The sequence below is a fragment of the Meles meles genome, chromosome 5 (assembly GCF_922984935.1).
Source record: "Meles meles chromosome 5, mMelMel3.1 paternal haplotype, whole genome shotgun sequence".
Lineage (NCBI taxonomy): Eukaryota > Metazoa > Chordata > Mammalia > Carnivora > Mustelidae > Meles > Meles meles.
The window spans coordinates 51036192-51097139 of NC_060070.1; the positions used below are offsets into that span (position 1 = coordinate 51036192).

General features: G+C 37.0%; 1 long non-coding RNA gene across 1 annotated transcript; it reads left to right on the forward strand.

The window, feature by feature from the left end:
* Positions 1–28552: 28552 nt before the first annotated feature.
* LOC123942681 lies at positions 28553–50633 on the forward strand. The gene is made up of 3 exons (XR_006818457.1): positions 28553–28746; positions 42429–42533; positions 50466–50633. It is a non-coding gene; the product is annotated as an uncharacterized LOC123942681 (long non-coding RNA).
* The last annotated feature ends 10315 nt before the right edge of the window (positions 50634–60948 follow it).

A 60948-nucleotide genomic window follows, 5' to 3' on the forward strand; every position in this document is an offset into this window, starting at 1 on the left:
TAAGAAATGGAAACAGGAGACAAACAATGAACAAGTGTGGTTCCATGAGGATTAGGTGAGCACTAGAGCTGGCCTCATCCCTGAGGGTATCTGCTCATTCTAATAGCCTCATCTGAGTTTTTAACTGGCCATGTGTTTGGTGGAACAGAAGCCAAAACCAGGGTCCAGATCAGAACGGAAGGTGGGATCAGAGACACTTGCATCAAACCGGAACCACTTGGAAAGCAACACCTACCCTGGAGAAATAAGAAAACAAAAGTGATTTACAGAGGGAAAGATGTTTGTCTCAACCTTCTCTCTGGATAGAGGAGAAATAAAGAAAAAAAATTCCCCCTTGAGATTTCTTAACCACAAGTCATATTTACATGGATTTGCCCTGAAATTTATACTTCCTGGAAACAAACTAAAATTTTAGTTTAAAGGGATCCAATGTTGTAACTTCAGGTACTACAGTTATGGAAAAATACACTTTAAATGCCGGCCTCAAAGAATTTCCCCAGATAGAAACCCAAGGATTAGGAAATCGCAATAAAAAATTAACATGAGGTTAAAAGATTCACACTTCAGGAAATAAGCAACCAAAGTCAGCGTATATAACAACAATTGAAGCAACTGTACATTAGTGAATATACCAAGTTTCAAGACTTCTGAAATGTAGCCAAAAGTTTTGTTTTTTTTTAATCTTTATTTACCTTTTTGTCAGAGAGAGAGAGCACAAGTAAGGGAAGCAGCAGGGAGCGAGAGAAGCAGGCTCCCCAAGGAGCAGGGAGTCCAATGTGGAACTTTCTCCCATAACCCTGGGATCATGACCTGAACCAAAGGCAAATGCTTAACCAACTGAGCCACTCAGGCGGTCCTGTAGCCAAAAGTTTTTAGAGGGAAATTAAAAGCATTTTAGGCTTTTAGGGAAAAAAGCAAATCTCAAAGTCAATTGCATAAGCATTTAAGATATTGGAAAATGAGCAAAATAAACCCAGAAAGTGTAGAAAGAATAAAGTAAGAATGGAAAGTATGAAGTAAAAAAAAAAAAAAAAAAAGATATGAGAGGATTAACAAAACCAAAAGTGTTTTTTTGAGGAAAAAAATTTAATGAACTTGACAAACCTCAGGTGAGATTGATTGGGAAACAAAGGAAACTGCAGAAAATATTAGCAATTGAAAAAGGCATAACTAAAGAGGCAGCAGAGATTGAAATAAAATATAAATAACTAATACAACTGAAAAATCAGGTGAAATAAACACTTTTAAAAGTCACCAAAATTGACTCAAGGTTGGACCAGAAATAAAAATCAGAATGATCATTAGCTCATAATTCTCCCTCAAAGAAAATAGCAAGACCAGGTGATTTTATAGGTGAGTTCAACAAAATATCCAAAACAGAGATAACTCCAAACCTAAACTTCCAATTAATAAAATAAAAGACTCTCCAATTCGGTTTTTATATTATAAAAAATAAAAGGGGAGAAAACAGGCCAATCTTTTTTTAATGCAGGAGCAAAAAATTTCTAAAAGAGAAAAAGTGCAAATTTAATTTAGCAATGAGTAAAAAGATAATCTGTCAGCTCTGAGTTGGATATATTCTAGGAATACAAGTTAATTTAATGTTAGAAAATCTATTACATAATATATTACATTAACATATAAAAGAAAATTTATATAATTTCAATAAATGCAGAATAAGCAGTTAATAACCTTTAATAATAATTTTTGATAAAAATTTTTAGTGAGTAAGGCATACAAAGGAATTCTTTTAACCTGAACATGGTGTATATAGAAAAGTTATAGCAAACATTATTATCAATGGTGAACCATTATAGTTATTCCCAATATAATTTTTTATTCAACTTTGAACTAAATTTCATAGTTCATGCACCAAGAAGAAAAAAAAGAAAATCTCTAAAGATTGAAAATAAAGTCAATCATCATTACTCAGAGATAAGATTGTTAAAGTGGAAAAATCCAAAGGAATCTACCCAAATTATTATAATTAATCATAGATTTTTAGCAAAGTTAGTAGTTATAAGATCAATAACCAAAAGTCAGTGGCATTTTTGTATACCAGCAACAAACTGTTAGAAAAGTGAAAACTTAGGAATATATTATTCATAACAGCAAAAAATTTCAAAGTACCTAGGTAAAGATTCTAACAAAGTATGCAAAAACAAACAAACAAGATACATGTTTTTGTTTTTGTCATTTGTAGTTCATTCCTTAAATCAAGCAAAACCTATGCTAGGATTTAAGGGGGGTTATAAAAGGGAGTGGAGGTAAGGTCTTAGACTGTTAACCAAATCCTTTTTTTAGCTCCACCTTTCATTGGACATCTGATGAAATGTCATAAATCCTTTGCAGATTCTGCAATGCAAATCAGTGTGCTTCTAAACTTTTCCACCAATGGTCTGGCTTTCTTGGATCCACTACATCAGTTACCATACACCCAACAACCCCCTAGGTTTCACTGCCTTCTCCTTTCTTTTTCCTCCACTTTTACTGTTGTTTGAGAGCTTCTGAAAGAACATAGATGTGAGTGTGTGTGTTCAATTAATGGCGGTTTGTTTGTTTTGGGTTTTTGTGTTGTTTTTAATTTTTTTTCACCAAAGGTCCACTCTAACTTTCTGTAAGCATGTCCCAACGGGAAATAGGAATTCAGTTGGACATCCCACCAATCAGGTATTTACTTGGCAACTGAGGAACGAACATGCTCTTTTTGTAGCAAGACAGGCTGTTCCTAGAGACGCTAACCATGGATAGCAATGACCTTAACTGGTTTGGCTAACACTAAACCTAGGTTGAGGGTATTACCCATGACTGAGTTGGGGGTCAAATCTAATAAATGGGCTACAGGGGGTTCCAAGGTATTGCTCTTTGGGGCCTGGTTAGATGTGGCCTTCTCCTCTGGGGTAGGGTGAGAGAATTCAAGGCTGTAACAACTCCCTTAGAAGCACAAGGCTTACTGGCACATGATGATGCTTTTGTGAAATGTGTAAATAAGGCGTGACAGCAGTGGTTTGCCCCTTTCCTTTCTCCCCAACCTGGAGAAAAGGTTTAATGCAATGACATGCCTTTTAGATGCCCCCACTCCCAGCCTTTGCAACGGATTTTTAATATGCACTGTTTGCTATTGCTCTTCTTTTTTAGGTCTTTTATATTACACATGTACCTCAAGGGTGATTGCTCACAATTGACACAGTTTCAGAAATACTTTTTTAATGATGATTTTAAAAGATAAGTTATAAGAACTTTACTAATTTAGGCTGTGGATCCTTATCTATAGCTGAACAAAATTACACTGTAATTTCCTTCAAAACTTGTAATTCAGCACAGAATCAAATCTTCCCTTTCATCTTCAGATCGTCTGCCTAGTTTCCAAATCCCTTGAGATCAATCTAATCCTCTAAGATTTTCTTCCCTTTAACTCCTTGCTTTTCGGGTCTCAAACCATGAACCTTCTTCTCAGAATATGTTGGTAGGAGTCCTGCAACAAATCTTGGACAACATTTTAAATGATAAGCAATTGGTCTAATGACCATTATCTAGGTCTAGGAGGTTAGGATTTTGTTTCTAATTTTATCACAAAGTAAAATATAAAAATATTAATATATATATCATTTTCCTAGTTCTTTATAACCTGAGAACTGAAATATTATAAAAAAATAAAACAAATGGGAAAGGGGGAGAGAAGAATGTGAATTATATAAGAGAATATAAAATGACTCTTCTAGGGGAAAACGTAGACCAATTTTTTCAAGAAGCTCCTATCCAAATAAGTGATATAAAAAAAAATCATGAACTATAGAAACCAGACTTAATGGAAAGACTGACAAAATAGTAAATAAAAACAAAAGGCAGGCATTATCTCAGTCGGAGAGATGGGATGTGGAAAACTTATTCTATAGAAATCATTATTTTAATTATGCTTCATAAAAGAGCCTTTCTAATGTTCGGGAAAAAAATATCATGCTACTGCATTTATACCTTTAAAAAACATCTGCTTGGTATTTTTTATTGAGCTTGCACTTTTCTCAAACATTATACCCTCCCTGAAGCCTTTTCCAACTTCCAAAACAAAATTAATTACTCTCCCCTAAAGGTCTCATAGGACTTTGAACTGAATTTTCTTGTAGGACTTATAGTTAACACTTTTTATATTGTTCTTCCCTTCCTAGGCTGCCATGCATTTCTCTAGGAAAAATATTGTGACTGACTGTTAACCTCAGTGTGAAGATGCACAATATGAATAGAAGACTCTTTTATCTTTTTCTATTATTGGCTTTTTAATGTGAACATTTAACTGGACAGTTAACTTGTGTAGTTTATGCCTATTCACTCTCATTTAAAAGTATATTTATCATTTCTTTCTTTTAATTAAAATACAATCTCATACTAAAGTTCTAATTATATTGCACCAAAAGCCATAAAATAAAATGGCAATGGTACTTATTTTTCATTTGATGACCTTCCTCATAAATAGAATTCTTTATTAGTATATTACTGTAACAAAGCTCAGTGTCCCAAAAGACTAACAAAAAAGGTCACCCATACCTTACTGTAAGTTCCTTCCACATTTGGTTTAGCCAATGACAATGGCCTGTTTCATTGATCAGTTTCTAAACGTGAAGTACATCTGGTCTGAAAGCATAGGAGAAAAATCTATGCCAAACTTTCAAGACACAGTTGACTTTCTTGAACCTCAAAAATTGTCCAAATGGGAGGTATAAGAAGAGTAATGTTTTTTAATTGCATTTCATTCAAGAGAGAAAGAAGAGTGTAAATGACAATGACATTTAGGTCTATTAATAAAGTATTTCTTGTCTAGCTCTGGTTTCAACACCTCTGTCATTAACTGTATGCATTGTCCACGACATTCTACTCTTTCTTAGACAAAACGAAAAAAACAAAACAAAACAAAAGCCATAAAGGTATAAGACTAGATGATAGCCAACATTCTTTCCAATACTTCTGCAGCACTACCATCTTGTAACAAAGCCTTTTTCTATTTGTGTAACCAAAGCACTTTGGATGGGGTTTAATCCCTACCTACCCCATATAAAATTCCAGACTTCACCAAAGTAGTGCTATAGGGAAGCTCTAGCGTGTGTGTGTAATCACACTCCATGCCCGCAGGGTTGGAAACACAGCTATATCTCATGATATAAAGCTGCTTTGAGCTGGTGATAGGTTAACATTAAAAGGATTAAGGCTTGCTTTGACATGGGCTGACATTCAAAAATTAGATTTAATGTTAACAGCTGGAATGCTCAAGAAAATAAAGAGTAAGTACAGGAGAGACAAATGGAGTTAAATTAGAGCAAGTGGGTGTTAAAGGCATGATGGAATTATTTTCAACTCAGTTTAGAAAGGTTTCATTGAATAGCTAAAAAAGGTAGAGTTGGCATAAATTCTCAATTGTGATTACAAAATATAGAAAAAAACCGCCTTAGGTGGAAATTTTCATCTTTCAAGGTAAGTATTGTGCCACTGGAAAAAAATTTTTTAAAGAGAATTGACTAATCCTGGAGCATTTTTAGCACTTTTCAGCTTCACAGCACTTGAAAAACAAGCTAATACTTAGAAATCAAGAAGACCTGTTAAGTCTCAGGAGGCAGATTTATTTTCCTCTCATCATATTTGCCAGAAAATTAACTTACAGGTCTGAGCAGCAGAGGTTAAGGTTGATTAAAAAGCTTTTGATGGGGGCGCCTGGGTGGCTCCGTGGGTTAAAGCCTCTGCCTTCAGCTCAGGTCATGATCTCGGGGTCCTGGGATCGAGCACCGCATCGGGCTCTCTGCTCAGCGGGGACCCTGCTTCCCTTCCTCTCTCTCTGGCTGCCTCTCTGCCTACCTGTGGTCTCTGTCTGTCAAATAAATAAATTAAAAAAAAAAAAACTTAAAAAAAAAAAAAAGCTTTTGATGGCTGACAGGGGGTGTACCTTGAGGTATATTTGGTGAGCTGTAGGAAGTTGATAAGAACCAGCATGTAAGTATCTCCAAAGTATCCACAAATTCTTTTCTACCTCCATCTCTGCACTCTGTAGACCCCCTACATTAGAGTCACAATGGGATTTAGGAGTTGGGGATAGGGCTTATTGAAAATGCAAATTTCTGGCCTTCCCTCCAGACCTATTGAAACAACAACTCAGGTGATGATAGGAACAAGAACTCCAAGTGGTTCTCATGCCTAACAAAGTGAGACGCACTAACTGGTTTCTTGACCATTCTCAAAGCTCTCTAGAGTAGATCAATCATTTTCACTGAAAAAAACACTTGCCCCACACTTGACTATTACCAGAGTTTGAGGTCTTCATTCTAGAATGTCTAATAAGTGAGACAAACATAAAAAACAAAGATGTGCCCATGTTCACTTTACTTGAAATGGAACCATTACCCTCTCACTGTGTAACCCTGCTAAATTCCTGCCTTTTTATTCTCAAGACTCAATTGCCATATCTCCATCTCCTAACCCCCTAAATTAGGATTATATTCTCCTTTGGGCCATTAGTTGTACTATTAAGTTTATAAGCTGTAGAAGTGCTATTACGGCATTACTGAAAGTGTCTCCCCTGTAAGACTGTTCACGTGGTGTCCAAGAGAATTTCTTCATTTACCCCCACTTCCTCACAGAGTGCATGGCACAAAATAAACATTCAAGGGATGCCTGGATGGCTCAGTCCATTAAGCATCTGCCTTCAGCTCAGGTCAAGATCCCAGGGTCCTGGGATCAAGCCCCACATCAGGCTTCTTACTCACCCGGGAGCCTGCTTCTCCCTTTCCCTCTCTCTGCTGCTCCCTTTGCTTGTGTGCTCTCTCTGGGTCTCAAATAAATAAATAAAATCTTTTAAAAAAAGAATAAACACTCTATAATTCTTGTGTGCTCATAGGGTTCATATAGTTTGGGGAAGCAACTGAACTAAGAATATGAATTATGGAGAAATATGAAATTAAAGCACAATAGAATAGTCTTTGACGGTTACAGAACCTACATTGCCCATAGCAGACACTTCACTGTGTGCACTGGCAAATTCATTCCTTCTGTGACAAAGGGTGAACCTGGAAAGCTCAAGAACTATAGAAGATAGAAGCTTGATTTTCTTCTCTTTAGTAGTTGATTTCTTGGTCGAGGCAGTTAAATATTTGCTAGTTAACTCCATGCCTTTTTTCAAATTTTTTGTGTTCCAAGATTCATTGTTTATGCACCATACCCAGTGCTCCATGCAATATGTGCCCTCCTTAATACCCACCACCAGACTCACCCTACCCTCCCCCCAAAACCCTCAGTTTGTTTCTGAGTCCAGTCTCTCATGGTTTGTCTCCCCTACCGATTTCACCCAACTCCATGCTTTTAGTGATATTTAAACTTTCAGCCATTACCCTCTTCAAGTCTCTGATAAGTACAAAGATTGTGAGTTTCCATAATAAACCTTTGATGCACATGGACTATGTGCAAACATAAGCATATGTTTTCTAGAATTGGACGACTCTAATATTTTTAATTCCAGAGTCTCAACTGCCTAATCTTACATAGTCCTCTACCTACAGGCTTTATAATCTATAGTTTATATTTTAAGTACTAGTAATTGTCATTAAAAATTCTGCTAAATCATATTTCAGTGATTCTAAGATGCGCATTTCTCCCCACACTTTCACATGGCAGAAATCAGGATTTTAAAACTGATGATGTCTTATTTTTAATAAAATATAGTTGCTTTATTCTTATCAGTAGTAACCCTAAGCAACAAAGGATCTCAAATGCTGTATCTAAATTAGCTTGCCAAATATATAGGAAAATGTATCTTTAGCACATAAAGCATTTGCTTGTAAGAGAAATGAAGAAAAACCTTCAACAAATTTTATACCATTTAAGAATATAGGAAACATAACAAATTCATAAGTGATTTTATGAAACAGTTCACAAGGATTAATGTATATCTTTCTTTTCCCTTCTTACCTGAAGCTATGACTTTGTGAATTCAGAAATTAAAGAATTACTGGAAATTTTTTCCAAACTGAATACATGGACAATTTTTCTTTGGGCTAAGGAATGTGGCCCATGTTAGAACTACTTGAAAAAGACAGATGTTCCTAGAGCTACGAAGTGAGGTGAACTTCACTAGTTAAACTAGTTAAAATTAACACATACTGGATGCAAGTAGTTGTGTACAAAAATCACAAATCCTAAGAAATAGTTTAACTCATCCTGTCTGGAAAACCTTGGCAATAGAGAAGTTCAATCAAAATGAACAGAGAGTAATCACAGAGAGGAAAGACCAGAGCAAAGATGGCCAAAACCAAAGGTTTCCATAGCCAGATACCATCTTAGGAGGGGAGATTGCAAGGATTCTAGAAAAGGGGAGACCTAAAGGTCAAAACTGAAGTTTCTTGCTCATGGAATAGACACTCTGAGTCTAACAGACCCAAATACTTTAATCCTGAAAATGTTATCCCTTTTATGGGACAGGGGTAATTCACAAGGCTTTACTATAGCCTATAAAACTGTGCTCTGATTTTATTCTCACTAAGAATATTCATAACATGAGCACATAAAAAATCATTCTATCAATTTAATAATGTGTTTTCAGGAGAAAAGTAATATATATACCCATGTTAGTACAATGCATCTGATTTAAGGGAACAACAAAATGTGAAATAGACAACTAGAATGAGACAGATATGGTAAGCAGAGATTGTTACCTGCTTTGTTCAACATCCAATTTTCCCTTTCACTTAGTAGCAAAAATAGTAATCAGGACAGCAATGCATGTGTGCATTTAAAGATTAAAATTTTGAGACTCTCTTGCACCAATTACAATAATAAATTCTAGTAAATGTGATATAAGTGAAATTCAGTGAAGATTTCTTTCCCTTCCTCCATTGCTTTCCTTCCTCCATCTTGTGCTCCCTGGAATATGGAAGTAATAGCTGGAGTTTTAGCATCTTGGGCTTTCAATTTTGAAAATGGGAGCTACATGCTGAAAATGATGTAACAGAGAGATAAGAGTGTAGGTCCCTGATGAAACCTAGGCCATACCAGCACTGGATTGGGTATTTGCCGATTTCTTTACAATGAGAGAAACAAATTTCTATCTTGTTAAAAATATTGTATTTGGTAGTTATCTTCTATATGTAGCCAATCCTATCCTAACTGGTGTATGTGATGATTGTACTTCCCTGATACATAATATTAGGAAGGGGTATCTAGGGAAGTGGATATTATATTATATTATATTACAGTCACTAAAAAGGGAATATCTCTCATAATAGAAGCAGCAATTGTTCTGCGGTTTGTGCATTAGTTTCTTTTACTGTTTCTGTTATTGTGTATCAGCTCCTGAGAGGCTCATCAATTCTGGAGTGCACTGAAAAAAAAAATGGTTTAGGGAATTCTGCAAAACTGAGGGTAACCTACAAGGTCTTGTCTAATTGGTTAACTGGCCTCTCTTTCCCATCTTCGTTATCAAATTCTCTAAACCTGTACAGCTGTTCCTGTCATATTCATATGTAGAATTACATATACTGTGTTCAATGTGTGAAATTCTGTACTTCAAGAAAAAGACACATAACTTACTTTTCATTATACGAATGCAAATCTACAGAATTCTAAGATAAGCCACCCACTGCTTAAAAGAGCACCTAGCACACAATTCCACATCAGTTTATGCTGTGTAACAAACCACATTAAAACACAGTGGTTTTAAAAACAAGTATTTTTCCTTTATGCATTGTTGGGTTGGCTGGGTTTCAACTGACTTAGGCTCAGCTTAGCTCTAAGCTGCAGGTTTGGTCTAGGCCTGGTCCATGTGTCTCTTCTTGTTGGTTCAAACACTACTTCTGAACTATTTTTACTCACAACACTTCTTATACCAAATGTGTGTGGTTTTTCCCACACCAACTACCAGTTCTCCAACTCCCTACCCCGGTGTCCTACAGTTTAATTCAATTCTGATTCTAACTACCTGGAATGAGCACAGACCCCATAGGTTAAGGGTTCAGTCTCACAAAACTATCCCTAATCAGACACCAATGAAGCACTTCAGGTATCCACTTATACAGGACAAAGACCAAATATATATTTATTACACTTACCTATAGCACATTTTTCCCACTATCAAACCTCCGTCGACATCACACATCCTAGCATCCCCTTCACTGAAGCAAGTCATCCGGCTAACCCCAAAGTCAACAGCAGGAAATACAGTACTCAGCCTACCTGAACCCATGCCAGGAGTGTAGATGTGCAGTACTAGTCCAAGGAAGTGAAGAATTGAGCACAGTTATTCAATCCACCACAGTTCTCAATAAAAACCTGTTAGAAATAAAAGAATATGGTGGAAATTATAGTTGAAATGTGTGTTGGCAGTCTAACTGAAACAGACACTGCAAATGCAAATCAGATACAAAAATTCTGAAAACTGTTCAATGTAGAGGCAATCGGGGCAGATCTGTGTTTGGATATTATGGTTTATTAACCAGGACCCAGCAGGAATGGTGAGGTGAGCAAATGAAGACAAAGGAGGCATTTGAGAGTCAACAGAGTACTCCAATGGGGAAGTATACTTGCCATCTCATGACAGTAATTCCGTACTGATTTTTTGGTTCCAAATGAATCTGGACTAGCTACCATCTTAATCCTCTCCTTATCAAAACTTTGTCCTTACTTACTGGAAAATATTTTTCCCTATAGAAACACTCCGCTGATTTTATGATACTCAAAAACTTGATTCACTTTATGGAAATTCATTTTGACAGAATGTATCTACTTTGCTTTGAAATAGTAGAGCGGTGAACCAGATAGAAAACCGAGTCTCCCCAAGTGGTTAAGTAACATGTAGAGAATGATTTAGGCAAGAGGAGGAATAGAGATCTAAGAATAATCCCCACTTGCAGAAAGGAAATACAGCATTGTAATGGAGAACACAGGCACTGGAGACATTTATCTTGGATTCACATCCCAGCCCAATCATCTTTATAGAAAGGGCGTGAATACCTAGTTCATAAGCCGTTCATGAGAATATGATAAATTGCATAGAAATTGATTAGAAATGATAAGCACTTACTATATATTAGTTATTATTATAGGCAGATGTTTCTATCTTCTCAGCCTCTGGTACACCAGAAGGAGAAGGTAACTTAAAAATTAATGTTGCATATGGGTTGAAATGCTTCTCTAGTGGAGAGATGAGCTTTGACAAAGATATATAAGCTTTGACATATTTACAGACACATAACATACATATAATTCAACTACACACACGTATCTATATATGTATATCTAGAAATATTTTCGGAATATAAGGACACACTTCTTAAATTCTTCTGACTTTCTCTTTTGGGGGGGAACATTTCAAAGATAAATAACTTGGCAAGCTTTATAAAAGGTAACTTAGAAAATAATTCTTTGTGTCTCTTTATCAGGTACATTTAAAAACTGATATTGATGAAATGATAGGAAAACAAGTAAATAAAACAAACACTGAGAAAATCAGCATAACTTTTTTAAACTTTTTTTTTTTACAAAATATATGTTACCTATTCTAAGAGGCCTTTCCAAATTTCCTAAATAAACTTCATTCTCCCTCGTAATTCCTACAGAATTTGGTTATGTACTCATTCAAGCCCTGTTAGTATTAATATTTTAGAAATATATGTCCCCATTAGACTATCAGTTCTGGGACATAGGACATCTATATAATAATTATTATAAATGACATTTAAATTTTCTTATATAGCTTACAAACAGCCCCTAAATAAATTTCTCCTTTGTTCTTTCTCACAAAAGCCCTGTAATAGCTTTGCATTCTTGTCAGTGCCACATATTAATACTCAGCATAAAATATAATAGACTCTCAAAAATATTTGGGGTTTAATTAAAATTAAAACTGGATTGTGTACATTAAATTAAAATGTTGACAATTCCCTGAATTTTTATTTCCTCTAAAGCAATTAAGAGAGGGAAAGAAGATTTTGAATGTTTTCACTTTATTTGTATGTAACCAAAATATTCCTGAAATAAAAAATTAAGTATTCATTTGACAATTAAGATTGCATAGAATGGCAACATCTAAATATAGCAGTGAATAGTGTGTGTCTATATGTGGTCAGAATGGGTCTTCTTTTCCCTGTTCCTTTCTGATTGCCTCACTTCTGGTCTGCACTGTATAAATTCCACATCCAGTGCGTACATTATGAGAGAAAGAGTTAAATCAGCTTTCAAGCAAATGTTTCCATTGGTAATCCAGGACAAAGTCAGTTTTCCCCATTCAATAATTTTTCCTGTAGAAGACACAGCTTTCTATAACCGTTTGGGGTTCATTTAAATTCTGACATTTCTCTATTGGAAAATGAACTGAAGCCATCAACCTATATTTCACTTCACAGATACCCTTCAATCACTATTAAGTATGGCTGAATTATAATCTCATAAGATAACTATCCCACATTACAAAAGCTTTCTCACCCATTATCCACTCAAAGTCATCTGGTTTCTCTGCCAAGGCTTTGCTATTTTCATGAGCAATTTAAAAGTCACTTATGGCTCAGAAAATAGTTCACCTCTTATTTAGTTCTTGAAGTCAGCTGTAAGCACATTCTATGCTATGTCAAAAACCATTTCTTATTTTCACTGGACTCAAATTGCCAAAGCTTCTCTGGAACATAAAGACCATTCAAAATGAAATGGAATAGGAGGGAAGCAGATATCCAGAACTAGGTTTTTCCTTATTAAAAACGAATTTTGAGAAGAGCCCTAGAAGCTGAATATTGTTAAAATAAGAGGTAAGACCTCTGGAAAAAGAATAAAACAGAATAAAATTGAGTACCAGGAAAGGAAGCAATGAATTAAGAAATGACTAATGGAAGCTGCATGTAGAGTACATGCAAGAAAAAGAAAACTGAAATTACATTTGTAATTCAGAATTTTTTTTCTGTGGACATCAAGGATATATGAAATAAAAGTAAAACTTTGCCAACTGTAGTGGCTATGTTCCCCTAAGCCCCTGATGGGCCAAGCCCCAGGTTAGGGCATGAGGATAATAATGACGAGGACATAGTCCTGCTCACAGCCCAATGGTGAAGACAAATATGTATACCTCATAATACTATAGACATTAGAATGACAAAAATGCTCAAATTAAGAAAATGGAAATATTTTGTAAAGTGCTAGGGAAGCATTAAAGTGGGAATACTTCATTCAAATTTGGGAGGATTAGGAAAATCACCATGTAAGAATTAAAGTTACATTTGGCCCTTGAAATGAGTAGGAATTCATTTGGTAGGAAAAGAGGGGAAGGCATATGCACATTTAGGAAGTAGCAAGTGGTCCTACATGACTGAATGTGAGGCCAGGAGAAGAGATGGGAGAGGATACTGAAAAGTAGGTTGAGACTCTATTGAACCAGTAAAAGTTTTTATACAGTCATATCTGTGCTCTAAAAAGGCCATATCTGGTAGCATTATGAAGAAATCTGGTAGCATTATGAAGAAATTAGAAGAGTCAGTATTATATTCTAGAATCTAATAGTGATATTGGGATAAAGGAAGCAATTACTATAAAAGATATTAGAACATGGTTCAGTTGGGTTTAATACTTCCTAAGTTATAGAAGGTAAAGAAGAAGAAGAAAGTGACGCTAGGAATATATTTTATACTTTTATAGAGCTCTGATGGACAATGAAGTAGTTGTTGGATATATTAATTGGGAATTTAGAAATAGGAAGAAAAGAAGGCCTTGAAAGGAGGGGCACAGTATACTACCCAAAGCAATCTACAGATTTAATGCAATCCCCATCAAGATACCAATGTCATTTTTCACAAAACTAAAACAAATGCTAAAATTTGCATGGAACTAAAAAAGACCCCCAAAAAAATGATCTAAAGAAAGAAGAACAAAACTAGAGATATCACAATTCCAGATTTCAAACTATACCACAAAGCTGTAGTAACTAATATAACATAGTACTGGCACAAACATAGACATATATATCCAAAGAATAGAGAGTCCAGGAATAAACTCATATTTTAGGGTCAATTAATCTATGACAAAGGAGGCAAGAATATACAATGGGGGGGAGACAGTCTCTTCAACAAATAGTATTGGGAAAAATTGGACAGCAACATGCGAAAGAATGAAACTGAACCACTTTCTTACACCGCCCATAAAAATAATGTGAAAATGGACTAAACACCTAAATGAGATCTGAAACTGTAAAGCTCTTAAAAGAAAATACAGGCAGTAATTTCAAACATCAGCCTTAGCAATATTTTTCTGACTCTCTCCCCTAAGGCAAAGGAAATTAGAGTAAAAATAAACTATTAGCAATACATCAATTACGAGGCTTTGCACAGCAAAGAAAACCATTAACAAAAGAAAATGGTAAGCAACCGAGGAGGACAAGATTTTTGCAAATGATATATCTAATAAAGGGTTAATATCCAAAATATATAAAGAACTCCTGCAACTCAACACCAAAAAAACCCCCAAATAATCTGATTAAGAAATATGCAGAAGATCTGAATAGGCATTTTTCAAAGATGATGTACAGATGACCAATGGTTAAATGAAAAGATGCTCAACATTACCAGTCATCAGGGAAATGCAAATTAAAACCACAATGAGATGCTACCTCACACCAGTCAGAATAACTAGTATCAAAAAGACAAGAAATAACACATGTTGGCAAAGACAGAGAGAAAAGAGAACCCTTGTACACTTCGGTAGAAATGTAAATTTGTGCAGCCATTATGGCAAACAGTATGGAGGCCCCTCAAAAAGCTCAAAATAGAATTACCAGGTGATCAGTAATTCCACTACCAGGTGTTTACCTAAAGAAAACAAAAGCACTAATTTGAAAAGATAAGCACCCTTGTGTTTATTGCAGCATTATTTATAATAGCCAAGACAGGGAAACAACCTAAGTGTCCATCGATAGATGAATACATAAGGAAGATGTGGTATACATCAACTTAATATAGATATAGAATGCCATAAGCTTAGGATGATATATATGAACCTCACTGTAAATACAAAGCTAAACCTTTAATACACAAAACATCAAAGAAAGCCAAACATAACACTACAGAAATTCAGTCACAAAGGGAGCAAGAAACTGAAAAACCACAAGAACAAGTAGAAAACAATGAAAAATGGCAAAAAGTACATACCTATCAATAATTTCTTTAAATGTAAATAGTCTCAATGCTCCAATCAAAAGACATGGGGGGGCAGCAGGAAGAATGGATTAAAAAAAAAAAGACACATTTATATGCTGCCTACATATAAGTAAGCCTTCAAAAGACTTCAGATCTAAAGACCCATACAGACTTAAAGGGCTGGAAAAACATTTACCATCCAAATGGAGGAAGGGAAAAAAAAAAAAAAAGCCAGGTAGCAGTAGTTAATCAGACAAAGTAGACTTCAAAAATGAAGACCAAAGGGGCGCCTGGGTGATTCGGTGGTTTAAGCCTCTGCCTTCAGCTCGGGTCATGATCTCAGGGTCCTGGGATCGAGCCCCGCATCGGGCTCTCTGCTCAGTGGGGAGCCTGTTTCTCCCTCTCTCTCTGCCTGCCTCTCTGCCTACTTGTGACCTCTCTCTCTGTCAAATAAATAATAAAATATTTAAAAAAAAATGAAGACCAAAAAAGGGCATTACATAATGATAAAGGGATTAATCAATAAGAGGATATAATAATTATAAATATCTACACACCCAACATCAGAGCACCTAAATACATAAAGCAAATATTAACAGACATACAGAGAAAAATTTATGTTAATACAATAACAGTAGGGGACTTTAACACCCACTTACATCATTGAATAGATCATCCAGCAGAAAAATCAATAAGGAAACAATGTTTTTGAATTACACATTAGACCAGATGGACATAACAAATATATACAGAACATTCCATCAAAAACAACAGAATACACATTCTTTTCATTTACACAGGAAACACTCCAGAAGAGATCACATGTTAAGCTGCAAAAGAAGTCTCAATAAATTTATGGAGACTGGAATTATACTGTGCATCTTTTCTGACCACAACAGTATGAAACTAGAAATCAATTATAAGGAAAAAACTCACAAACATGTGGAGGCTAAAAAACATAATACCTAACAACCAGTAGGTCAAGAAGAAATAAAAAAAAATACATGGAAGCAAATGAAAATGAAAACACAATAGTCCAAGATCTTTGGGATGCCGCCAAGGCAGTTTTAAAGAAGGAAATATATGACACAGGTCTACCTTGAAACAAGAAAAAGTTCAAATAAACAATCTAACGTTACACTACTTTGAATGATTAGTGAAGAAATCATTCTTCACTAATAGTGAAGACTGTCCAAGGTGACTAAAGGAAATAATAAAGTTTGGAGCAGAAATAAAGGACAGAGACTAAAAAGAGAGAGTGTGTGAACCCAAACTCTGGGTCTTTGAAAAGATAAACAAAATTGATAAACCCTTAGCCAGACTCATCAAGAACAAAAAGAGAAGACCCAATAAAATCAGAAACAAAAGAGAAGTAACAACTGACACCACAGAAGTACAAAAGATGAGAATACTAAGAAAAATTGTATGTCAACAAATTGGACAAACTGGAAGAAATAGATAAATTCCCAGAAACCTATAATCTTCTAAAACTGAGTCAGAAAGAAATAGAAAATCTGAGCAGACCAACTACGAGTAACAAAATTGAAACTGTAATAATAAAAAAAAACTCTAAAAAATAAAAACTACTAATAAAATAAAACAACCGATGGATTCACAGCTGAATTCTACTAAATATTTAACGAAGAGTTAATATCTGTTCTCAAACTGTTCTGGGGTGAGGAGGGACACAGATGAAGGAAAGCTTCCAAATACATCCTTCCAAATACCAGCATTACCTGGGTACCAAAAATAGACAAAGACACCATGAAAAAAAATCAGGCCAATATCCTTGATGAACATAGATGCAAAGACACTCAACAAAACATTAGCAAACCACATTCAGCAATATATTAAAAGGATCATTAACCACAATTAAGTGGAATTTATTCTGGGGTTGCAAAGAAAATTCGGTATTTACAAACCAATGTGATATACATCAACAAAATGAAGGGTCGAAATCATATGATCATCTCAACAGATGCAGAAAAAACATTTGGCAAAATTCAATATCAGTTCTTGATAAAAACTCTTAAAGTAGTTTTAGAAGAAATATACCTTGACATAAAAAAGGCCATATATAGGGGCGCCTGGGTGGCTCAGTGGGTTAAAGCCTCTGCCTTCAGCTCAGATCATGATCTCAGGGTCCTGGGATCAAGCCCCGCATTGGGCTTTCTGCTCAGTGGCAAGCCTGCTTCCTCCTCTCTCCCTACCTTCCTGCCTCTCTGCCTACTTGTGATCTCTGTCAGTCAAATAAATAAAATCTTTAAAAAAAAAAAAAAGGCCATAAACTAACATCATGCTCAATGGATGAAAAACTGAGAGATTTTCCTCTAAGATCAGGAACAAGACAAAGATGTCTACTCTCACCACTTTTATTTAACATGGTACTGGAAGTCCTAGCCACAACAGTCAGACAAGAAAGAAAACTGATTCATATTGATAAAGAAATTAAACTGTCACTATTTGCAGATGACATATTATACAAAGAAAGCCCCAAAGACTCTACCATAAAACTATTAGATGTAATAAATGAATTCAGTAAAGTTGCAGGAGACAAAATTGATACGCAGAAATCAGTATTGTTTCTATACACTAATAATAAAGAAGCAAAAAAAAATTAGGGGAAAAATTCAGTTTACAATTGCACCAAATAGAATAAAATAATCTGAATAAATTTAACCAAGGAGGTGAAAGACCTGTAACATGAAATTGAAGAGGATATTCCATGCTCAAGAAGACATCCAGATGGCCAACAGACACATGAAAAAGTGCTCCACATCACTCAGCATCAGGGAAATACAAATCAAAACCACAGTGAGATACCACCTCACACCAGTCAGAATGGCTAAAATTAACAAGTCAGGAAACAACAGATGTTGGCGAGGATGTGGAGAAAGGGGAGCCCTCCTTCACTGTTGGTGGGAATGCAAGCTGGTGCAGCCACTCTGGAAAACAGCCTGGAGGTTCCTCCAAAAGTTGAAAATAGAGCTACCCTAGGAATCGCACTACTGGGTATTTACCCTAAAGATACAAATGTAGTGAAGGGGCACATGCACCTGAATGTTTATAGCAGCAATGTCCACAATAGCTAAACTATGGAAAGAACCTAGATATCCATCAACAGATGAATGGATAAAGAAGATGTGGTATATACATATATATATCTGTATATATACAGATATACATATACATGTATATGTGTATATATATGTATATATACAGATATATATGTATATGTATGTATATCTGTATGTATATATACACATATATACATATATACACAATGGAATACTATGCAGCCATCAAAAGAAATGAAATCTTGCCATTTGCAACAATGTGAATGGAACTAGAAGGTATTATGCTGAGCGAAATAAGTCAATCAGAGAAAGACAATCATCATATGATCTCCCTGATATGAGGAATTTGAGAGGCAACATGGGGGGGTTGGGAGGTAGGGAAGGGAAAAAAAAGAAACATGGGATTGGGAGGGAGACAAACTATAAGAGACTCTTAATCTAACAAAACAAACTGAGGGTTGCTGGAGAGAGGGTGGAGGGAGAGGGTGGTGAGTGCTCTGTGGTGAGCTATGGTGAGTGCCGCGAAGTGTGTAAGTCTGATGACTGACAAACCTGTACTCCTGGGGCTAATAATACATTCTATGTTAATAAAAAAAAATAAGAAGGGATGTGGGGAAAAAAGATATTCCGTGCTCATGGTTTGGAAGAATTAATATTGTTAAGATGCCTACACTTTCCAAAACAGTGTAAAGAGTCAGTGTAATCCCTATCAAAATACCAAAGCAGCTTTCACAGAACTAGAGTAAATAAATCCTAAAATTTTTATGGAACCACAAAAGATATCAAATAGCCAAAGTGTATCTTATAAAGAACAAGCTAGACGTATCACAATTCCAGACTTCAAGATATCATAAAAAGCTATATAATCAAAGCAGTATGGTACTGGCACAAAAATAGACACATGGATCATTAGAATAGAATAGAGAGCCCAGGAGTTAATGAATGTTTATATGGTCATTTAATCTATAACAAAAGATACAAGAATATACAATAGGGAAGAGATGATCTCTTCAACAAATGGTATTGGGAAAATTGAACAGCTACATGTAAAAGAATGAAACTGAATCATTTTATAATGCCATCCACAAAAATAAACTCAAAATGGATTAAAGACCTAAATCTGACACCTGAATCCATAAAAACCCTAGAAAAGAACATAGTAACTTCTCCAACATCAGCCATGGCAACATTTTTCTAGACATGTCTCCTACGGCAAGGGAAACAAAGGCAAAATTAAACTCCTTGAACTGCATCAAAATAAAAAGCTTCTGCATAGTAAAAAAAAATATGAAAAGACAACCTACTGAAGGGGAGAAGATATTTGCAAATAATATATCCGATAAGGGATTAATATCCAAAATGTATAAAGAACTCATACAATTCAACACCACAAAAGCAAATAATCCAATTTTAAAATGGGCAGAAGACCTGAATAGACATATTCTATAAACAATATATACAGATGGCCAACAGCCACATGAAAAGATGTTCAACATCACTAATTATTAGGGAAATGCAAACCAAAACTACAATAAGATATCACATTGCACCTGTCAGAATGGCTAAAAAAAAAAAAAAAAAGCCAGAAATAGAAAGTGTTGGTGAGGATGTGGAAAAAAAGGAACTTCATGCACTGTTGGTGGGAATGTAAACTGGTGATATCATTGTGGAAAGTCATATGGAGTTTCTTCAAAAACTTAAAAATAGAAATACCACATGATCCAGTAATTCCACTGCTCAGTATTTACTCAAAGAAAACAAAAACACTCATTCAAAAATGTATACGCATCCTTATGTTTCTTGCAGCATTATTTACAACAGCCAAGACATAGAAGTGACCTATCAATAGACAAATGGATAAGAAAGATGTGATACATATATTATAGAATATTACACAGCCACAAAAAAAGAATGAGAGCATGTCATTCAAGACAACATGGATGGACCTAGAGGGTATTATGCTAAGAGAAATAAGTCAGATAAAGACAAACACCACACAATTTCCCTTGTTTTTGTAACCTAAAAAAACGAATGAACAAAGAAAATGCAGAATCAGGCCTATAAAAACAAAGAACAAACTGATGGTTGCCAGAGGGGAGGAAGGTGAGGTAGATGGGCAAAATCAGTAAAGAAGAATGGGAAATACAATTTTCCAGTTATGGAGTAAGTCACAGATAAAAAAGGCACAGCATAGGGAATATGGTCAATGATACTGTAATAGCATTGTATGGTGAAAGATGGTAGGTACACTTGTGGTGAGCACAGCATAACATATAGAGAAGTTGAATCACTATATTGTAGACCAGTAACTAACATTGTATGTCAACTATACTCAAAAAAAAGCAAAATAAATGTGGCATGTGTGTGTGCAATGGAAAATTACTTAGCCTTTAAAAAAAAAGTTGGCATTTGTGATAACATAGATGAACCTAGAGGATATTACATTAAGTGAAGTAAGTGAGACAGAGAAACTAATACCGTATGGTTTCACTTCTATGTAGATAATAGTAATAAACAAATGAACAAAAAAAAAACAGAAGTTGATTCATAAAAACAGAGAACTGGTGGTTGGCAGAGGGAAAGGGGATGGGAAGATGGACAAAATAGGTGAAGGAGGTTAAGAAGTACAAATTCCAGCTATAAAACAAGTCCAAAACAGGGATGGAAAATACACCTTAGGGAATATGGTCAATAATCTTGTAACAACTTTATATGGCAACTTGCCATTTTGTAATTTGGCATTTTGTAATATTTGTAATTATTTGTATTTGTATTATTGTAATTATTTGTAATAAAGTGACATTTTGTAATATTTATGTTCTCTGAAAGGAATTATATACCCAACTCCCTCCAAAGGCACTGTAAGACCTAAGAAAAAGGCCAACAAGTCCAGCTTGACAAGAAATCATTTAGTAAACTGAAGTGGGTCTTGGGAAGGGAGGAGATGAGCAGATCTCCACAAACCCCACCACCCCTTAGACCTAGCATATAGCCTTAGAAGCTGAGAAATATGTGCTGGTTGACCACCCAGGAGGAAATGCTTGTGAATCATAGTCCTATCTCCAGCGTGGAGCAAAGACATTATGCCCTATGGGTGTGGCTAAAGAAAGGAGAGGGGGTGATGCTACTGAAGAAAGTCTCAGGTCACAGAGTGGTCGTCACAGCGGATTTGTCCAAGATGGTGTTATTTCATTTCAAACAGTATATGATCGTTGGATAACTATGTTATACACCTAAAACTAATATTGTATCTCTATACCTCAATTTTAGAAAAGAGGGGTACAGCAGATGGGGCTGACTTGTATTTAGTTGAAAATGTCACGTCATTGACAGGAAGGCAACAGTTGAAATCATAGGAATGGTCCTGACATATTAGAAAGAACAATTTTAAAATTTCATGGAAACCCTTTATACTGATTAACAGATTACTGCAATAGAATTAGTAATTTAAATCAGTTAAACTATCACTAACTTGGGTAGGTGTGTTCTGCTTTACCAGCATAGAATATAGGAAACTTCTAGTATTCAAAATACAGACCTAGAACCTCCCCAACCTCCTCATGACCTGAGTGCCCATTTCCCTTACTAGAGAGTTCTAGGGAATCTGTCCTTCATGGAAAAAAAAATTAAAACATCTCCATTAATCTACCAAAGGCCACCTTCTCTGCCACACTGAGTCCTTCTAAAAGGCAGTAGTTCCCACCAGGGCAGGCCTCCACCATGTGAGGGAAACTCCCTCAGGGGCCTACCAACCTGAAATTAACCAAGCTGGAGTGTCAGGGTCTCTCACTTACCAAGGCCCTTTCCATGGTCCTGGGAGGGAGCTCTGGAATTTTGCATTTGGAATTTTGTATTCTTTTAATCTTAAAGAAGGAACCCAACAGTTTATAAATTCAAGAACAACAACGCCCTGTATTGCCCTTCACCCGCACCTGCACCGCTGCTCTGAGAGCAGTTTCTCCATGATGGGGAAAGAAGAAGCAGTCCAGTTTTTGGTTATGCCACACCATGGTAGCCCTGGGCTTCTCAGTTATAACTCTAATGACAGTAGATGGAATTTAATGGTGAACAAATGCAGGAAACCCACACTGGCCTCATCTAAGATGGTTAGGTCATTCCATACATACTATAGTACGAGGTTGTGTCTCCCTAATCAACCCAGGCTCTGTATGGAGCCAGGCACCACTTCCAGTTTTGTCTTCACACAGGGGTTCCTCTCTGAGCCTCTGCTATTCTTACTGCCAGCTGGTCTTATCTAGACCACCTTAGGAATCAGGCACATTGTAGTGACTTTGAAATTCAGAAAGTGTCAGCCTCTATTTCCTATTTCTCTCAAAAGGTTCCTTGGACTCTGTGCAGATTTGACCAACTCTTTTTCCCTCAGAAAAAGAGTTTTAAGCATAATGGTTTTGAAGGGCAGACAGCCAGAAGCCATCTGCCTTCAGAACTAAGGTTCCAAGTCTTACAAGCCTAAGGGGGGAAATTGTCTCCATCTACCTTTCCTTCACAAAAATCGATGCCCATTTATGCCAATAAAATGAAATGGCTATTAAAAGACCCTTTTCTCCCTAGAACAAGAAAGGCAGCTTCTATAACATCTTTCTAGCTTCAAGTACACACATGTGCTACAACCTTTAAGTACACTGATCTCATTCTCTATCCTTTCTCTCTCTCACACACACACACACTCCTTCCCTCCCTCCTTGCACTTTAAAGTTCTGCCTCACTGAATTCTTTTCAAAATGACTACATGGATATAAGTAAATTTAATCAGAAATTTCACCCAATACTAATTAGTGTTACCCACTACCAAGAGCAAGCCTATAAAATTCTGGGACTTGTAAGATTCCTTTGAACTCCCAAGATACTTCCTTGATTGTATCAAACACAGAGTAGAAATCTCTGGCTTTAAGTACCTTGGACACAATCCTTTTACTGCTGCTATAGATGCAAATGAAATTTAATAAGAATCTGAACTGAACAGGACCATATTCATTTAAATCTTAGGAGAAATGTAAGGCATATTCAGGATTTACCTTTATATCAGAAAGGATAGATGTCTCATATTAACTTGCCTTCTAATATAATTAACTTAAATGAAGTAAGTGGTCATATTTCACTGAAAACTGATTTTTGCACTCTTGATTTTTCTGGAAAAAGTCCAGAATCTTACCATATTTTATTTAAAAAAAATGTTTTCAGGGGCGATTTCACCTTCTCTAAACTTTTAAAAAGTCAGATGGGAATTGACTTCATGAGCTACTTTTTATAAGTTGGGGATAAGCAACCTCTTAAGTAAGATATTGAAAATAAACAGTAAAAAATCTCAAGAAATTTTAAAAATGAGTAGTTGCGGGGAGACTAACTCTTGAAATTATTAAACACGTTTAAAATTAAAATTAGTGTGGCACTAACAAAAGACTATCACTAACACACATGAGCTATTGTTTCCAATGATAATATTATAAGAACCCCTATAGCGCCCCGCCCCCAATATAGCATTAATAGGTTGAAGCTTCTGGACCTCTCTAGGCAGAATTCTCAGTTTAGAGGATTGCATGTGTGCTTTTATACAAGAATATATGTTGAATGACCAGTCCTGATCCAATTCTTCAACCTACTGTCTATAGGCTGTCCTTCTGCTAGTCTATACGGCCCCTAGTGTGAGATTATTTTGCAATTCTCTTGGGGAAATTCACTTCTTTAAAGACCTCTTTTCCTTCCATACCAGTCCCTTACTTCTGTTATCTCTTGATTGATCTGTTTGCTTCTGCTTTATGTGTTCCAGAAACCTCTTGCTGCTCCGGCCTACAAGTCGGGTCCTCTTGGATTTCCAGAATTTCTGTGTATTTTATTTTTCCATAGTTTCTGTGTATTTTAAAATACATTAATGTCATTTCAACAGGATTTGGGGTCAAGGTGAGGCTTTCAAATGTGAGTTCCTTCAGTTTACTTTCTTCAAGATCTCTTATGTTAGTCAAATTGTCCCTCTTCACACATACACAATGAGTTCTTTCTTTGCTCTTCTGTTTTTTGCTGGATAACTTTTGACATTTTATATCTAATTCTTTAAGTCGCTATTTTTGATCCCAAATGGCTATTGTCCTGGTATCATTTATAAAATTATTTACGTTTCTTTTTTTTTTAAGGAAACTCATATGGAATTTTATGTTAAACACATGTCTAAAATACAGTAATCAAAAAGGAATTTTCAGATAAATGTTTCTGTTTGAAAAAGGAATTTTATGTGTAGATCACTATGTATTATGTATTATATGTACTTGTATGTGGATAGAAATTTATGGAATGCTATAAATCTAACTGTTAATTGGAGCATGGAAATGGGAGGAAATCAGAGATAAGGACAGAATTTCCCCAGGGAAAAGTTCCAGATTGGAGACCTTGTGAACTAAAAGAAAAAACAGCCTATAGGTAGTTGGCAAAAGAAAGTTCTAGGACCAGCTGACTTCAGTCTTTGCTCAAAAATAAAACCACAACCACAATGGCACATATTCACAAAATGAATATTACTATAAAACAATAGCTAACATGTATTAAACCATATATATGGCACTGTTCTAAGAACTTTCTATGTAGTGATTCATTTAATCCCCATAACTCTAGGAGATTGATGCTACTCTTATCACAATTTTAGAGCTATGGAAACAGGCACAGAGTGGTTAGGTCAAGTTTCCAATAAGTCACACAGCCATACATGGTAGAGCCAAGATTTGACCCCGATTGATCCAGTATCAGGGCCTACCCTTAACCTGTGCTCCATTGCATAGCCTAAAAGACCATCTCCCCAGTTGACGGCCTGTGTCCTACCCTTCTTATAACTGCCATCATTCCTGAAAGCAGAACCTATATTCCAGTCATGGAAATGGAAAGCCTCATTTTGCAGGGGAAAAAGAAAATGACCCTGAACATAAATATTATCTAAACACTTGTTCATCTAAAAGTATTGGGGGAGGGGGAGCGGGCTATGGACATTGGGGAGGGGAAGCGAACCATAAGAGACTATGGACTCTGAAAAACAACCTGAGGGTTTTGAAGGGTCAGGGGTGGGAGGTTGGGGCAACCTGAGGGTTTTGAAGGGTCAGGGGTGGGAGGTTGGGGGAACAGGTGGTGGGTAATGGAGAGGGCACGTTTTGCATGGAGCACTGGGTGTTGTGCAAAAAGAACGAATACTGTTACGCTGAAAAAATAAATAAAATGAGAAAAAAAAAAAAGTATAATCTAGAAAAGAAGAGTCACCAAATATTTGAGAAAAACCCACAGCAGAGGAAGCATAAACTCCAACAAGAATTAACTCCCAAGAGAGGAGTTAACATAGAAAATACTTAAGTATGTATAATTCGTGGATCCTAGCATACTGACTTCCTCTTTGGCTCCCTCTTCCCCATTTAGGAACCTTGGGCCCACCCCCAATAATCCAAAATAATCTCATTATACGGTCAGCTGATTAGTAAACTTAATTCCATCTGATATCTCAATTCTTTTTTGCCATATAACCTATTCACAAGTTCTGGAGATTATAACATGGACCTTCATGGTGGAGGGCACTTCTCTGCATACTCAAGCCCCACTCCCAACTTCAAGCGCCTCTTGCCTTTACAATGTAGGTCATTGCAGCCAGGCTAAACTTCTGCCTTTAAACTTTCACATTCTAATATACCCTTGGAAGGCAGGAGTAGGGAGGGGGTGGTATAGATTATTGTAAGGAGACATACTTATGTGTCCTGTCTAGTGCATCATTCAAGGTTATTTCAATTTTTTATGGTCTTTGAGCCTGCTATTCAATTCTACATGTAAGTTGTAGAAAACTAAAAACTGAAAGTAATGCAAAGAGTCTTATTTATAGAAATGCAAATACTATCTAGAGGAATGCAATGTGACTGTTGCCTTATGGATATTGACCAATTTTGTCAGTTTGTATCCATTTGTCAATTCCTGCATAACTATATATTTATTTTCTCTTTGGATTTTCCTTTGAGCCAGCTATTGTATTTTATGAATTCTCTTATTAAGAATTAAATAAAATTTGACCCTTTCAATTGACTCCAGAGTTCCAAAATAGCTACATCAGACAGATTCCACCAATACAATTGTTGTCTGGGAAGGGAAACAGATTCCTTCGGATTCCCACTCTGCCATCTTCCTAGAATCCTCTGCATTTTTTTAGCAATTACATTTTGCTGATACATTTTTGTCTATTTCACATTTTCCATGTTTCTATGGCACATTGTTCCAAGGGAACTCCTGTTAAACAATATATTTTCCCTCCCAATCTAAGCATAGAGGAATTCGATTCCAAATATATTATTCTGTTTGGGTTTATTCCTGTAATCTTATTTTATGTCTTCTATTCTCTCTGCCTTTTTGGTTGTTGTTCTGTTTGGTTTGTCTCTCTATCTTTTGTTAAGCAACTGGAATTTTTTCCTTTCATTTGTTCTCTACTAGAGGAACACATTTTCTGTAAAAAGCCAGGTAGTAGATACTTTGTGAACCATACGGTGTCATAACTACTCAACTCTGTTGTAATGTGAAAATAGCCATAGACAATACATAAGGAAACATAGCTGTATACAAAAACTATTAAAAAAAATTGGGAAGTGGGCCACATTTGGCCTATCGGTTTTGGTTCTGAACCCCTGCTCTAGTGTTTTCTATGTTACAGAAACTATTTGAGAGATATCTAGTAAATCGACTTCCTCTGATTTTCCTCTATCACCTCCTAAAACAATTTTAGATGTGTAATGGTCTTTCATTTCTCAGTCTTTTTCTCATGTTTTAGATCTGTTACCTCCCCAGAGAATTTTGTTAATAATAGTAATTTCATGGACACAGTAACAAATTAAATAGTACAGGAATACCCTCAATCTCCGATCATATCAGTTCCCACCTATAGATTCTCTGCTATTTACTATTTAAAATTTTTCCCTAGTTATTAACTATATGCTAAATACATTTGTACTTCTATTTCTTGTCTTGCTAATATGAAAGACAGAGGCTTAGTGCATTTTTATCCTTGTCTTTGTTACAATTCTTTCATCTCTTCCCCAGATTTTATATTTGTGACATTCTCCTTAGGTCTACTAATGGTCATCGTAATCCAATCTACTTTGATCTTTCTTCATTCCACACTTTGTAACATAGACTACTAACCCTTATCCCCTTATCACTTCTCTCATTCATCTCTAAACTCCAGAATTTAGAGACATTTTAGGTTTTTCTTACATGATTAAGACTGTTAAATTTATATTTCATCCTGACACTCAACCAAGCCTTCCATGCTTCATTCATAGGTTGACTCTAAAAAGTAAAAATACACAACGATGTGCACATTTGTGTGTGTATATGTATATGCATATATATTATGTTTGTGTCTGTGTGTGTGTATCTATAGATAAGTACCAATACTCAATTAAACACCAGTACTCAATATATATATATAATGTAATGCCAAGCCAAGCACGGTGATGGTAGTATCTTTCAGTATTGGGACTCCTAAATGAATTGTAATAGTCACCTTAAAAATCAAAGCAATGGAATCTCTTATATAGATTAAAATTGAGGCTTATTTTCCTTTTTTCTTAATATTCAGACTATGGCTTTCTTATTCACCTTTTCCATTATATCTCTTTACCACATCATGCATTTTTCATTCTTTCCATCACAACATATAGTCTCATGAGTCCCCTGTCATTTTCCTGAGGACATACTTCCTGAGGATCTATCCATTCGTCTTCCTGTTCCACTCTGTACTGATTACTTTTCCAGCCTGTTGCATAGCTGTTTTCCTCACTGCGTTCCTGGACAGAGGTTTCTGCTCTCTGAATCCCGTGTTGTGTTCCTCTTGCTTGGTTTGTCCTTCCTTCTAGTGGAGCACATCTTCCGTAGCAATTACATCTTAACTACAAAAATTCTCTCATGTTCTCTGGCTGCTCTTTTTCCTAACAATCTTTTGTATATTTTTCTTTGCACTGTCCCACATAAGAATATCAATTAGAATTTTTCTTTCAAGTTCTAGGTCCTTCAATTTTTATTTATTTTTTATTTATTCATTTTGCTTCTTCTAGGGTCAGTTGGCCCATTTACTTGTTTATTCGTATCAGTCCTCCCTTTCATTTAGTTTCTTTTCCTCAAATATCTCATGATCTTTTGTTGTTAATTTGCATCTATGAATGAGAAACTGACTATTTTTAGCTCGTGTGGGTTCTCCCTCCCCAGATGGCACAGTTGATGGCAGGGTTTATATAACTGGGTGCAGCCTATCTATCCACTGGGAGGCTTCACTTTAGGGCACTTGGGTGTGGAGCAGGCAGGCAAGCTGGAGTTCCCCATTACTAAAATAAGAAAGGCTGTTCTCTGGTAGCAGCAGTCTTTAGTGTTTCTGCCTCCTGAACAGGGCTGCCTTGTTCCTCTTGTTTGGCAACGCTTCTTGCTCATCTATACCTTCCCCTGGAACACGCTCCTAGCAAGTATATTATTTTCTTTGGAATGTATCTTGGACATTTTAGACTCAGGTTAGTACTGCTTTACTCACTGTTAGAGTTCCTGTTCTAATTATTGACCTCTTTATTGCACCAGTACTCAGTCTAGTTGGTGGTATTTGTTCACCCTATTTTTGGAGTTATCAGTGGATCTGGTCTTCTGTGTTTTTTTCATGCACAAATTTTGTGTTTCCTTGACTCTTGTCCATCCAAGCCCACAGCTTTCTTTCTTCTGGGTGTACCTTGCAATTTCTAGTCTGCTATGGTGACTTTTCTTGCTTGCCAGTGTTGATAGCACCATGCCTACACAAATTCTGTGAATGGAAGGCATTGGGGTATATATTTAGGTACAGCTTAGTCCCCCAATTTCTTCATTCCACTTGAGGCCATTTAGTCTAGTCATTTGCTGGGGTCATTTTAATCTCTTGCTTCAAGCCACAATATTATTAGCCTGCCCTAAAAATGTTACATTGACTTTTTTAAATACATACCTTAAGTTATATTTAAATCCATTAACATATTCAACTAATACTGGTAATACAAAGTCCTCCTTGGCCTACCACTCCCATCTTAGAAATAATCACTTACCAACTTTCAATGTTTGTTTACAAGGCTTTTTCCATATATTTATAAAGCTAATAAAAGCACCTAGAAATAGTTTTAAAATGTAAATGTTATCATAATGTTAATTTTGTTTTACAAGTGTTTTATTTAATGATGTATATTAGAGCTTTACCTATGATCAGTATGTATCTACCTCACTCCATTTAATGCTATAGAGTACAGTTTAACCTTCAGTATTAATTTTGCTATTACAGTGCTGCAAAAGACAACCCTATATACTTCTGCTTAAACATATGGGTATTTCACTGGTCAAGAACTGACATTGCTGGTTGTAAGGGTATATGCATACTGGGTGAAATTTTATTTTAATTGAGTAATCCATTTTTAAAATAGACTATTAATAGAGAATATTTAAAAAAATAGATCAAGTAGAGATTACAAGTGGTTAAACTAAGAAGTGGTGCTGCATTTATGAAGAGTAAATTTATTCTGAGAATCCAAGCATTTCATTATTTTCCTCTATATTTAGAAAAAAATGATCTGACATCCTAAAAAGAAAAACACTCCACAAAGGATTTTTATATCTACAGGAAGGGTGAAAGGATTATATTATCATAGATGTAAAAGTCTTTCAGGAGGATACATGAATGCACTATCTTTTTATTTAGTTTAAGAATATATAAAATACTGTATGTGTTTGGGGGAACTATATGTAATATTGTATAAAGAGACCAGAACAATGGTTGCCTCCCAGGAGGAAAGAGGAGAATAAAGGAAGAATATATAGGAGCTGCAATGTATAATGTTTAATTTCTCAAGGTGGTAAGTTTAGGGATTTTCCTCAATACTTTTTGTGGTCAAACTAAATACAGGTAGGTCAAGGATTAGATTTATTCTACTTACTTCCAATGTGGTAAGATGGACAATCCTATACACAGGGAAAAGAGAACATGTTTACCAAAATATAGAAATCTGTAACTCTGGTGCTAAGAAACAGGTATCAAGCTAGAAAATACCCGAGGAAAGAGGAACACTCAGGTGGAGAGGAAAAGCTTGACAAGAAACTGTGACAGGCAGTCTTCATGAAGGACATTACATCAGTAGATGGTCCCTGTTTATGAGACCATCATACTTTCTAGAAACTTTAGTGTCTGAACCTCTATATCTATACATGGGTATTGTTACAGGTGTAATTGTATGTGGTATGTATAATTAATAAGCCAATCATCAAAGCCCATGATGCCCAGTTGTTATATTCTAAGAACAAAGATATCCTTAAAATGAAGCTGAATATCTTAGTTTTCCTTTGTAGCACTTTGGGTCCTCTTAGACTCTCATTCAGCAATTGCTGTTTCTTTAAATTTACAGCCTTCAACCTACTGAACTCCTGATATCTGCAGGCCACCCCCCACCCTTTTTAACCTTTAGCAAAGATCCACAGTGATAGAAGAGGGTCTTTTTCTTAACAGAAAAAAAGCTCCACTTCCTGCCCAATGGAGCTTAATCTATCAGTCAGTTCTTGAAAGAGGAACTGACTAGAATAGTATTAACACAAATTCCCAAGAGCTCAAAGCCTCCCCAGAGAAGAGGCTGACACAATTTCTGAATTGCTCTCCAACACAAATTTTTCAGCCATTGGATATTTTAGAGAATTTTACATGACACACAAGAGAACCACATCTCCTTCACATTTGACCTCAGAGATTCATGTTGTGACATTATATATAATTTTCTATTATGTGTACCAGAAATAAAAAATCCAAAATGGAAATTTGGGAGCTTTGCTGGTCTTACAAAAACAGAAAACAAATCTGTGGCTGGGTTCTGATATTGAATTGAGTGATAAAGAAGTTGCCCCTTACAAGCTTCAGGAGAGAGATGGTATTTTTATGTGAGGGACTTTTAAGAACCAGCAAATCCTAAGAAGACTGGGCACCCAAATTCCCAATCTTAAGAATATTTGGGGAGTGTAATTTTAAGATTAAAATATAAGTCCACAAACACATAGCTAAGAACATGAACTCCTAAGATGAGCCAAGAAAAAAAAAGTACTGATGTTTGACTTAGTTAGCTCTTCTTTCTGACAGGAGATTAAAGCTGCCTGCGAGATTTCTTTGACTCTGACTCATTTAATTCATTTAGACACTGCCAGCAGAGCAAGCTACAACAAAGCAGATCTATTTTAACAAGCTCACTCCTGGCTGTTCTAATAAAGAAAAATAATTGAATTGCTGATTTTGATTTTTTTTAAAGGTACTCAGCATTTGAGTATTTGGCTTCACACACCAAATAAACAGAAATATTTATTACATCATCTTCTCCACAGAATTAACTCTTGGTACCCACCCTTTGGACTAGTGTAGGGTTTATTGTAAGTGAACTTTTAAATAAAACCTAGGGTCTTATTTGGAGCCAGCACCCGTTCTGAGCACGCAGATCTGCACGAACAAGTGACTACATTGATTGTAGGCATGTCTGTGGTCAGCTCGCTCAAGAGGCACCTGTGGCAGTGGAGAGGGAGTCTGTCACAGTGGGCAGCGCGGAGAGCCGCGGCAGTAACCTGGTGACACAGACATGGTTTTAGTTCACCCCAACACAGTTTAAAAAAACAAACTGAACATTTAAAAATCAGGAGATTCCATATAAAAATTCAGACTTGCAATTCCCCTAGAAAATGTAGAAGTAGCAGCAGGGGGTCTCATCCCCAGTCAGCAGGGGCTGAGTAGCCTCTTCCCCTGTGCAGTCTATGCACATGGACTTCACCAAGCCAGCCTGGTCTGTGGCTCCTGCCCGACCTCTAACACCCGAGCATGGGACCACAGGGGCAGCGAGTAGAGCGGAAGACAGAATTCAGGGACATCTCCCCATTCCACAGTTGGCACAGAGAGGATCTTTAGATTGGTATATTAGCTAGCTCGCATCCTGTCCTCTGATAGGGCAGGCTGTGTACATCCGCTAAATGGCAGCTCCACACAGCGAGGTCAGGCAAGCTCACGAAAGTAACAAACTACCCTCTACTATAGAGTGGATGTACCCCTATCTTACCAAGGGTACAGGGAGAGGAGGTTATCATGAAAACTCTGCCAACGAAATACACCTTTAGATATTACCTAATTTGAACCTCACAATAAGGTCAGGAGGTAGGTATCTCACAGATTAAGTAGTCAAGCGAGGCAAGGTAAAGCAACATACTTGGTAAACAATTAGAGTGGTAGGACCACTGTTCAAAGCCAGATCTTGTGACCGCCCCCACCAAAAAAAATGTTTTATCAATTTTACCATGTTTTCTTAGACCTATTTCCCCGTCTCTAATAAAAAAGTATTAATCATTTGGCTCTAAGAGGTATGCACTAAACTAATGATATTTGTATGATGTTTGTGATTCTGTGGGGGAATATTAGCTCATAATACAAATATTTCAAGCGTAAAAATGTAGAACTTTAAAAAGAACCTTTTTATCAAATTGCCAGTGAACAGCTATCCTTCCTTATATTAGTTGGCAGCAGCTGTAACAGAAATCCAATTAACAGTGGTTCAAACACATTAGAGATGCATTTCTCTTCACATGTAGTCTAGGAAGAAGTCTACAGCTGGTATTGCAGTTCCGAGTAATCACATCCTGGGCTTTTTACTTGTTCCACCACCCTAGACTGATGCTCTCATCCCCCCTGGTGGAAGACGGCTTGCCACCAGTTTTCCACCCTAAGCGCAGGATGGAGAGGAGGGAAGAAAAGCTTAGCCTTCCCTTGAATAATAGGATTCCGAGGTTGCACACATTATTTTCACTCAAAGCTCATTAATAAGAACTTGGGCCATATAGCCACACCCATATAAAGGAATCTAGGAAACAGTCATTATCGAGGGGGTCATATATCCAGCTAAAATAGGTTTATAGTGGGAGGAAGAAACTAATCCTGTGAGACAGCCACATACCTTGGACACATCTTTTAAAACTTACATAAGGTACTGCAGCAAACCACACTTTCCTTTCTGAGGTGAGCACCCCTGTTTCTTACAACCTGACTTGGCTTGTCCTTCCAGTTTTATTTCACAGTTAAAGCCCTGAGCCTCCTGAAAAGTCCTCCCTGGATTAGATATCTTATATTCCCATTTAACTGCAAATTTCGTTCTTTTTCAATGTTTCCTCTCCCAACTCTGTGAATTTACCTGCACTATTCTAGTTTGGGAATTAATATTCCCCTATGTTTCAACAAGTGTCAGTCCTCCTCCAGATTAATTCAAAGTACCAATTTCTGATTACCTCCTGTGTGGAGGTAGGAAAATAATCTTAGATGGTATGTGTGTAAATATATATTCAATGGTGTGCTCTTTTGACTAGAAAAAGGCAAGACTGTTTATGTTTACATGGCTTTGTTACCATCAGGTGTATGGAGATATTTAACAAGTAGCAATCAGTGATAGCAATGCTCCTCACATTTTAACAGAATCTTTGGGCATCCTTTAGGCAAGCAAAATTGCAACAATTTTATCAACAATATTCATTTTGCAAATTTATCTGTAGAATCAATGTAGTCCTAATCAAAATCTCAGCAGGCTTTTTGTAGCTATTGACAAGCTGATTCTAAAAATTCATATGGAAATGCAAAGGGCCCATAATAGCTAGGACAACCTGAAAAAGAGCAAAATTGGAGGACAACCACTACTACCTTATTTCAAGTCTTATCATCAAGGGGCAATAATCAAGGACTTGTGGTATCAAAAATAGACAAATAAGTCACTGGAACTGAACAGAGATCCAGAAATAGGCCTGCACATACATGCACAACTGATTTCAGTAAGAGTGTAAAAGCAATTGAGTGGGGGAAAGCATAGTCTTTTCAATACATGATGATAAAAATAATTGAATATACAGGTGAAAGAAAATAAATTTGCATCAATAGTTCACATCATACACAAAAATTAACTCAAAATGGATCATAGATCTAAATGACCAAAACAATAAATCAAAGAATAAGTTGATAAATTAGACTTTGTTAAAATTGAAAATTTCTAAAGACACTGTTAAGAGAATGAAGAGACAAGCCACGCAGGAAATGTTTGCAAATTATTTATCTGGTAAAACATTCGTATCTGGAATATAAAAAGAATTCTCTACTGATTAATCAAAAAAAAAAAAAACAATTTAAAATGTGGGTGAGTATGCAAAAGATTTAAACAGACACATCACCAAAATAGATAGTAAATAAGCATGTGAAAAAATGCTCAACACCATCAGTCATTAAAGAAGTACAAACTAAAACCACAATGTGATATCATTACAAATTGTTTCAAATGGTTAGAATTTTAAAGACTGACCCTGCCAAGGATTAGCAAGGATGCTGAGCAACAGCTGGTAAGAATGTCAGTGGCACAATGATTTTGGAAAAGGTTGGGTGATTTCTTACAAAGTTAAGCATATACCTACCACATGATCCAGCCAGTCCATGTGAATATTTTTCCAAAAGAAATAAAAACAGATGGTAATACAGAAACTTGTACATGCATGTGCAGAGCAGATTTGTAATAATCCCAAACCACAACTTGAATGTCCACAGACAGATGAGTGGCTAAACAAATTGTAGCATATCCTTAAAATGGAAAAACCATTCAGCAATAAAAAATAAGTTCTTGAGAGATGCAAAAACTTTGATTTCAAAATAATTATGCAGAGTAAAACAAGCCATATAAGAAGAACACATACTATGAATTCATTTATATAAAACTCTAGAAAATGCAAACTAATTCATAGTAATGGAAATCAGGACAGTGGTTGTCTTAAGTGAAGTTGTCCTAAATGAAGTGGTTGTATTAAGTGAAGTTGCAGGCTTACTACAAAGGGACAACAGGAAGAAGGGCTGTGTCTGTGTATGTGTGTGCGTGCATGCGCGTGCACACACACAAGTGTGCTTTTGTTGTACCATATAGTGATTCAGCACTTCCAGACATTGCCCTGTGCTCATCACAAGTGCACTCCTTAATCTCCATCACCCATTCCCTCTGGTAACATTTCATTTGTTTTCTGTAGTTAAGAGTCTGTTTCTTGGTTTACCACCCTCTTTTTTCCCATCTGCTAATTTGTTTTGTTTCTTAAATTCCACGGGAAGAAGGTTTTCTGAGTGGTGAGTAATGTTCTGTATCTCAGAGTATCATACTATGTGTCAAAACTCACAGAGCTGGGGCGCCTGGGTGGCTCAGTGGGTTAAAGCCTCTGCCTTCGGCTCGGGTCATGATCTCAGGGTCCTGGGATCGAGCCCCTGGGATCGAGCCCCGCATCGGGCTCTCTGCTCCACAGGGAGCCTGCTTCCTCCTCTCTCTCTGCCTGCCTCTCTGCCTACTTGTGATTTCTCTCTGTCAAATAAAAAAAAAAAAAACAACAAAAACAAAAAAAACAAACTCACAGAGCTGGACTGTCTCTATGATAGTACAGGTTAAAATAATAAATGAATTGCTGGGCCTTTTGTGTGCACAATGAAACAAAACCAATTTTTAAATAGAAAATAATTTAAAATACTCATGAATTTTCCCCACTTTCCTTGATGCTGGCCTGTAACATAATACCCAAGTATAATTCAGGAAAGGCAAAATTCAAGAACTTGTGAGAGAGAGAGAGAGAAAGAGAAAGAAAGAGAAAGGTAATGATAATCTTACTTGTTCTGAAGAAAGTTTCAAACACCTAGAATATTGAGTAGACTACTTAGCTCAGGCCATTCCTCAATATTATTTCTTCCAACAATACTTGTGATAAGCACTAAACACTTGAGAGTTCAATGCAAGAACCTGGGGTGCAGATCTACGTATTACCTATGCAAGATGAGAAGTCTAACCTGGACACATCTGACCTCTGTTTTCTCAGAAATATTGGTCCACACCAAAAAACAAATGGATAGCTTTTGGATATCAAATGGATAACAAATAGCTTAATAGAAAAGTTTTGCTTAGAGGACCCCTTTCAATATTTCCTGTAGAGCTGGTTTGGTGTTTGCAAATTCTTTCAGTTTTTGTTTGTCCTGGAAGCTTTTTATCTCTCCTTCTATTTTCAATGATAGCCTAGCTGGATAGAGTATTCTTGGCTGCATGTTTTTCTCATTTAGTGCTCTGAATATATCATGCCAGCTCTTTCTGGCCTGCCAGGTCTCTGTGGATAAGTCTGCCGCCAATCTAATATTTTTACCATTGTATGTTACAGACTTCTTTTCTCGGGCTGCTTTCAGGATTTTCTCTTTGTCACTAAGACTTGTAAATTTTACTATTAGGTGACGGGGTGTGGACCTATTCTTGTTGACTTTGAGGGGGGTCCTCTGCATCTCCTGGATTTTGATGCTTGTTCCCTTTGCCATATTAGGGAAATTCTCTCCAATAATTCTCTCCAATAGACCTTCTGCTCCCCTGTTTCTTCTTCTTCTGGAATCCCAATTATTCTAATGTTGTTTTGTCTTATGGTGTCACTTATCTCTCGAATTCTCCCCTCATGGTCCAGTAGCTGTTTGTCCCTCTTTTGCTCGGCTTCCTTATTCTCTGTCATTTGGTCTTCTATATCATTAATTCTTTCTTCTGCCTCATTTATCCTAGCAGTGAGAGCCTCCATTTTTGATTGCACCTCATTAATAGCTTTTTTGATTTCAACTTGGTTAGATTTTAGTTCTTTAATTTCTCCAGAAAGGGCTTTAATATCTTCAGAGAGGGTTTCTCTAATATCTTCCATGCCTTTTTCGAGCCCAGCTAGAATGTTCAGAATCGTCATTCTGAACTCTTGATCTGACATATTACCAATGTCTGTGTTGATTAGGTCCCTAGCCTTCGGTACTGTCTCTTGTTCTTTTGTTTGTGGTGATTTTTTCCGCCTTGTCATTTTGTCCAGATAAGAGGATATGAAGGAGCAAATAAACTACTAAAAGGGTGGCAAAGACCCCAGAAAAATGCGCTGTAACCAAATCAGAAGAGACCCCTAATTGTGGGGGGGAGAAAGGGGATAAAAACAGGTTCCGAAAGAAAAAAAAAAAAAAAAAGGGAAAAAAATTTAAAAAATAAAACAAATAAAAAAATATAAAAAAGAAAGAAAAAATATACATATTTAGATGAACTAGTCAAAAAACGTTAGCAAGTCCTCCTTATGATAAGATACCAATTAAAACAGATAAAACACCAATTAAAACATAAAACTGATGGATAGGTACTTATTTAAGTTTAAATTTTCACATTTTAGTAGAAAACGTCTATTCTTGCCTACATTTGAGTTACTATCTGGGCTTTAGAACTCGGAAAGAACTGGTTCTTTCAATTATTTAGAAAACATTCACTTCAAACAGCTTATGTCAATCACTAGGATAGAAGATAGAGCTACATCAGTGAGCAAGAGAGATGCACACTTTCAAGAGGTTTACTTCTGGCGTAGTTTAGAATCTCTTCCAGAAAACATAGCCATGGTGATTTTAGCCTTGAAAAATGTCAAAACAAAAATAACCAAATTACCAATCTTCATCCCTCTCCCTCTCTCTCTCTTCCTCTACACACACACACACACACACACACACACACACCCCCTTACCTATGATGGGGTTATATCCCAATAAACCCATTATAAATTTAAAATTCATTTAATATACCTAAACTATCAAAAGTCTTTGTTTGGCCTAGCCTACCTACACATGCTCAGAACACTTAGGTTAGCCTCGAGTTGGGCTAAGTCATGTAACACAAAACCTATTTTACAATTAAGCGTTGAATATCTCATAATTTATTGAATATGACACTGAAAGTGAAAAACGGAATAGATCTAAGTCTATTGGTTGTTTACCTTCCTGATCATAGAGTTGACTGGGAGTTGTGGCTCGCTGCCCCTGCTCAGCATCAGGAAAAGTTACAGACTGCACATTGTTAGCCCAGGGGGGGAAAAAAATCCAAGTATAGTTTCTAATGGATGCGCATCACTTTCACACCATTGTAAAATCAAAAAATTTAAGTTGAACCACTGTGAATTGTGGACCATCTGTATATTTATATTTTAGTGTTGCTAGCTAAAATATAGAACTTCTACTCTAATTTGAATTTCAGTTAAATTATGAATAAAATTTTAATAAGTATGTCTCAAATATTGTATGGGGCATACTTACACTAAAATTTTAATTTATTACTTAGCTGAAACCCAAATTTAACTGAACATCCTGGTTGTTTTGGGCTAAATCTGGCACTCCTGATATATATTGGGGTTACCAGATATCTTTAGCTACAGAAATAGATATAGATACATATCTATATGATGTATGTCATATCTATTTTTAAGCAACTTAACTTCTTGCAGAAACTTCCAAGATGAACTATGTGAAAATTATTATCCTAGGTAATTGAACATAATGATCAGTGACTTAAGATTATTTGGCATAAACCAATTAAGTACTGCAGGCCAATTACCAAAAATAATTATTTTATTTAAACTAAACCATTATGATTGGAAATAGTGGGCTATCAGACCAGTTTTCTCTGAGGCCACTGAGGGTGCAATTACAAAACATTAGCATATATCACAGAGGGGTTCATACAAAAAGGGGTTAAAAAAGAAAGAGGAAACAAAGAGGATCTTCCCGTTTTACCCTACCAAAATGAACATCTTTCATGCTAAGAGGGGATTCCAGGAAATGATTGCTGCTACCTGCTGTCTTCTCCCAACTCCAGGCAACATGTTGATTTTTGACCTGCTGCTCTGACCAATGCAGAGCTGGGTGTTGGCATGGCTTTGGGCTTTGAGGACATCCAGGGAGAGACTCAAAGTGAGGCTTTCCTCTGGAGCTTAGTAAGAACTAGAGACCTGCATCAGACTGCCCAGGACAAGAATTAGAAAGAAGTTTTGGAGAAAGCTTGTCCCCTAGGGCATTTCTTACCATGGAGAAAAGATCATTCTATGCCCCACATTAAGAGGTCAGATTCCCCCAGTGAATAAGTCAACCAAGGGCTGAGCAGCTGTACTAGCTGGAGATAAGAAGAGATTGGGACCCTGGTGGCTTCTTTTGGTAGCTGACCTGGACACTGGCAACCTGCCAACCCTTGCACTGTCTGCCTGTGCAGGCCTGCCACCACCCACCACTTGCCATACTGCTGCAAACTAGGGTAATGGGATACCTAGCCCAGAACAAGTCAGTGATGTAAAAATCCAGCTAAAGGGCCCAGCAGCCAGGGTGGAAGATCAGTCTTGACAAATTTAACTTCCCTGGTGAAAAAGAATGGTTATAAGAGAAAGATGAAGAAAAAGTGTTCAAGAAGATTCACATGAAGCATACCACATACATATGAACACACATTTTCTGGATCAAAACAAGCCATAATTTTCCATAATTTCAACATATTTCCCATAATTTCAACGTAATTGTTGAAACAATTCAACACATGAACTGAAGATAGTCTTTATATATAGAGTCTAAAAAGAATGACCTAGAAGACTACAGAAGAGATAGTTCAAAGCACAGGCATGTGAAATTAGGGAAGGGCAGGTAAGACAATCTGAGGATATATTTATAACATCTACTAGGAATTCCTGGAAGATAAATTATTGGATTAATAGACAAAGAACTCTTCAGCTGAAGAGGAGTCTGCAGACTAAAAGAAATTGCTGAGTATTTGCCAGGACTGATGAGAAAAAGACATGTACCTGGGAATAGTCAGGTGAATTCCCGATACCACCCCCCCTGGTTGTAAAAATTTCCAAGCATAAAAAGCAAGTTATCTAAATGAAAAATGATAGTACAGAAAAAAATATAACAAATTGTTGTTGTTAGAATTTATAGATTTGTTAGAATTAATAGAACAGATGTAATATTCACATTAACAAGGGAGGAAATAGCATGAGTAGTGAGTTGATCAAACCAGCAAAAAGGACACAAGAAAACATTGTTTAAAAAAAAAAGTAGATATAAAAGATAAAATGAAATATATTATTACATTAAATATCAATGTACTGATTTCTTCCATTAGAAGTCAGAGCTTGTCATATTGGTTAAAATACAAAGCCCAACTGCAAATAACTTAAAGCAGTACAGAAAGGTTAAAGGTAAAGGAATACACAAAAATATCAAACTAATGCAAATGAAAGTTAAGAGTGAGGATATTAACATCAAACAAGGTGGGTTTGCCATATGGCAAAATTTGCATTTTTTTGAAATTAATTTTAACAATAAATTGGAAAACAAATTGAAGGAAGGAGCAAGACTGGATAGAGGAAAAGATACTAAGCAACCATAACTTCAGGTTAATTTTGGACTGTATCAATTTAAAATAGAGAACACTTCTTCTAAAATTTTGGTAGTTAAAGGAAATAAGCAAAATCAAATAGTATTTAATTTGGTGTGGTCCTCAGCAACTTTAACATTACTTGAGAACTTGTTAGATTTTAGGGCCCCACCCTGGACTTATAAAAACTCTGGACTGCAGGGGTTCTGATGACATTGAAGTTAAACTCTTTTTTAAAGATTTTATTTATTTATTTAATATTTTATTCATTTGACAGAGAGAAATCACAACTAGGCAGAGAGGCAGGCAGAGAGAGAGGAGGAAGCAGGCTCCCCGCTGAGCAGACAGCCTGATGCGGGGCTCGATCCCAGGACCCTGGGATCCTGACCTGAGCCGAAGGCAGAGGCTTTAACCTACTGAGCCACCCAGGCGCCCCATTGAAGTTAAACTCTTATCAAAATCATTAAGCTGCTTTTTTTTTCTTTTGAAAAATTTTTTATTTATTTGAGAGAGAGAACGCAGAAGTAGGGGAAGACAGAGGGAGAGGGAGAAGTAGGCTCCCTGAGAGGCAGGGAGTCTGATGCGGGGCTCGATCCCAGGACCCTGGGATCATGACCTGAGGCAAAGGCAGCTGCTTAACTGACGAGCCACCCAGGTGCCCCTTAAGTTGCTTTCTATGACAACTTACTTTTAAGAACAAAAATGTTTAATATTTAATAAGGTAACACCCTGTAACATTAGTTCAAAATTTCAGTGGAAGTTAGGCTCACATAATACGTCAGCTAAAAAATATAAGCAAAAATTATTGGAACTGTAAGGAGAATTGATAAAACTACAATCAGGTAGACTTAAATAGAGGTCTTCCAGAATTGGATACACCTACCAGACAATTCAGTAATTTTATCTGACATATGTAGAACCTTAAATCCCTTTTAGTAGAGAATATATATATTTTCTCCCACAGGTTCATGAAACATTTACAAAATCAAACATCTATTTGGCCAAAGAGAAAAGCTTCACAAATTAAAGTTTCAGAAAATATATAGAGAAAAAAATATTTAAATTATGTTCCTTGATCACACTGCAATAAAGTTAAATTATAAAAGCTTTAGCTTTCAGAAAGTTAACCTATGAATCAAAAAGAAAAAGTGAACAATTTATTAAGAAAGCAATTAGGAAACATTAAAATCTACATGCTGAGTGAATTCATTGCCTTAAATGTCTTTATTGTTAAAGAAAAAAGCAGAAAAACAAAGAAACCTTGTATTCATTTATCAGAAATTAGGAAATGGATAAGAAACAAAGAAAGTAAAAGCGGAAATAAACTAGAAGACAAAACAAACCAAAATAAAGCAGATAAAGGATAAATAAATCCAAAAGACAAAAAGAAGAAAAATTAGGGCCAATAAAGTAGACAAACTCTGTGAACTTGATTAAAGGAGAGACTGTGCATGGTAAGCACACATGAGAGGGCACTTGGAAAAATATCCAGGATTAAAAATGAGAAGGAGACAAACCACAGATACAGGCATGATTAAAAGAATTATAAGAGATTACTGCTTGCAAGTCGATGGCTACAAATTTGAAAACACAGAGGAAGTGAATGATTTCCTAACAAAATATAAGTTACTTAAATTTCCAATCACTGCAGAAGATGTCGGGCTAGTGATTAGGAATCTGTCGTGGAAAAAGGCCCAAAGACCAGATGGGTTTAATCTTTAAATAACAGATGATTTCTGCGTTTAAACATTTCCAGACCATGGAAAAAGGGGGGGGGGGGGGGTCCTAATTAATTTTATGAAGTCGGATTAATTTTAATTCCAAAGCCTGATGATTTTTTTTTAAGAATGCTAGACCCATCTCACTTAAAATTGCAGCTACAAACATTTTGACTAAAATATTAGCAAATAAAATGCAACTTGCTTCTGTCTTAGTTCCAGGTTCCCTAGAGACTCTGATGTAGAAATATGCATGCCAACGGTGTTTTGGAAAGTGCTCTCAAAAAGAACACCTTCAAGAAAATGAGAGGTGCAACCCAGGTAGGGAGAGAAATTAAACTGCAATTTGGTTACAACAGTGGCTCCAGCCTAACCCACAGAGAGCTCTGCACCAGTCACGGAGGGCAGACTGCTCCCAGAGGAGAGACTCAGCTGCGAGCCATCAGCAACCGCAACACTTGCGACGACTGAGGGTATTAGGGAGGGGAGGAGAGCGCCTCCCGCTGATAGCAGCACCTGAGCAGAGCACCACAACGTCCACTAAACTCCAGGAACTCGAGTTTCAAAGGATACTGTGTGAATAAGTAGAGTGTATTCCTGACTCCAAGTGTGGTTTGATAGCAAGAAAGCTATCATCAGTATTCTTTGCATCAACAAACTTTTTAAAAAAGGATTAAAGACCACACAGTTATTAGATGCCGAAAAGGTGTTTGATAATTTTAATTCATCAGCTCTCAAGGACACATCTAGTTTTATATATTGCAGATAAGTGAACATATCATCTTCAGATGTACGTGTGTGTAATCCTCTTTTTCTTTCTTGGCTCTCCCTCTACATCTCCACCCACATCAACTCCAGTACAGTAAGCACAGAAGAATATACTGGCTCTGAGTAGATACAGATTTAAATTTGTCCCAGATTTGTTACAGGAACAAGCATCCTTGCACTATCAGGTTCGTTTTTACATGGGCATGTGTTGGAGAATTTTTAATTTAATTAAAAATGTCTATCTCCAGAGCCCCTCTCTAGCTCCACATTGAGCACACCACTGGTATTCCCTGGAGATAATCAACTATGCCAGGTTATAAATAAAAATAAGTAAAAGCTAGAAAAATTTTCAGTGTGTGACCATATGTCCAAAGAGAAAGCACACATCTTAACGGAACTATAGGTGTAGAAGTAAATTACCACCTTGTTGTCAGAAAATGAAATCATCTCCACTTAGAAATTCCCAGACAATCCGCCTATATTAATGACGATTATTCCCCCAACAAACACCCCAACCCTGCCCATGAGAGATAAAAAGTGCAAAGTCTTAAATATGAAAAAAAAAAAGTATAGAATCTAGGTCTCTTGCAAATATACAATACACATCAAAAATTCACCTGGATCCTTACTTTTGCCAATTTTATCTGGTGGCTTTGTAGATGGAAAATCTCAATCACTGGTAGGGATCCTAAGACTGAAAAGCACATCGGCCCCAAAGACTGCTAGAAACCTGGCTCATCACCTATAGAATTCACTCATTCTGGAGGCTTACCTACTCCAGGCACAGCTCAGAGACATATTCTCTGAAGGAGGAAACATGGCTCCAGCTTTGTGTTTGGCTCCCTGATATCCGTTTGCACATGCTCCAGCCCAGGTGGAGATCCCTAGCACCACTGATTGTAATTAGGGAACAGAACTCCTTTCACTGGTGTCCCAGTCACAAACCAGGACAGTCTCAAACCAAAAGAATTTCTAGAAGCTGCTTGCTCCTAGAAAAAGTTTTCTAGCTTTGACTCCAACTAAACATTCTATAGTCCGTCCAGGGTGAAGTTTATTTTTTCTCTATAGATGGAGCATCACAGAAATCCTAATAATAATAGTTTTCTTGATAAATATTGAATCAGGGCCCAATTGAATTTCAAGTTTAATTATCTGCAAGCTAAAGCATCCTAATAGATTGATCTCAAAATAGATGTGAGATGCCCAGTGTGATCTCAGTGCTTCAAGTCTGGTGACTAACACAACACTCCTTTTCCCCTGGATCGTGGTTGAAGGAGCTCCACTGAGATTTTCTTCTACAGTTTTCCTTTTTCTCAATGTTGTTAATTCTAACTAATCCCCCTTCGGATCAGCACATTTTATTTTATATATGTAAAGCTAAATTCATATGTGTTGGGAAATTTTTAGCACATTGCTGATAACTCGATCCTTTTCCTAGAATTGATACTACATGAAATAAAAAAAAAAAAAAACAGAGCTAAACTGAGTCTAAAATATATAATGTTTGGGATAAATTTTTATTTAAAGAAATTTTAAAAATCAAGAAGATAAATAGGTCTTCCTTTTTTAATTTGGTTGTGTGCTTGTTTTTACATAAAAGAAAGATCTAGCAAAAGTAGACAGGGAGGACTTATTTCAAGCAGTTGAGGTCATCATCCTATTGGACTCAGAGGACTGGATTGGATGAGTCCTTTGGACCATTTCCCAGCTCTTTATTACATGGCTCATGTGACAAAAGATACTTCTTCACATATTATTCTTCCACTGACAGTGAGAACATTTTTGAAAAAATGTAAATAATTCTGAAGTGCAAAAGATCTCCAATTCTTTATAAGAAACAGACTTTTTTGGACGAGATAATTTCATATTTTCCATCCATTTTGGTGTTTCCCAAGGCTTTACTTCTTTTCATTTTAATTCCCCACAAATTCTTTGCTGGAAAATTACATTTTAGCTAAATTACATTTAGCTACAGAGAGGTAGTTAGATGGTGCATGCATAAATTTTATGTTTTAATGATTCTTTCAGCCCTTTGTTAAATCAGAGAAATACATCTCTATTCAACTGGTATAAAACCAAGGTCAATTTAGTTAAGTTGTAATGTTAAAACAACCCAAAGTATATTGTATTGAATACTTCTTGCTAACAACATAATTATCTTGTCTTTATTTTACTCCTCAAAACAAACAAACACAAACCAAAAAAAACAAAACCCAAAACAAAACAAAACAAAAACCACTCTACCTCGTGTCACCAACCAGAATAATGTTGTGGCTTTGAAATAAGGTAGAAGAATCTAGATGGAGGTTTAGTAATAGTGATTGGCAAGCTTCTCAAAGCAATATGGTGCTAAAGAGAATAATTGCCACGTGGTCTGGCTTCCATCTATAGTCCTGCCCTAGCAGGGATTTTGTGGCTATACGTGCATGACCATAGTCAACCCAGGGAGTGACATCATATTACCAATCCTGATCACTCAAGACTTAACCAATGGTTGTGTTTTATTTCTTTGCCCAAGTTGATTACTTTTCTTCATCTGTCTAGATGTTTGCCCATGTTCTTTCCATTCAACACTCATTCCTGTCACCTACCCTACGCATATAAAGGATTTCTTCTCCTCAGCAACACTGGAATTTGTATGTAGGAGGAACTTATCCACAGCCTTCTGCATAGAACCAGGAATGGAGAGAAGCAAACACTGTTTTACTTAGTTGTATGTTAACTAAAGGTGGGGTATGTGGGAATGCTTAAGATTATGGTGGAGGGTGCTGAAATAAGACCTTACTACATGATGGATGAGCCAGAAATCAAGATTCCAAGAGAGAATCACATCACACTTTGAAGTGAGACCACGAGGGTAGAACATAACTAAAGTCTAGGGTCAAGGAAAAAAGAATGCATGCAGTATGGTGGTTGATGGGAACCAGAGGGTTCCATTAAATACCTTTGAATAGGGCATATCCTTTTGCCAGATATTGATTGCCCATTAATGCTACAGCTGAGTACCACCAGGGGTGATCCATAATTAAGGAGTCCTAAGTCTTAGCAGTGAGAAATATAGATACTTGAGTTTTTCTGTAACATTTTCCTGAGGATCTGTCATGAAATGAATGTGCTCCAGGGTCCTACCGCCACTCCTGGTTACAATGTACAAACCTTTGTATGGCTTCCAAGCTGCCTATCCCAAGTCATACCGCTTAATTGGCAACACAATAGAAAGCTTCCAAGGGAAGAGAGGAATGAAGAGAAAATATGCCCTTTCTGTGTCCCTTTTTCATATGGTTTTCCTTTCGGGTGTTGGCTCCACTATAAAGATGCGGAGACTGTGCAGCCTTCCTTTCACTTGGCTGGAAGATTTCTCCTGCAGTGTGTTCACACAGCTGTGGCCTGGAAAGTGTGTCATGTATTCCTACCTGCCTTTCCCTATCTTCTAAGAGGCATGGATATAGAGGACCATGTCTTTGGACTGAAAATCAGAAGAACTAATTTACCAGTCCTAGTTCTATTATTTTTTTAATGTGTAACTTCAAACAAGTCACTTTATAACACGAAGCTCCATTTATAACATGGAAGAGTTACTAATTCTCTAGTTTTTCAACTTTTTTTTTTTTTAGCACAAGAATCCTTATTTACAAGTAGAATTTTATTCAAAAACCCTAACAAACAAAACAGATCGAAGTAGAATCGCCAAATCTGATGTGTGGAAACATTAGGTGTTAATGTGGAACCCTATCCTCTTCTGCTGTTAGCCCCTCTGAGTCACTCAGCTCAGGAGACTGAAAACCCATTTTAAAAGCACAAATCTAGATGAGCCTTTCCAGATCTCTCCACTTGGATGCAGAACATCTAGCTCAATTTCAATTAGTGTGTATAATGTCAGAGAAAGGAAAGTCAGGAAGGAAAGACTTTGAAAAATATAAAAAAAGAAAAACATGTTTTTTGTTGTTGTTTTTCCTAAGAGCTTAAGATAGACTTTAGATCTCTGTAGGAGTGTTTGTTAAAGAGGCTTGATTTCCACTGTTACATCTCCTGATCGCTGTCTAGTTCGGATCTGTGAGGCTAGCTTTGGAGCAGTGCTGAAGGCAAGGATACTCTCTCCCTCCAGACTTGGGCTTGCCCCAGTGCCCAAGGAGTGCCCTCCTCCATATGAGAGACCCATACAAATGAACTTACCCTCACCCCCACCTGCCACTCCATCTTGCAGGATCAGCAACTGTCATCCAGAATCCAGTGACCTAAATCTGGGGTGTCCTTTTGTCGCCACAGGTCCTCTCTATGGACAGCAATAAAATAAATTGACCAAAATAAAGGACCAGGAACAATATAAGAAAGCTCTGGCACACACAAAAAAACAACTTAAAAGATAATAATTACTACCATTTCTTAAGCATTAACTGTATGCCAGGTATTATGCTAAGAGCTTTATTACTATGTACATAATAGCAACAATCCTTAAGCCAGGTGTTATTATCCCCTCCTCACAGGTGAAGAAACTGAGTTTTTAAAGACACAAATGCAATATCTACCACACCACAATGAGCCCCGAGCTCCTGCAGTCTTCTTTCCCTGCCCCTGGGTTATGCTTGGGACATCAACCTGCTTAGCTAAGACCCAGATATTCTGACAGACCCTTGCAGCTCAGGATGACTGAACTCCTGGTCTCTTCCTTGGTGCAGCTGACAAGTTGGTCACAGGGAGACCATCAACAAAATATAGGCCGTTTATTCATAAAATGATCCAATGTTTAAAATACCCTTAGCTGTTTAGAAAATATTTTAGATCGCTGACTATGATGGAAGGTAATTTACATTATGGAAGCAATCATTTAATCACTGCAATTAGACAAATGATTACCTATTCAGCTAATTATCTTTTAATTATGTAATTTAAAAATTAAGCATTATATTATTCTAGCCAGTGCTAAATTCTTTTTTTATAATTTCCCAATGAAAAGTATAATTTACTGTATGGTACAATGTAATTTCCTACGGGAATTAAGTTTCATCTTATTTTAATTACAGGGTAACTCTTCTCATAACTACCATGACCCATACATAACCAATGAGAGAACTTGGCCTTTCAGGAAAATGTAGTTCATAAAGACAGTCAGGTTTTGTCAGACATATTAAGAAAGTGCTGACTTTCCACACAAAAAGGTGATGACATTGACCTAGCAGTTGTTCTCAACTAGCTGCATGTTCCAACTCTCTGTGGAGCTAAAACTACAATAACAACAACACAAACCACCTTGTACCCAGAGATCACACCCAGGGATGGTGATTTAATTGGCCTGAGATGGCACTCACCAGGTTTTTAAAATCTCTCCAGGTGAGATCCTGATGCGCAGCCAGGGTTGGGAATGAACCACCGAGAAGTAATTTTAGCTTGTGCTCCCATAGCAGTATTTTGTTTGTTGGGAGGGGGAGTTGGGAGGGGCTTGTTGGTAAACAGTCAAGAACCATTAGAGCGGGCAGGGGTGAGTCATAGGGCAGGATTTCGAGGATGAATGAAAAAGAGCCAGACCACCAATCTGACTGAAGGTTTATCAGCTAGATTGAAAACTGAGACACAGGCTACAGGCCAAGACTCTAGTCAAACTCAGTTGTCAAATAACTCCAGTATCATTTTTCAGGGTCTTGCAAAGTGGTCAGATAATTTATCTGCTGTGGGACTTTGTACCTTGGATTCAACAGTGAAAACTACCTGAGTTAATGGACTCCTTATAAAATTCTTAACCAAAGGAAACCCATGAGTCGATTCAATAGACATTGTTCAGAAAACTGTGATTCCACTCAATTCTTTCCAGTATACGACTATATACTTCACACCTGCCAGGCCCTAGATGTGATGATTTCATGATGACAAAGTTGAATGACGGGTAGTTTCTGCCCCAGGGAGCTCACAGTCTCGTGGCATCTTATACTTTCTGACATTGCTTGGAAAAAGGGTAGAGGAGGCTTGACTACACTGGGTTCAATCCTGAGTGAGACAGGCATGGTTAAGAGGCTATCTTCAGCCACCAAAGATGTTTCTTTTTTTTTTTTTTTTTTTTTTTCCGAGAGTGAGAGAGAGAGCGTGCATGCTTGCATGTGTGGGTGCATGAGTGGTGGGGGGAGGGGCATAGAGAGAATCTCAAGCGGACCCTACGCTCAGCACAGCACCCCATGTGGGCCTCAATGTCTGACCCTGAGATCATGACCTGGGTCAAAATGAGGAACTAGGGTGCTTAACTGACTGAGTTACCCAGGCACACTCAAAGATATCCTATCAGAGAAGCTCAATGATCACAGTATTCCATATGCTAAACAGTTAAGGTCACCAACTGCAGGAGCCTCAAAAGCATGTGTGTATGAAATCTGAGCACAGGGCTCAAAAGAAGGCATACATGAGTTTGTTCTTTTTGTAGCATAATTGACACACAATCAACTGCACACATTTGAAAGGTATAATTTGACAAGTTTGATACTCCTGCAAAACCATCACCACATTTAAGATAATAAACATATCCATTGGGACACCTGGATGGCTCAATTGGTTAAGCGTTTGCCTTCGGCTCAGGTCATGGCCCCAGGGTCTTGGGATGGAGTCCCAGGTCGGGCTCCTTGTTCAGCGGGAGCCTGCTTCTCCCTCTGCCTGCCACTCCCCCTGCTTGTTCTCTTTCTCTGACAAATAAAATCTTTAGGAAAAAAAAAAAAAATATATATATATATATATCTCCATTATCCCCCAAAGTTTCCTCTTACACCTTTGTAATCCCTTCTTCTATTCTGAAGCAACCATTTAATTGTTTTCTATCACTACAGATGAGTTTGTATTTTTTTAGAACTTTATGTAAATGGACTGTTACAGTATGTACTTTTTGTCTAGGTTACCAATCAGCATAATTATTTTGAGATTCACCAATGTTGATGAGTGGATGAACAGTTCATTTCTTTTTATTGCTGAATAGTAGTTCCCTATATGTGTAGTTCACGATTTATTTGTTCACCTGTTGATAGGTACTTTGGATACTACAAATAACGCCACTTTGAACATTCATGTGTTCATATATACATAGAATTCATACATACATGTTCATATATACAAAGATATACATTCTGCTTTTGTTGAATGCAGTGATCTATAAATTTCCCTGTATATGTTTTAGTGTCCATTTATTATTAGGATTTCAGACCAGCTAAAAAGCTAATTAAGATTTTTTTGCCATCTCTTTTAGAAAAATGTGATCTAATGATTTACAAGAAATATATATTTGGTCATTTAGATGATATTTGGTCAGCCCCAAGGGAGAGGGCTGGTTGCTAGGAGGACCATGTGATTAGCGGGTTGGAACTTTTACTCCTACTCCCTAATTTCTGAGGAGGAGAGAGGTATTGGAGGATGAATCAGCCGATGGTCAGTGACTTACTCAATCATGACTATGTAATGAGGTCTCCATAAAAACCAAAGAGAACAGTTTTTTTTATCTTTTTTTTTCTTTTTAAGGTAGCTTCCATGCATGGGGAACCAGAACACTTCCACGACACTTCAGCTTCAAGCCTCGAGCTCTACAAGGACAGAAACTCCTTTACTAGGGATCTCACCTTATGTGTCTTTATCTGGTTGTTGATTTCATCTCTTTCAGTCTATCCTTTAATAAACTGATAAATTTAAGTAAGTATTTCCCTGAGTTCTGTGAGCCACTCGCACAAATTATTCAAGCCTAAGGAGGAGGTTATTGAGGTAATAGCCTGGGGTTTGCAACTGGCATGAGAAGCTTAAGGGGTGCCGTCCTACAGGACTGAATTCTTAACCTGTGGAATCTCGACTGAATTCTTAACCTATGGAATCTGATGCTATCTCCAGGTAGATAATGTCAGAATTGAGTTGAACCCTTGGACACTCTGCTGGTATCTGGGAATTGCTTGGTGTTGAGGGGAAAACCCCACTACTACATTAGAATTGGGTCCAGGAACCTAAAAGAAAAAAAAAAATTCTACAGTGTTCTACATTGTGAACTCAAGACCCATGGCAGTGTAAGTGCAGAACAATGCATATTTTTATCCACCATTCTATGCATCCCCCATATTTAATTATGAAGAAAAAGTTAGAGATAAGTGAAAAAAAGTTCTGTAACAGTTTTTTAAAATTTTATTTCATGTTTAATTTTTTTTTTGTTTGTTTTTTTAATTTCCTTGGGGTGCTTGGGTGGCTCAGCTAGTTAAGCAGACTCTTGATTTTGGCTCAGGTTATGATCTCAGGGTCTTGAGATCAAGCCCTCCTTAGGCTCTAAGCTCAGTGCGGAATCTGCTTTTCCCTCCCATTCCCCCCTTTACCCCTCCCCCTCTCCCCCTTCCCCTGCTTGAGTAGACTCTCTCTCTCTCTCTCTCTCTAAAATGAATAAAATCTTTAAAAAAAATTTCCTCTTGCACAATGAAAGAGTGGAGAATTCATTCCAAATTATGCTGTATTTACCTCTAGGTGATACAATTATGGGTGATTCTAATTTTCTTTATGATTTTTTCTCTCTCTCTCTCTTCTTTTTAAAGAAAGAGCATAAATTTTACAATCAGAAGAAAAGTTCAAAGTATTTTAAAGAAAAAGTCCTATGACACATGAATATGGGTTCATTAATTTTGAAATTATATTGAAATCTTTCCTGGGGCACCTGGGTGGCTCAGCGGGTTAAAACCCTCTGCCTTCAGCTCAGGTCATGATCCCGGGGTCCTGGGATCGAGCCCCGCATCGGGTTCTCTGCTTGGCAGGGAGCCTGCTTCCTCCTCTCTCTCTCTCTGCCTGCCTCTCTGCCTACTTGTAATCTCTATCTGTCAAATAAATAAATCTTTAAAAAAAAAAAAAAAGAAAAGAAATCTTTCCTAACCTTATTCTTCACAAAATTTAAAAAAAGATTACAAATATTGGAAGATGGTCAACTTCATCCCAAAACACAAATTTGTAATCAGAAAAGGCAAAAATTAAGCAAATTATTCTTGGCTTTCAGGTGTGGTGATTTTCAAAGCTGGAATCAGAATCTACCACAGCTAGGAAGCCCATTATAAGACACATTTCATATAATGCTAGAGTATCCCCCCAACATTCCAACTCAGGGCTGACAGTCCCTTTAGCACTCTGGCCCAACTGTGCCTAAGGTGGAAAGACCAGAACTGGTTTTACCAATATCACCCTACTCTTCCCCTTCCTTTCCCTAAACTCAGGAACTGCTCCAGATTATCCTGTCACCACTATCGGCTCCAAACTGCTCTCCCTAATTTGCACCCCACTTAACTCTGCTTAGCTCTCTTTGGATTGTCAATATGAACTCAAACTGACCTTTTGGTTGTGATCCAACACTTCATTAAAAAGTGGTTTTCAGGGTGCCTGGGTGGCTCAGTGGGTTAAGCCTCTGCCTTCGGCTCAGGTCATGATCTCAGGGTCCTGGGATCGAGCCTCACATCGGGCTCTCTGCTCAGCAGGGAGCCTGCTTCCTCCTCTCTCTCTCTCTCTGCCTGCCTCTCTGCATACTTGTGATCTCTGTCTGTCAAATGAATAAGTAAAATCTTTAAAAAAAAAAAAAAAAAAAAAGAAGGTAGTTTTCAGTAACTGTCCCTTGGTTCCAGACACCAAGATCCCTGATCAAATGGCATCCATCCCAAGACCCACTGCAGTTTCTACCCCAAAACCCATCCCAAGCCTGCCTTATCCCTCACAGAGGTGTCAGACATCTAACCCAACACACCTCTATGACTGAGAACTCACTATCTCTAAAGGCATACCTTCCTGTTTAGACCATTCTGCTTATTAGAAAATTAGTTGGGATGTGGAGTTAGATCTGTCTCCCAGTGGCTTCTACCCACTAGGCCCACTTCTTCATTTTGGGCAAGCAAGTCTAGTTCCTCCTCCACATGACAATGACCCAAGAATGTGAAGAACCGTAGTTGGTTTTCTCTTCTATCTAATACTGAAGATATTTTCAAGCACTCCTTATAAGACATACTTTTAAGATTTTTCCACCTTCCTGTTCTTCCCTAGAACATGATCCATTGGTCAATAGTAGGGGTAGCCAACTCAAGCATTTTTGGGAGCTTGTGTGAAAATGTAAATAAGTGAACATAGGGCTAGAGAGTATAGCCCTGTTCTAAAGCTGACAGCCATGACTGGGCATTAAGTGATCATTGCAAGGGGGTAGGTGGGATCAGATTTGCCAGATCTCACCATTTTTAAGTAAACCTGAAAATCAAGATCATATGAAATTTCTTAGTTTTAAAAATATTGACAATGTTTCATTTTTTAGCTACCACCCTCCTAATCCATACTGTTCTCCTCTCTCCCAGGACCAAAGATCCAGCCTGTGGCCACCAGTTTGAGGCTTCTAATCTATAGGTCTTTGTAAAGAGAGGCAGCCAGAACAAACTCAAGACCTTAGGGATGGTCTGAGCAGTACAGAGTAGAGCTATTCTAGGCCAGTGGTTCTCAGCCCAGGTGGAGAGGGGTGGTACATTAGAACCCCAACCAAAAAGGCTTATTGGAAACTTGGGAAAAGGGGACTCAGTCATATGTATTTTGAACACTATCCCCAGGTGATTCTAATGTCTCCTGCTCCCAGCTAAAAACCATTATTCTATTTTTTGTTCTCAATTCTATTCACTTTTTCTCAAATATGGCTGCACATTGGAATCACCCGGTGAGTTTTACTGATGCCTAGGCCCCACCACCTTCCCCCCACCCCAAGATTTTGACTTAATTAGTATGGAACGGAAGGAGCAATAAAAATTCCCCAGCTGATTATCATGGGCAGTAAAGTTTGAGAACCACTATTCTTGACAATATTCTTCAATTAAGTCAGTCTAAATCATCCTACCTCATTTTTTGCACCTACTTCATGCTGTTGACTTATATTAATTATCAACTAGTTCCTGTAAGTTTTTTCTTTCTACAGTAAATTCCTAAGTCACATTTTCCCATCATTGTACTTTACTACTGAAACTTTAATCCTTTTAAAATTTTATTTTATTGGATAAAACTTGTGGCTGTAGTCATTCAAGATTTCTCACATCCTAATTTTTTTTATGTAACATGTTTTCTATTCTTCTCAATTTCTCATAGTTCAAGCATTTAAGGAGGTATCTTTGATCTAAAGCATTAATTGAAAAGCTGAATATAATGGAGAGCCTAGCTTCTCTCATCTAGGGTCCTCTCTCTAGGTTGACATTGGGCATTAATCAGTGAATTTGGATGTACTCATTCAAATAGTTTCAGTCTGCCTAATTTTACTTTTATCCAGACCATATTTATCCACTTTCTATAAGGGATTTATGGAAAATGAGCCCTCTTCCTGACTTTTTTAAAATTTAAATTCAATTAATTAATATAATATATCATTTGTTTCAGGAGTACAAGTCTGTGACTTATCAGTCTTATATAATACCCAGTGCTCAATACAACACATACCCTCCCCAATGTCCATCACCCAGTCACCCCATCCCTCTACTGCCTTCCCCTGTAGCAACCCTCAGTTTGTTTCCTATGATTGAAGAGTCTCTTATGGTTTGTCTCCCTCTGGTTTCATCTTGTTTCATTTTTTCCTCTCTTCTATGATCCTCTGCCTTGTTTTTTAAATTCCACATATGAGTGAGAGCATATGATAATTGTCTTTCTCTGATGGACTTATTTCACTTAGCATAATACCCTCTAGTTCCATCCATCTTCCTGACTTTTTAATAGTTCCTTGTTGGTCTCCTTTATGGGTTAGTCCTTCTCTGCTCATCACTCAGAAATGTTGGATTTCCTGATGGTTCCACTGGGATCCCTGCTTTCCTAAGGTACATGCTTTCTAATATATTTCCAGTCATAGTTGTACACATGGCTGACTAGTCCCATCTTCCCCCTAAGCTTCAGGATGAAACTGTTTGCTAGAAATCTCCAAATAGATAACCTACAAGTTCCTCCCATCAACATGTTCAGAACTGGTTCATCGTCTCTCCCATGCCCAAACTTGATTCTCTTTTTAATTTTCCCATATCAGCTACTGACACATGATTTATCTAGGTACCATACAAGAAATCTATGAATTATTCTTGATTTATCATGCTTTTGCATGATTAAATCAAACGTCCCTAAAGTATGCCTGTCTCACATCTTATATTTCTCACATCTGTTCCTCTTTTCAATCCATACCACTACTACCCTAGTCCTGGCACTAACCTCTTCTTGACTGGATTCTATTGATGTCACCTAAGCCAGGCTCCTGGATTCCTTTTTTTTTTTAATTTATTTACTTGACAGACAGAGATCACGAGTAAGCAGAGAAGCCGGCAGAGAGAGGAGGAAGCAGGCTCCCCGCGGAGCAGAGACTCCGATGCGGGGCTCCTGGGATCCCAGGGTCCTGGGATCATGACCCGAGCCGAAGGCAGAGGCTTTAACCCACTGAGCCACTCAGGTGCCCCATTCTGGATTCCTATTTTGACTTACATCATTGCCAAAGAGGTTCATCTAATTTGCAAATCTGACAATTTTATTCCAGCAACTAAAATGCTTCAGTACTTCTCTTTTGCTTCTATAATAAAGTTCAAGTTCATCATCTTGGCAAAAATTTCTTCTCTGAACTTGGCCTCAACCTCCATCTCCTGCCATTTTTCACTCCACACTGCCAAAGCATTCAGGATAGAAATGCAGACTGTGGGAAAGAGGAGTCCTAGAAAGCACAGAAGGGTTCTTACAAGCAAGTTGTACCTGGCAGTTTACTCACAATGGGCTTTAGGTCCAGAGGTAGTAGCAAGCCTAGCTTTTACATGTGGGCCATGTCACTGGGGTGGCAAACCTGTCTTGATGCAGATTTTTAGAGAGGCAAAAGCTCTTTAAATTCCTTCATGTCTGGCCTGCTTCCTGATTCTAACTGAAAAACTTGAAATAGAATTCCCTAAAAATCTATTAATCAGAATTTCTCTTTAGAATTAAAAGCAGAAGTAAAAGCTCTTTGGGAGCTCTTTTCCTGGAATCCCATTTGCACCTGAACAGAGCACCCATACAGTGTGTGCCATATGAACCCATACAGTATGGATTCAAAGATGTACCTAGCAGCTAACATACCTAACATCCCTGTAGAGTAACCCATGGCCAGTGAAATTTTGAAGCTTGGGGATCAGGCAGAGTGGGACCTGGTGATTCTTTAGAGTGAAACTCAAACATCTGTATTTCTTAAGTTTTCCATTTGCTAAGTGATTTCTTTTAAGTGAGGGCATCTAGAATATAAATACAAAAAATAAGGATAGAGTTTTAGCAGGCAAAATAACTAGTCAGGTATCATATTGCCTTGCAATTGGCCAAGACCATTTCTTGAGTTATTTTCTAACTCAATGACTACTAGGAGCCAATAAAAATTTGTTAGAAGGGTGAATCAACAAATGAATAAAATAGCCGGTCAATTAAAATAATTCCACCTTATTTTATTTCGATTAATTTGTGTCAGGGTTGGTGCATTAATGTAATTCAAGGTCTTCATTGAAAGGTGTTTTGATGCTCATTTCAGTCAAGTGCATAATCAGTGGTGGGGTCCCTTCCCAGGGTACAGCAGAAGGCCGCTAAAAAGAGGAGTATAAGTGTGGTGTTCCATCAACTTACAAAGTTGTTTTTCTCTATCATATTTTTAAAAGGCTTTAAGCAAGACTCTTAAGAAAGCTCTTAAAAAATAACATATCATGTATCAAGCATAAAATAGTTGAGGAATTTTCAGTGTAGAAAAGTGATAAAAACATAAAATAACAAAATTTACTGTAAATTATATAATGCTTTTAAGTCTATAACTTTTTAATCAAAATGTGTACAGATATTTATAAAAAAAGTAATTGGTTAAGACTGTAGACTCTGAAATTCAATGACCTGGGTTTGAATACTACCTATCTGCTAGCTTTGTGATCTTAAGCAATTTATTAAACATTTTTGAGGCTGAGTTTCCTCATCTATAAAATAGAAGTAGCCACTATATAAACTTCAAAGCATTTTTGTAAAGATTTAATTAATTAATTAATTAATTACTTTTAAAGTAGGCTCCAAATCCAGTGTGGAGCCCAACACAGAACTCAAACTCACAACCCTGAGATAAGGACCTAAGTTGAAATCAAAATGTTTAACCGACTGAGCCACCCAAGTGCCCCACATATTTGTGAAGATTAGATGAGATGATATATACAATGGGCTTAGCACAGTGCAGGATATAAAGCACAATAACCATTAATTAATGTTATTTTTTCAGTTACAAACATACTTGATGTAAATACTGATTACATTTTCTTGGGGTAATTCAATGACTTCTCGGGCATCTGAAGCCCACAGGTCAGAAAACACTGCACTAAAACAGGAACTGCAACGTGAGACTTTAGAAAAAATAAGAGAGCTGTCTTAGCTACTGAAAGAGCTCCAACTTGGCACGTGGAAGACTCTGAGAGAGCATTTTCTCCTCAGGAGGTATGGCTGACAAGTGGAGCAGCCCCTGGAAGGGGCTGTCCCCAAGAACAAAGAACAAACACCATGAACTGGATTCATTCCTGGGAACTGGGCACTCCTGCTGACAAGAGCTCTGTCAAGACATTTGGTAGTGGTCTGTCCCAGGGATGCTGCTGCCTATACACACCAAAGAGGGTGGTTTACAGAAGGATGATGATGAAGGATGATGAGTCCAACGATTTGGGGTTTTCGGACCCTATCTTCCTATCATGGTCTCTCACTCGCAAAGCAGAACATCAGCTCAGATTCTCCATGCAACGTCCAATGGAGGCATGAAAATCTTATGCTTTGTCAATATACTCTCTTTGAGGAGGGTCAATAATCATTTCCACCAAGGAAATTGAAGGCCAGAAACTGGACAAGCAAACCAGTTTAGAGGTTTGATCTAGAATCTGGTCTTTAGGCTTCTAGGGGATTAGTCAAGTGTTTGATCTAGGATAGATATGAGAATTTCATTTTCAAAAACTCTGTAAAAATAGCAATGATGATGCCACTGCTCATTCACTTTACATGCACCCACTGCATCACTTTTATTATAATAATGCCTTAGCAATAACTAATGAGAACAGTTTAGATGATATGAAATAATATAAATTTTTCACCAGGAATGGGAAAAAGATTACTCAGTTCAAATCCCTGTCTACCATCATATAGCTTTTCTCTGAAGCTCAATTTTGTCATCTGAAAATGAAACAGTAGAAGCCCGGGTTCTCAAGGTCATTTTCAACTCTAACATTCTCTGACTAGACCATACTAGGATAAGGTCACAGGTATGAAAGGCCAAGACTTGCCATCTCTGTTTCCTTTTATGCCTTTGGAATCTCTTCTACTTCACCTTCTTGTGTTTCTTCTATGCTTCAACAGCGCCCAACACCATGGCTTCTCCCACCATCCATATTGGTAACTTACTAAGGATTTTAGATTGTGGAACAAAACTCCATTCCCAGATCATTAGAGAGATCATATACTTTGGCAGTTTGGAATGGCTCAAGCTTCACTTAGCACAGTTACTTTGAAACTGGCTACACACACTTTTGTAATGCCCTTGCAAAACTTGAAAGTTTTCCTAAAACAATACTGGCCCATTAGCAACAATTTCCTTCTTCTGACCAAGAAAGTTTGTCTTATTTTTAACAAATGATTGCTTTCAGGGCTAATTATACCTTTCCTATTTCCAACTTTATTCCTTAATAAGAATTCCTTAAAAGAAAGCATTTTTTAACCACTTCTTTACTTTTGGGGACCACTTGTTTAATCCTTTCATTTCTTCTAGATTCAGAACTGTTTTTCCCAAATAAAGATACTAGTAAGTATATGAATCAAATATTATATAAATTATTTCATATATTATTGTTTTATATTAAATATATGTCTATTTTTAAACATCACAAACTGAACTTGGGGCTTTTCGGGCACACAAATATCACTCTCACATGGCAAGGTAGAGGTTATGATTGGAAACACAGGAATGGAAGTGTATTGTGTATTCCTTCCACCCCCCGCCCCGCAAAACAACACTACACATCAAAATCACACAATAATTCTGACCTTAGAAGGAGTATCATAGTTTTCTTAAAAGATCAGAATGATTGTCACTTGCAAGCGGATTAGATATGTTTATGTTGGAATCAGAGATTATAGTTAGGACAAATGGGTTGAAGTTAAAGTCATATTTTTTAAAGCGTAACTAATATTTTCATTAACTGTTTTATGGAAGCTGTTTTATAGGCTCTTCAAACATAAGGGACTGGGATTTGGATTTGATGACCTTCCACTGTGAGGTTCTTTTATTCTACTCCAGAATGATTTGAAGGTGGTGATGAATTCTGTTAGTGTCTGGTGAATTGTTTAATACCTTGATTTTAGAGTGTAACATAAATAGGTTTTCTGATATAAGAGTCTGAGCCTCAAGGAAATAAGAATGTATTTAAATGAATTCTTAAACCAAATAACAAGTAGGTATTTAGTCTATGTGATTTCATCTTAATATTTTTTTGTCAACATAAACACACAGCTTGATACTTAAAGTAAATATGGTTTTGTTCACATGTTGCTTAAGAAATTGAAAACAGGGTAAGGTTTAGCTTCAGATCTGAATTTGTGTAAGGTACATTATTCAGGAACACAAAGATCTGATTAAAGTGCCTAGAGCTCTTCACAGGCGGGCTGGAAAGACCAGTTCTTGATACTTTCTTATTTCAAAAACTGTGCTATAAAAACTCAGCTTCTTGGATACACATTCTCTAAATGATAGAGAGCTTGAAACAGAGTCCTCTGTTAACCTCTTCCAATTTGAGGTCCTGTTCTATGAGTTAGTATATCTCCGAGACATTAAAATAATAGACTGACCTCACTAATTATGTAAACAACACAAATCTTAAAATAGAACCTAAATACACAAAAATTGTGTAAACATTAAGATACCAAGAGTCAATATTCCCATCACTTCCTCCATGAAGCTCAGGTGATCACCAAAGGCCTACAGGGAATTTCTGGCATTCAATTTTTTTGACCTCCCCAAACAGCACTTTCACACAGTCTAACCTGATATGAAGTGGAAATACAAGCAGCAGGTGAATAATTCAAACTAGTTGCTCAGAGTACATTTTTCCACTTGGGGAAAATCATCATAGGATTGGACACAGCTTCTAGACACAACATGATCTTTTCAGATCATGACCAAAAGGGGGGAAAATAGCGGTTGAAAGAAACAGTAGTTTGAGGATCACCTGGGAAGAAGACGAATCAGGTATGTGACAGAGCTGAGCCTCAATAGCAGGTTGCTCTGATGTAGACAATGATCCCGTGATACGTCTTGTAAGAGGAGGTGGGACAGACCCTAAATGCAATATTCTGACAGCTCATGACAAAGACTTCAAAATCTGTGAGAATCATAAGCAACAGAAATAAAAGGTCTTCTCGAGGCTATTAAATCAAAGCAAAGTGATGACCATTGAGGTTAGTAGGAATGCTATTTAACTTACATGTCACTTTTATTATTACTTTGAATCTTAAGCTAACATAACTTTATTGTAAGTTTTCTGTAAGAATTAAGTGAAATCATGTACTTATAGGACCTCGCATTCAGTTACTGCTACAAAGTATCAGTTCGCTTCACACTCTCTCCTGGCTTCTCAGGGTTTGATCACAGATCTTATTAAGTGAGGAAGAAGTCTTAAAATACAGCCTAGAATGATCACTTGAATAACCACTAGCAGGTCTGTGTCAAAGCGTACCATTCAAATGTAAAGACTGTAACGCTCTTCTTTAGGATACCATGAAAGTGTTTGTTTGCTCCCCTCCTTCCTCAACCAACATAAATTCTCAACAACAGTAACTTGGCTTCCACCCAGCACTGATCTAAACTGGTCTGATGAATGTCACCAATGACCTCCTCAGTTTCAACTTCAATGTAAACTTTGGAGTGCTGTGTAACACTGGCTTCTTCTTAGTGTCCTCTCTTCCCTCACTCTTCTGCTGCTTCTCTTTC